The sequence below is a fragment of the Peromyscus eremicus genome, chromosome 12 (assembly GCF_949786415.1).
Source record: "Peromyscus eremicus chromosome 12, PerEre_H2_v1, whole genome shotgun sequence".
NCBI lineage: Eukaryota > Metazoa > Chordata > Mammalia > Rodentia > Cricetidae > Peromyscus > Peromyscus eremicus.
Genome location: NC_081428.1, coordinates 36,843,346 through 36,912,216, shown reverse-complemented (window position 1 = coordinate 36,912,216; position 68,871 = coordinate 36,843,346). Strand labels below are relative to the sequence as shown.

The 68,871-nt window shown below is 36.2% G+C and overlaps 4 protein-coding genes and 1 pseudogene across 4 annotated transcripts; 1 reads left to right on the top strand and 4 right to left on the bottom strand.

The window, feature by feature from the left end:
* Positions 1-2,098: 2,098 nt before the first annotated feature.
* LOC131922541 (olfactory receptor 5AC1-like) lies at positions 2,099-3,037 on the bottom strand. The gene has a single exon (XM_059277359.1). The coding sequence runs from the start codon at positions 3,035-3,037 to the stop codon at positions 2,099-2,101; it is 939 nt and encodes a 312-aa protein (XP_059133342.1).
* A 17,790-nt stretch (positions 3,038-20,827) lies between these two features.
* On the bottom strand, positions 20,828-21,751 carry LOC131922529 (olfactory receptor 5AC1-like). The gene has a single exon (XM_059277344.1). It carries the CDS (start codon positions 21,749-21,751, stop codon positions 20,828-20,830), a length of 924 nt encoding a protein of 307 aa, XP_059133327.1.
* A 15,721-nt stretch (positions 21,752-37,472) lies between these two features.
* Positions 37,473-38,396, top strand: LOC131922385 (olfactory receptor 5AC1-like; annotated as a pseudogene).
* Positions 38,397-46,304: 7,908 nt separating this feature from the next.
* LOC131922384 (olfactory receptor 5AC1-like) lies at positions 46,305-47,231 on the bottom strand. The gene has a single exon (XM_059277171.1). It carries the CDS (start codon positions 47,229-47,231, stop codon positions 46,305-46,307), a length of 927 nt encoding a protein of 308 aa, XP_059133154.1.
* A 19,269-nt stretch (positions 47,232-66,500) lies between these two features.
* Positions 66,501-67,421, bottom strand: LOC131922549 (olfactory receptor 5AC1-like). Its single transcript, XM_059277369.1, has one exon. It carries the CDS (start codon positions 67,419-67,421, stop codon positions 66,501-66,503), a length of 921 nt encoding a protein of 306 aa, XP_059133352.1.
* Between the last annotated feature and the right edge of the window lie 1,450 nt (positions 67,422-68,871).

Sequence of the window (68,871 nt, the reverse complement as noted above, 5' to 3'; positions counted from 1 at the left end):
GTCTAATTACAAGACGAAAGGCTTTTAATTTCCTTCTACCATCATTCAACATCACGTAAGAGTCTGAAATGGAAAAAGTTAAGAATTCCTAATACATATCTCCTTCAGGAATCAATCTTACATCTGCAGGAGTATTTTATTTTCTTCCATTTGTCAGTAAATCAGTTTTTCATAAAATGCAAACTATCAAGTGAAAGCCTTGACTACTAAGTGGAACGATAGACCCACGAACATTTCCATTCAGTAATCATTTCAAGTGAATTCTGTCTTGTGTTGCAATAATGGCTGTCTTGTGCTGAGGTTATAAGTATCTAATGTCAGTTCCTTCAGGTGTAAGGAACTGTCACTGTTTTCCATCCAAGGCACTCTGATGTAAGACAGGGGACTCTATTAAAATTAAGCCATGTAAAATTACATATTATGTGTGTGACTATAGAGACAAGAAAAGAGTATATAAATATATATCATACATATGAAGAAATAAATGTATTCATGAGTTTATAAAAATTAAAAGTATTTAGGGCAATACTTTTAAAAGATCAAAAGTAAAATGTAGAAAAAAGAATTTTCTTAAGATTAAAAATAAACTTGTTATGGAAATTTTTACTTTTTTTTTTGAAATGAAAAAGTGTAGTTTTGGTGCCTATCTTGGATCTCACTCTGTAGACCAGGCTGGCCTCGAACTCACAGAGGTCCAACTGGCTCTGCCTCCTGAGCGCTGAGATTAAAGGCGTGCACCTCCATTGCCTAGCAGAAAACTTTTACTTTAATATTTGAAAAATGAATCTCATTAGCTATATGGTATTGTGAAAGTTTTCTACAAGTATAGATCAAACATAAAAGACAAGAAAATCAAATATTGTCATTGACAGTATTTCTAGAAGACATTTTGTTCTTTAGCTATTAGAAACCTAATGTAAAAACTCTGAAGGCTATAATAAAGAAGTTATACTTCTCTAAAAATGTATTTTTATCAATAGATTTGTGATAGAGGATATTTTTTTCATATCTAAATATTTAGCTAAAATATGTGCCAAATTTCTTGGAATTATTGAATTAACAATAACTAAATTGTTTTATAAATACTCACAAAGGACTTATTTTTATTCTTCAATTATGAAACTTTAATTCCCCTTTTTTATGATTATTTTCCTTCATAAATGTCCCCAAAGAAAGCCAGATTGAATGAGGAATATGATTATGTTGTTCATAGTTGATTCATCTAATTCTATGTAATAAACATAAAGTACAAAATTGAGAATAAATTCTCAACCAATAGTTGAGAGAGAATTCATTGCTGTAGATTTTTATTTGTATCTTCCTAGTAAATTTCAAAAAGCTGATATACTTTCCTTACCTTATGTTCAAATATTTTAAGAGTGGAAATGGCAACCACAAGGCAGATTTTTGACATTTCTTCTACTATACCAAAATATTCTAAAATTTATAAATTCTCAAATACCTCAGTACTTGCAATATTAATAAAAATATATGTTGAGTTAGAAACATGAGCAATGATTTGTTTTAATACTCTATCCTTTTAAACTCATTCCAATTTCCATTTACCTTCCTAAGATCCTCCAATATTGTTTTGAACTCCTTTTCATTTCCCAATGTTTGTCCTGAAATTCTACATTTCTTGGGAATATACTGTAGCAATAGATTTTTATCATTTTTATCACTCTACGCACGTCAGAAATCTAAAATGCCGCACTAACTTTCTGGTCTATGAGAGTGGGCTGGGATCATTCAAGACAGTAACTATATTCTCGCCTCGATTGGAACTACCTTTTGTTAATCATTTTCACTGTTTCTGAGTAGTATTTCCAATTATTCCTCATAAATTTGGAAGTTCCTAAGAGTACTAAGTCTACAGATGCTAAATGCTCAGATGCACAGGCACGTAGTGTTTCTGAATGCACTAACTGTGGGTTACATTGCCAAACTTCCCTGGGAAGTGTAGTGAGAAGCTCACTTCCTTCACAGGGAGCTCATGAGCATCTGGTGATCTGGCAAAACACATTCTAATCCATCATTCTAGAGATTGCCCCGCCCCCTTCAGAAGGAAGACGTGTTCTGAAACTTATCTGGCAACTATTTAATTCCTCATTTTTCTTCTCAAGGCAGCTATTACCTCCTTGTTCCTCAGACTGTATATAAAGGGATTTAGAAAGGGGATTATTATTGTGTAAAATAAAGAATACATTTTGTCATTATTTTCACCTGACCCCGACTTAGGGCGCACATACATGAGGAAGAGGGTGCCATAGAACAAAGACACAGAGAGCAGGTGGGAACTGCAGGTGGAGAAGGCTTTGCTTCTGCCTTTCTCCATCTTCGTTTTCAAGATGGCAAAAAGGACGTAGAAGTATGAGATGATAATAGTCATAAAAGTAAAACCTTGTATAAAAGCTGAAAATATTAAAACCAGGAGAACATTAACTGTAGGATCCGTGCAGGAAATTTTGAATAACTGCAAAATTTCACAGTAGAAATAATGTATGATGTTGGATTTGCAGAAATTCAGTCTCACTAACAAACCCACATGAATGGCTGAATGCAGAAAACCAACAATATAGGAAACATAGATAAACTGCATACAGAGGCCATTGGACATCACCACTGGATAAAGCAAAGGATTGCATATGGCCACATAGCGGTCATAGGCCATCACCGACAGAAGGAAACATTCTGTGGTTGCGCTGGAGCCAAAGAAATAAAACTGGGTGAAGCAGTCAACCACGAGTATTTTATGATCCTTACATAAAAAATTGACAAGCATCTTGGGAGTCACAGAGGATGACGCACATGCATCAGCAAAAGCTAAACTTCCCAGGAATAAGTACATGGGAGTATGAAGATGAGTGTCCTTCCAGATGAGAGCAATCAGTCCAAGGTTGCCCGCCATGGTGATGAAGTAGATGATGAGGAACACCAGAAACAGAAACACCAGAAAGAGCGGAACTTGCAGCCTGGGATGATCTGTGAGTCCTGCGAGGACAAACTCAGTCACCAGAGTCTGGTTTCCTACTGTCATGTCCGTCTGCCCTGGACAATCACTAGAATAAAATAACAAGTAAGGAAGAGTCAAAAAGAAATGACAAAACTGTCATGACTTGTGCTACGGATGTATTCCTAATGGGAGCTTCTCATTTCATTCATGTTTATGTTTTTATCCATATTTGTCTACTTTTTAAATTTTGTAATTTACCTTTAAATTAAAATATAATTACATCATTTCCTTCCCTCCTTCTCAACCCCTCCAATGTCTCTTTCTTTTTTCTCTCTCAAGGTCTCAGCCTCTTTTTTGTTTGTTTGTTTATAAATTTATTTATTTATATTTATATACCATATACATATTCCTAAATACATAAATAGAATATTTTTAGTCCATACTACTTTTACATACACAGTATATCCTCAGAATAACTCACACAATATGAGTGATTTAATGCAAACTCTTTTCAGTGTGACAGGTTTTAAAAGTTGTGTTGTCTATGTTTAGAATTCAAATACAGTAACAGATTTTAGAGATTTTTCTATAACTTCAATAATGTAATATTCCATTTATTCCTGTATTTTTATCACTTTATAAATGTAAATTTTACTATTTCCATGAAATAAAGAGTTTATTCATGACTAATACATAATATCTGAAGGAACCCGTTTTCTTATTTTGTTTTCCTTCTCAATATAAGTTTTCTATATAGTCTTTGATGGCCTGAAACTTGCCTTGTAGATAAACTGGCTTGAACATATAGTGATCCCCCTGCTTCTGTCACCTGATGGCTCGGTTTGCAAATGTGTGCTACTATTTTCTGCATGATATTTTTGAAAGGGAAAAAATTCTTGGAGGCATGTATACATATTGCTGTGTTATTTCTACACAAGCTAACTTCCTTATGTATCGATCATATTCCCAATGCTTAAGGAGCAGAAAAATATTTTACCATGAAAAATGTTATAACAACAAGGTTTATACGATTTTAAAATATAACTAAATGCTACATTTCTAAAAGTTAAAAATCTCCGTAAGTAGCCAATTGTGAGATGTCAGTTTATATTCACTGAAAATCCATGAGGAATGAATTTCAAAATTCTTACCTGTAAATTATATTAAAAGAACTATTATATAAACAAACCCAATGTTTTTACTACTTCTTTAATTTTTTTAGATTATAAATAATCACAGCATTTCCCCATTCCCTTTCCTTACTCTAAATCTTCCCATAAGTCCCTCCTTGCTCTCTTCCAAATTCATGGCCTGTCTTTCATTAGTTTTTAGAATGTTTTTAAGTTGAGAATTAAAGGGGATTTTTTTTTGCCCTGAATTAACTAATACAATTAACACACACACACACACACACACACACACACACACACACACACAGCCTAAAGCCATATTTTCTCAGACTAAAGTCAAAATAAGTAATGTTTGAGCCTTAGATTGTACTTCAGTTAGAAAAATTTACACAAAAATTATATATGTCGAAGCTTTCTAATCATTCATTTATTTTCTATTACTGAAAATTTACATTGCTACTTCCTGAAAATTTTGCTACCTTCATGAGCAATAAAACATCTATTGCTGTGGGTAATTACTTGTGCTAATAAATATTTTGGGTGCTCATTTTAAGATTATTTAGTGTTTTAATATCTGGCTTATATATTTTGTTATCTGAAGACACACAGCAAAGCTATAAAAGAATCATGCAAATCTTTTTTACTCTTACCTAAATTTTTCAAAGCAGAAAATGGAACACTGCTAATTTTCAGGAAACATAAAAAAGCATAGAAAGAAACAATATTATTTGTGTGGAAACTCCAGACTAGAAGGAGACATAATTTATTATTCCTATATCAAAATGATTCTTTTAAACACTTCAAAATTCCCTTAGTGCATCCCAGAGATCCCCAGGGAGATGAAGTCAAGGTTGTTCTGGGCTTGGTGAACTAATCACCAAATTATCCATCTAACTAATTCCACAGTGTCCTGTAGGGGCCTGTAAAGTTTCAGGGAATCAGGGTTACAGTGAGCTTCCTCGTTTTTCCCCCAGTTTTTCTGATCTTTTTTTTTTTTTTAATTTAGGAACTTTTTAATTCATTTTTACATACCAACCACAGATCCCCCTCTCTTCCCTCCTCCTGCCCCCCCAGCTTTTCCCCCACACCCACTCCCTCCTCCGAAAATGTAAGACCTCCCATGGGGAGTCCACAGAGCTTGGTACATTTAGTAGAGGCAGGTCCAGACCCCTCCCCCTGCATCAAGGCTGAAAGTCGATTTTTTTTCATACAGTACATTCTGATTATGATCCCCCCATTCCTCTCAGTTCCTGTCCACCTCCCCTCCACTCACATCCACATCCTTTCAGCCTTTCCTTACAAAACAAGCAGGCATTTAATGAATAAAAATAAAATAAAATAAAACAAAAATGAACAATTTGAAATGAGATAAAACAAACAGAAGAAAAAGAGCCAACGAAAAATCACAAGGAGGATGTAAGTACAGAGATATACTCATCCCTATACACAGGAATCCCTTAAATCACAAAAACAAAAGCTGTAATATATATCCAAAAGACCTGTAGGTTAAAAATTAAAATTAAAACTGCCCTGTCTCAACATTATGAGACAAAGAACTTCCAAAGGAGCCATTGAGTTCATTTTGTGTTGGCCTTTTGCTGCTGGGCATGAGACCTACCCTTCAGGGCTGTTGGTTTCCCTGGTTAGACTCCCTTGTCAAAAATTTCCCAACTCTTTTTATAAAGCCACAGTTACCCTGATACCTACATCACATAAAGATCCAGTAAAAAGGAGAATTACAGAATTTTCCTTATGAACAAAGATGGAGAATTTCTCAATAAAATACTTGCAAACCGAATCCAATAACACAAGAAGATCATCCACCATGATCAAGTAGGCCTCATCCCAGGGATGCAGGAGATGCCCAATATACAAAAATCAATATAAACAGACTGAAAGAAGAAAAACAGATGATCATCTTATTAAATGTAGAAAGGGTCTTTAACAAAATCCAACATCCCTTCATGATAAATGTCCTGGAGAGATTAAGGATACAAGGGACATATCTCAACATCATTTCCCTGGTTTCTTTCTTAGTCCATGTATAAATTGTATACTGAAGGTTATTGATTTTTGTGTATCAATTTTCTAAAGTGGAGGAGTTCCCCCATGGAATTTTTAGAGTCATTTGTGTATAAATCATATCAGCTGCAAATAAAGATACTTTGACTTCTTTCCTTCTAATTTGTATCCTCTAGATCTCCTTCAGTTGTCCGACTTTAAGAACTGTACTGAATAGGTATGAGGAGAATGGACAACCTTGTCTTGTTCTTGATTTTAGTGGAATTGTATTGAGTTTCTCTCCATTGAAGTTGATGTTGGCTATAGGGTTGCTTTAAACTGTCTTTATGGCAAATCAGGAGCTACCGGCCTCACAGCATCCTGTGCCCATGACAGTCCACCCTTGACATTCATGGCCTATTTTAGTGGCCCTGAAGACCAGCTCCTATAACTACTACCCAGGGTTACTCAGAGAAAGACTTCTCAAGAATGAGGATAGAAAGATTTCTTATCTATAATAATTCACACATGATCTGGGAGTAATTTTCTTTTATTCCTCTTCATCTCTAATTCTCTCTGTTCTAAATCTTAGGTTCCAATTCTCTCTAGTTCCAATTCTCTCTTACCCTTCTTTTGCTTTACTCTGCTCATTCAGCTACATCCCTCATTCAGCATACACACACACGTGCACACACACACACACACACACACACACACACACACAGGGCACAGCTCTTTATACATCAGCTCTCTACAAAGCTCTATACTCCTCTCTCAACACACACACACACACACACACACACACACACACACACACACACTGCACAGCTCTTTACACAGCAGCTTTCTACAAAGATCTACACAGGCTCCCTTCACAGCCAAATTCTGCACTAATAGAACTTACATTTTCAGGGTCATAAAGCATTTCTTGAGTAAACAATCAGAGACAGAGCCAAACTGATACACATAAAGAATAACACAGTTTCTCTCAGGCTAGGAAGGTTACATTGACCAGCCAGTGAGTAATGCTCAGCCATGCACATAGTTCTTTCCCAGACAGAAAGTGGCATCGAAATTCAGGATTTAACAATAGCAATTAGTTGGCTGAGCCTCGAATGATAGGGGTACATGCAGAAAGAGAATTGTTGCAGGGGTTATGTCTACAAAAGTTCCTTCATGTCTGAACTTGATTTTGTCTTTGAGTATTCTCAGGAAGTCTGCTTTTAATTTGTTCTGAAGCCCAAAATTAGCTGTCTTTGTGACTGAGAATACTGTTACTTTCCTGTGTCACTTATGAAAAAATATTCTAGCATTATCAGAATTATACAACTTAAGCAGAAATCATCTTCCTGACCATCCACAGCTATGTGTGTGCCCAAAGATGTAAAACACACTAACAATGGGCTGTGGAAGGGACCCCACAGCTGTTCTTTTTAGGGAGGTATTGTGGTAGCTCATGAGAAAGTAACAGACAGAAAACAACTGGTTTCCACAGCCAGTGATCCCATGGACTTTGCCTAGTAGGGCTCCCCATCAGAGAGTTATTTGTCTTGTGGGTCAACCTGACAAATACTAGTTGTTACCTGCTGTATATTCCCACAGCCCTCAGCAACCCTATGTGATTGTGCAGAGACTGAATAGATGAAGGGAATGCAGTGAGAATCACCCTCACAACAACTGTTGTGTCTATGAGACCTATCATCCCTGACTTTGTATGAAAATGCCAAGTACATACTCCTGAGATATAAAACTTTAAACTGTGTGCCTTCACAGTCCTCATGAAGAGGCCTTTAATGGTATCTTTAGACAGACATGCTTATTCTTAAAAAAAATACTTACAAATTCTGTTCATAACATATGAAATTATGAGTGAGCACTACATTTATCTGGAAGATTTTACCTGATAAAGCTTCAAAATTTTGATTAAATGTTATGCAACAGACTCTGGAAAAAATGCACATTTGCAAAAATGCTTCCTTGACTTGAAAAGACTACCTCAAATATTTTGAAATTGTGTAGCATGAATCCTAATTGGTCTTATTAATAAAAATCCAGAGTCAGCTATCATATATCACATTTCCCCTTTTTAGTCTAAAATAAAAAGGGTTATAACAAATATACAAAAAACTACATACAATAAGTACAATAATTATACATAATATATACAGGCAATAAATACATCAACAATGTCTTGTCCATTTGCATTTGACAAACTCAGAGAAAATACTCCATTATCTATCCTTTCTTGGTGAGTCCAAAGTCTTGTACCTAATTCACTTTCTATCCTAACTTGCATTCCCATCTAAAATATCTTTTGATGTCTCTCAATCTTATACACTTTACACCTCTTTTGTGAGTTTCTTTTCTGAGTCTGGACAAGAAAAACTATAACATCGAGTCTTCAACTTCCTCAAAGACTCTAGATGGAAATAATATTACCTGAGTAAACAGGAAGTACAAGTAAGGGACTTCCAAAAAAATGTGAGAAATGACAGAAACAGCTGCCTGCCTGGAAAGTCACCCAAGGTTCCTCTGCAATGTTGAGGTATCCGTCTTTGGCCTACAGACCTAGCATATCTGACAGACTTATCTGTAAAGCAGGATTTTCTGAACGGCTAGTCTACCCTGTCTTAGCAAAAACTTAGGCAGTCCTTTTTTTGTACCCTGCTTGTATTGTTTAGACACCATCAGCAGTCAAAACAAGGGCATTTTTTTGCATGGGGGCTAAATTTTGCCACAAAGAAAGTAAACTAAACGCTGGGATGTGGTGGCACATTACTTTAACCCCAGCACTTGGGAGGCAGAGGCAGACAGATCTGTGTGAGTTTAAGGCTAGCCTGGTGTACAAAGCAAGTTCCAAGACAGCCAGGACTGTTACACAGAGAAACTCTGTCTCAAAAAAAAAAAAAAAAGATTCAAGGAAAGTAAACTCCATATGGAGATTCTTCAATGCTATCATCTTCTCTGAAGTATATTAGTGCTGCCAGGACCAGACATGTCTTGTTGTCATTAAAAGCAAGAATCTATGTTATTAAAACATTTTAAATGCCATATTCTGTAGATTTCTGAAATGTTTGAAGATAACTTGCCTTTCTAAAATATATCTGTTTGACCTTGAAAATATACTTGACTACAAGTTCGACTATAATAGGTAACTGACTACTAATCTGCAATTCCATACATCCTAATTAGTTGGTAATAATAACTTTCAAGGACTAGAAATACCTTGAACAAGATAAGAATGTATGTACAGTATATTCTAAAAAAAATCTCAACTTTGTATTAATATACAAAGATCCATATCAATGTAAAATATTTAAAACAAGTGTTGCTTTTTTAAAGTAGATTCAATAATCTACCATTTTATCCTATCTCTATATTCCCCTTTTTTTCTTTTCAAAACAAGCACCCTGAATCTAATCTCCTTTGTTTAGCTTTTTTCCTGATCATTACCAATACCTAGTAAACAACCACCCTAAATGATGACAAATATCCATAACTCATTGACAGACCAAAAACCACCCAAGTCACGTCTTGGGAATGTGATTATCATGTTCTTAAATTTACTTCCTGTGGTCTGGGGGTGATGGCATCTCTAGGGGATCCTCAAAAGAAAAATTGGGGCTATTGATTAAGTCCTGGGAGAGGTAGCTGTATCATTTGTTGTCCAGTCTCTACATAATCTATCTCTGCATAGTGGGAAACTGCAGGAGTTGACTCAAATCCTGCCTAGAGTAGTCTGTGAGGCTGGATCATCTCAGCTATCCACCTCAAAATTGTCCTGAGCAGTTTATAGTCCAAAGCCAATCTGTAGCTAGAGTTTTCCTGCCTGACCCACAGTCAGGACAAATCTCTGTCACCCGCCAGTCCCACAGCCTCTCAGACCTGACCAAGTAAACACAGAGACTTATATTGGTTACAAACTGTATTGCCGTGGCAGGCTTCTTGCTAACTGTTCTTATAGCTTAAATTAATCCATTTCCATTAATCTATACTTTGCCACATGGCTCGTGGTTTACCGGCATCTTCATATGCTATTTGTCATCGCGGCGGCTGGCAGTGTCTCTCTGACTCAGCCTTCCACTTCCCAGCTTTATTCTCCTCCTTGTCCCGCCCATACTTCCTGCCTAGCTAATGGCCAATCAGTGTTTTATTTATTGACTAATCAGCAACACATGTGACATACAGAACATCCCACAGCACCAATCTTTAGGTGGTATTTGTCAGCTTAGTGACATTATCATAGTCCATGTGGAATTATCATTTTGGAGTCCCATCATCCTTTTGGAGACTTCAAAGTTTTCTGTTAGGCATGGTCATGGTTCACTAAAGAAAACTGATAGAAACTCAAACCCAAAATCATGTACGGGAAACTAGATAAAGCCATTTTTCTAGAATTAGTTAGTACTCTATATGACCATTAATATTATGAAAAAGTTTAATATATATATTGATATTATAAATTTTGAAATAATATTTATACCTCAAGAAAAGTTTTAAAGACTCAAAATAAAGCCAAAGGATTATGAGACTAGTGGTAATAGAATAGTTTCTAAATTTGGTTTTTCTTCTGTTCCATATCAGGTGACTCTTCTAACATGAGACAGTGATTTTTGAATTTTACTTTAACAAGCATGTTTGGGTTTAGAGAAGAAGAGATCCACACTCCAACTCCAAAACCAGTTTTAATTTTCAATTGAAATGGGACTACAAAAAGACCATTTGCATTATGTGTCTGTAGAGAAAAGCAGAAACAAACACTTGGGCAGATATATGAAATTTTATCATGTTGTAGACGTGATATACTAATAGGCTAATTTACTCTTTTTCTTGGGACATTTTTTTTAATGATTTGTCCTTTTCCTTCACATGTCACTTTTATTCAGTGGTCTTCAGGTTCCTTAGTTGGATGTTTCGTTCTCTTGAAAAGACAAAAACAAAACCCTGCCCTAACCCTAACTGGGGAGTTACCCTTTTGGCAAGTTATAGCTGATCAAATGGAAAGCACTTGTTAGTCATATAAGTTAGTTCAGATTGAACAGCCACACTGTTTGATGAACTATCACCTCTTGTTCAAATCTAATCTTTACCAATTTTGATTTATGATTTCCTCTGTTTCCCTTGTTTTATCTTCTAAAGCTGTTTTATCATCTAGAGTGTATGTTTTTTTACAATAAGCATTAGGTTCTTTAATTGTTCTGGGAAGGAGTTCCCTCCACAATGACAGGAAACAACTGAACTGAATTTGATAAGGGAGGGCGAGGGAGCTTCAAGAGGCCCCTGTAAGGCATTTCCAAATGGCAAAGGGTTACCTTGACTGTCCCTTGTTGATCTATATTCATTAGTCCAATGTCTGCCTTTGCCACACCTTTTGCATACTCCAGAAGGGAGAGGCCTTCTGATCAGATTATTCCTAGAAAAAACAATGTCTCTAGTAATACCCTGCTTACAATCCCTTTTTAGGTGACATTGTTTACCACAATTGAAACACTTGACAATTCAATTTTTCTTCAAACCTCTGGAAAACACCTCTCCTATCCAAGCATCATCATTGTTATAAGATTCAATATTAATTGTATCTCAGATCCATTCCTCCAAGGGTACTGATCTTGCCTTTAATGGCTTAATTACCCTTTAGAATTGTGCATTAGCATTTTCAAAAGCCAGAGATTCAATTATTATTTGTCTAGCTTCTGAATTTGGTGTCATTCTACTTACTTTTGAAGTCAATCTTTGTAATAAATCAGTGAAGGTTTCTTTTGGGCCCTGCATAATTTTAGTAAATGACTCATTTTTCTTTTCTACTTCTTCAATTTGGTTCCAAGCATTCAAGGTTGCTGCATGGCATTAAAACCAGGGTGTGGTCTTCATACAAAGATTGCCTTTTTACATTAGAATATTCTCCCACTCCAATAGTTGGTTTTGGGAGATTTCCACACCTCTAGCCCTAATTCATTGTTCAATGGATTTAGCCTCATCTTTCTACAAGGTCCTCCATTATAATTGAGGACCAGGCTCCAAAACAGCTATAAACAAATCTCTCCAGTCTTGAGGGATAATTCTATTACAAGTTGACCACGAGATTAACATCTGCTTCAAAAAAGGTGAATGCATGCCATATAAGACTATCAATTCCTTGAATCTTCTCAAATCTAACATTAGTACAGGAATCCATTCAGCTCTTACACAGCCTTGACAACATCTATCATTTGGCAGTTCCTGTAAAGTTACTGGATAAATTAAGGTTGTTTGAAAACCTTAGGCTGTTCCTCTGTAGCCTTATAATGCAATGCTGAGATTGGTTCTCCTTTAAATTCCTCTGTCTGAGTCTGAATATCTCTATAATCTGTTTTAATGAGTTTTTCTAAAACATGTATCCTGGCAGTCATATTAACCAACATTTTAGTGATAAAACAAAAATGATCAAATAATATTAATAATTGACATTATGTAAATCCTATCTAAATGGATTATCCTCTCATCTAATTGTTCCATTTTCAAAATGTGCATTGCATAATCACAGAGACCTAATTCTCTCCATTGTAATAGTGTTTCCCAATTTTAGTGTGGAAAAAGCTCTCATTTAACTGATTCCTCCCTTTAAGAATTCCCAATTGTCCCACAAATCTGCCAACAATGACAATTCAGATGTGAGGCTGAGTGCTTCTGTGCAGAACAGTAGAAGCCTGAGTGGGTTTCAAGGCAGCTACCTAGTGTGGTAGCAACTTGAGGAGGAGTCCAAGGGGAGCCCACAACCTACTGAGAGAGAAGAAGCCAAAGAGCAAGTCATCTGTGTGGGGGAACATGTGAAAGTGGCTAACTCTTGCAGTTTTTGGAGCCCAAAAGCCTATGGAATTTGCTGCAGATAGGCTGCAGCAGAAACTTAGCTGGCAGGGTAATGACTCTGGCTGTGTGAAGCTCCTGCCTGTGCCAGTGGCTGCAAAGTCACAGGCTGTGGTGATATTTTATTTGTGTGATAATAAATAAAGCATGCCTGGAGATCAAGGGGAAAAAGACCAGCCAGTTTTAAGTAAACATAGAAGTCAGGCAGTGGTAGCACACGCCCTTAATCCAATCACGTGGCAGGCAGGGTCTCTGTGTGCTCAAGAACACACTAGGGAACAACCAAGCATGGTGACACATGCCTTTAATCCCAGTATCAACCATAGAGACCTGGAAGTCTGTACAGACAGGCAGTGACAAGGAAGTGAGGTAGCTGGGTTAAGAGCCAGTGAGAGGGCAGAACAGCAAGGCAATAAAGGAGTGGGTAAGACAGGAAGTAGCTCACTTTTGGTAGCTGCAGGGCTGGAGAGGTAAGGTTGGTGACTATCACTATTTCCCTGATCTCTAAGGCTTTCACTCCTATATTTGGCTCTGTGTTTCTTATTTAATAAGACCATTTAGAAATTTGTATACAACAGGCAAACGGCTTTTTTGTGAATTTGTGCCCCAAAAGTTAGACACAAGTGTAGCATGAATTCTAATTAGTCTTATTAATAAAAACTCAGAGTCAGATATCAGGGTGAAAGCTGAAAGATCAGAGCAGCCAGCTACTAGTTCTTACCTCTACAAAATCCTCAGCAGAAAGGTGCCTGGGCTCCTGTTTCCTCCTGCCTCATATTCCTTTTCTCTGCTCAGCCACATCCCTTCCTGTCTCAACCTCCCAAGAGCTGGGATTAAAGGTTTATGCCACCTCCACCTGGCTCTGTTTCTCTTTTAGACTGGATCAGTCTTGGGTAGCCCAGGGTGGCCTTGAACTCACAGAGTTGTCTGCCTCTGCCTCCAGAATGCTGGGATTAAAGGTATGTGCCACCAATACCTGGCCTCTAGAGCTAACCTCTGGCTGAGCTCCACATTCTGATCTTCAGGCAAGCTTTATTTGTCAGATCACAAACAAAATATACTACAAAACTGTGCATGATCTTCCCTTAGAGAGGGTCATATTTACCTTTCTGTGGACATGCCAGATCAAGTTAAAGAAAACATGTTGACTGACATACAAAAGAACAAAGACAACTCCAGCTCAGAGAAATACAAAATGAAAGACATAAAAGACGTTGGACACTTTCAGGTTTGGTCCTTCCCCCATCCTCCTGCAGTTTTATTGGAATGCCATAAAATTACATTTTTATGGTTGTTATTGTTGTTTACAGTACTGCATTCAATCTGGGCTTTACCAACTGATTGAAGCAAATGAAACACACTCGTCTCAGTGATGTACTATACTAAATCAACATCTTCAGTTTCTTCAACATGCATTTCTATGTAATTTGTGAATAACTCCAAATTATTTTGACTCTGAGAGTTGACATTTACTATGCATCTCATATTTGGTCTTTAAACCCTTGTCACCACTGTGTGCATGTCCTGCATCAATGCGGTGATGAAGCATTGTAGTGTGACAATCTGGAATATATCAAGCTTTTCCTTTGATTAATTTTGAAAAAAAATCTACATCCCTAAAATCTATAGCAGTTGCTTTAAGCAATATTGCTGTGCCCTGTTATACTGTTGTAAGGTATAAATTTGTCATTTCTTCTGTTGCCCAGATCATAAACTGCACATACAAAGAGACTAGACCAGATATAAAGTTCTAAGATGGGAGGGTTTGTAAAGTCTGTTTGAGTTTAGTGAAAAGCTTTCATGAATTGTGTCTAAGGGAGAGCTCTGTTGGTGCTAAGATTGATTGGTTCACAGTGGAAAGGTCAAAAGGAAACTGAGAATCTTCAACCACAATTGGAAACAACCTAGATATCTTCCAACTGATGAATAGATAATAAAAATATGGTACATATACACAGTGGAGTTCTACTCAGCGGTAAAGAACATTGAGATCCTGAAGTTTGTGGGTAAAGTAATAAAACTGGAAATTTCATTTGAAATTCAGACACATGTTCTCTCTGTGTAGATCTTATCTCAGAGGCTTTTAATTTGAGTATTTATCCTGATAATTATGGAACCCATGGGTAGAACAGGACTATGGGGGAAGAGGGAGAACAGAAGAATCAGAGAGAGCAGAATAGTGGGACACAGGTGCTATGAAGGGAAAACAGGAAAAACTAGGAGGAAAATTATGACTATGGAAAGGAGATGGAGGTTAATACAGAGGGACAGGGAGAAAGGAGAGATTAGGTAACTCCGGGGTATTTGATTTTGCCATGGGGAAAGTTTAAATGGAACTACATTACATGGGGCCCTAATGATTCCTTCAAGAGCCACAGACTGTCTAAGAAACACCCAGGCCCAGGCTTGGTAAATCTCACTTTGAATTTTTGTGGGGAGTATGTCAAAGAGATTCACCAAGCAATATACACTATTGCCATTGGCCTTGGTTGCTTCCCAGAAATTGAAGGTAAGACACCATTGCTAAAATCAACACACATTTTAGATACAAGGAATCGAGTTGAAAGTGACTTGGAAGCCTCCCCCATAAGGACAAATGAACAGTATCTAAAGGTTCTATGCAAGTTACCAACGGAGAAAAACAATCAATAATCCTACCCAACTTTAAAAGCTACAAACAATGACCAGCCTGGTAAAATGCCCACAATGGCAAGATAGTGCTAGTGTTATTTTGGGGAGTAACCAACATTTGTCTAAGTGAACATAAGGCCCACTCAGGAGGGAACTTCAGCCTGTACGGTAAACTTAGCTAACAACATGTGGCTGGAGATGTCATAGGTTCTAGAGGAGAACCTACTACTGAAACCTTCCTATAGCAGTATAATTTCTAACTGTGTTCTTAAGTTCTATTTGTATAGTCATAAATAAGTTTAGCTCTTACTCCTCAGCAATGAAGAATCTTTCTTCAGCAGATGGAGGCTACTACAGATCCACAACCACTCTTCTGCAAGTCCAAGCCTACCTACTGATAGGTTAGCCAATCCCAAGTGGTCAACTATAAGCTCATGTATACAAGAGCAAGAATAAATGGACTCAGGAGAGAGAGAGAGAGAGAGAGAGAGAGAGAGAGAGAGAGAGAGAGAGAGAGAGAGAGAGAATTATATTCATAGAAAATTCTTAAACTTGAGGGTAATTTGTAGGAACACAGAGAGAGGAGGAGGGGAGAAAGTTAAGAGTAGATTACTCACGTATGACATTCTCAAAACATAAATTTAAAAAGATAGGCAGTGGGTTGTCTCCCATTCACTGTGAGTGAGACTACACAAGGACATAAATATTGCATTATTTTTCTGGAATGTTTATTTCTCAGTTTTCAGAGTACCATCCTGGATAACAGGTTTCATTTGTGTTAGATAATCCTCCAATTTGTTTACAATACACTGTAGTATAATTAATTTGCTGAATGCCCTATCAGCTCTTGTCTCTATACTGTAAACAACTATAGCAGGGTTTAAATCTATCATCTAGCTTTCTTTGATAGTACCCACCATTTGCCACAATAAATAGCCCAACTGCTGGAGCCCACAAAAATATGCAGCAGATGACAACTGCTATTCATAAAATCAACCCACCAGATTAATAATTCTCTGGTGGAGGAACCTCATTAAGCAAGGCTTATGAGACCACTGCCTATGAATGAATGAATGCTTCTGTCTGTAATTTTCTTGTATGCCATCATAATTCTCCCTTAAGACAGCCACAGGACTCTTCCCGCAACTATTGGAAGTGTGATCCACATTTATTGGGCACTGTTATTCCTATGAATTGTTAGAGGGATGACTTCTTCCTATACTGTATAATTTTGGTGAATAAAATAAGCCTTCATAGTTAAGCCTTTGTTCCACAAAACAGTGAGAAACCTAGGAGTCTGTTTTCTATCATTAGCTAGTTGACAAAGCAATTACATACAATTAGCTGACTTAAAATCTCAGAGCAAATTCAAACTAGATTGAGTGTCTCTGTGAATGGACCACACATTAAACTATGACAGATAATGCACAAGGTCAGGATTACAGGTGTCTGGGTTGTTGAACCAAGGGTTTTAGACACAAAGCAACATAAATTACTATGCCAGTTTCTCTTGCCAGGTCTAGCTGATATCATGGACAAGTGTAACTCCCTATCCAAATTCTTTAGCAATTAACACTCCGCACAAACTTCTAACCTCAATGCACGGTACAAGATTCAAGACTCAGCTAACTAACTGTTTATGTCTAAATTCTTAAATCTATGTGATTACGGGAAAAGCAATTAACCAATTAACCAACTCTGGAGAGAAACAGCTTTACATGCAGATAAACAGTGGGAAAGGTTCTACAAATAGCCAGGGCTGCAGAAGATGGTCTGGCATCACATCCTTGGAAAAAGACTTACAAATTTCCCTCCTTGTGATCTGAGGTTGTATGTAGAATAGAGAATATATTTTTAGGCTCTGGACACTTTTCAATATCAGTCCTTACAGGAAGTGCAGAAGTGCCCATCACCATACATCCCCACTCCTTGTTTTACAGCCTGTCTCCCATGGGTTACCATGGTTACAAACTGCAGGGAAGGGACTCCCAGCCACAAGACTGCACTTCCTTGTTGTGAGAGAAAACAACACCTTTACATTTTGTTAACCACAAAATGTGAGCCTATAATGTTAGTCTTAAGAAATGTAGATTAGTAGATGACTTTTTTTTTACTTCTTGTTTAATTTCTCCATACTTTAGCTTTTTCCTTTGTAACCCTTTATACTCTGTCTCCTTAGGAGATAGTGTTGCAGCCAAACCCCCTTTCACAGCCACAGCTGCAGCTGCCCACTAATTAGAAAGCTGACAAGTTTATTTTGCATGTGTCCCTTATCATTTACTCAAGGAATTCAATGTGACCCTCAGATGTAGCTTTTGTAACCTTTTTTATCACCTAAAATTTGCTGTTGAATGTGTATACAAGCTGTGTAGTACAAAGCAGCTGAAGAATTGGAGCTGGAAAGAATAAAATGAGTAACCCTCAGCATGTGTGTGAGTTTTCATTCCCTCAGATAGGTATGGATTATTTCTAAGTCCCACTACTCTGAAGGCATTCTCTTTACAACCCTGGAACAGTTCTCAGAGCTGGTCTCTCAGGCTGAAGTACCCAAACATAAGTCAAGCCAAGATTACATATGAATGATTAAGCTTTTCTCTGTGAAGTAATATGATATCTGAACATTTTTGTTAAAAGAATTCTGATATAATTATATTTGTAAATTTTAAAAGATTACCTTCTTACGTGGATGAGTATTTACCTTCATGCATGTATATGTACCATGTGCATGTTTGATGCTGACAGGAGTCAGGACAAGATCACAAGTCTGTGATCTCCTAGAAACTGGAGTTGCATGATGTTGTGAGCTATAAATGAATGTGGAGAACTGAACCCAGGTCCTCTGCAAAAGCAACAAGTGCTCTTAACAAAGTGGATTTGTGTAATTTTAGTGATAGTAAAAGACATATTGAGCTAGGCAGTGGTGGCACACTCCTTTAGTCCCAGCACTCAGCAGGCTGAGACAGGCAGATCTCTGAGTTCAAGGTCAGCCTGCTCTACAGATGGAGTTTCAAGACAGCCAGGGCTACACAGAGAAACACTGTCTCAAAAACACAGAGAGAGACAGAGACAGACAGACAGAGAGACATTTTTGTAATATAGATTTTAAGTAGGTACTCTAATTAAAATATGTTATAACACATATGGGAAGAAAGGTTAGAAAAGATTACAGTGTTTGCAAAAGAATTCAATATTGTTGAAATTATCTGCATGTACAAATAATTTTTCTTTTGGTTTTTAAAAATAGGATTTCTCTATGTAGCCCTGACTGTTCTAGAACATTACTCTGTAGACCAGGCTGACCTCAGATTCAGAGACCTGCCTCTCTCTGCCTCCCAAGTCTTGGGATTAAAGTCATGTGAAACCATGTCTAGCTACAAATAATGTTTAAAAGACATAAAATTTAGTTATGTGGAATATTTTTAAAGAGCTTTTGCTACAGAGAAAATAATGGTATTTATTTTAGGATGAGCTATACACATTGACTTTTTTCCTAATAATGCACATAGTCAACAGGGTTAAGTTATAAAATATATCATATATCTACAGCTTTAAAAGATATCATACAGCTATGTATTTATAGGAAACATTCAGTATTGTTGGAACCACTGACATGACAAGAGATGAGCTGCATCCAAATAGTAGAACAAGGCATACCTGTTAGCTGTCTATCAATTTAAATTTAATTCCTTTGATGCAAATATTTCTCACAAATAAATATGCTGGAATAATACATTTTTTAAAATTTTATTTTATTTTACAAATCAATTCAGTTCTACATATCAGCCACGGATTCCCTTGTTCCCCCCCCTCCCGTCCCCTTCCTCTTCCCCCCAGCCCACTCCCCATTCCCACCTCCTCCAGGGCAAAGCCTCCCCCGAGGACTGAGATCAACCTGGTAGACTCAGTCCAGGCAGGTCCAGTCCCCTCCTCCTAGGCCAAGCCAAGCGATCCTGCATAAGCCCCAGGTTTCAAACAGCCAACTCATGCAATGAGCACAGGTCCCGGTTCCACTGCCTGGATGCCTCCCAAACAGATCAAGCCAATCAGCTGTCTCACCCATTCAGAGGGCCTGATCCATTTGGGGGCCCCTCAGCCATGGGTTCATAGTTCATGTGTTTCCATTCGTTTGGCTATTTGTCCCTGTGCTTTATCCAACCTTTGTCTCAACAATTCTCGCTCATATAAACCCTCCTCTTTCTTGCTAACTGGACTCCCGGAGCTCCACTCCGGGCCTAGCCGTGGATCTCTGTATCCAGATCCCTCAGTCATTGGATGGGGTTTCTAAAGAATGAATTATATATGTCTACAAAATAACACTCATACAAACTGCAATTTTGCAGTGCATTATTATCAATTAACTTACATATAATTTGTACCTGCAATCATTATCTATATAAAGTTGAGAATTCATTGGCACAACTTTACAGTTCTAAAATTTTGGTTCCAAACAGTCTCTTAAATTCCACCTGCTGACTCTTACTAAAATTGATAACAACAATAATGTAATTGCTCAGAAGCTCTATGGAAGTGCTTTTTACTGCAATAAATTTTATAAATAATTGAGTACATATTCACTATCATTGATTAGAAATAGCATTCTGGGCTTTAAATGCAAGATATGACAAATTTTGTTACTGAACATTTTAACTTATGGCTACCCCATTTTTCTTCCTACTCCCATCAATACCATTTTCATGTTCAATTCAACTTTTCTTTTTTCCTGTTATTCAATAGTACATTTCTTCTCTGGTATGCATTCCATCGTGAAACAGGGTTTTATATTTATCAATCTACCAATGCTGTTTAGTGTGGTAAAGGATCAAAAACCATATTAACTTTCAGGTCTAGAGGGCTAAATTATTCATTCTTACGAATTGCTAATTATGTTTGCTAACAATTGTTAGAGTTATACCTCAGCCAATGTGTCTCAGGATGTCTTAGTAAAACCAAATTCACATCAGAAAATTTGGAAAGGACAAAGAAAAAAGATAATTTGAAAAGCCAAAAGCTCAGATAAACTATAGGATATTATTTCTAGACAAGAGGTTCATGAATTGGGCTATCACAACTTCACTGACTCATATGAAAGAAACTAACAGAGCACCAGACACAAAATTCAAAGCTGGATGTGCCCAGCAGAGCTTACTGAGCCACCAGTGAAATGCCAGAGTTCTAGTCAGTATTTAGGAACCATTTTCTTTTCTGTTGAAGTTGTCATCGTATTTTTCATATAATGTGAGGGGTAAATATCTGAAAATCTGTACAACTATTATTTCCTTACTGCTCTTTTAAAGGCACCTATAACCTCTTTGTTCCTCAGACTGTAAACAAATGGATTGAGCAGGGGAATTATTACTGTATAAAATAAAGAAAGCATCTTCTCTTTGTCTCCAACTGGTCCAGACCCAGGGCAAACATAGATGAGAAAAATAGTCCCATAGAACAAAGAGACAGAGAGCAGGTGCCCACTGCAGGTGGAGAAGGCTTTTCTCTTGCCCTTCTTAGACTTCTTGTTCAGGATAGCAAAGAGGACACGGACATAGGAGATCATGATGGTTAGAAAAGTGAAGGCTTGTATAGAAAATGAAAAGACTGAAAGCACAACCATGTTAACTGAAGGATCAATGCAAGAAATGTTGAAAAGCTGTAATATTTCACAATAGTAATATTGTATAATGTTGGATCTGCAGAAAGTCAATCTAAGTAACAAACCCACATGAACTGCCAAGTGCAGAGTACCAAGTAAGTAGGTCACAGCTATAAACTGAGTACAGAGTCTATTGGACATCAACACTGGATAAAGCAGGGGGTTACATATGGCTACATAGCGGTCATAGGCCATCACAGACAGGAGAAAACATTCTGTGGTTGCACTGGAGCCCATAAAATAAAACTGAGCAAAGCACTCGACCAGGGATATTTCATGATTTTTAGATAAAAAGTTGATAAGCATCTTGGGGGTCACAGAGGATGAAGTGCAAGAGTCGGCAAATGCTAAACTGCTGAGGAATAGGTACATGGGGGTGTGAAGGTGAGGGTCCTTCCAGATGAGAGCAATCAGCCCAAGATTGCCCACCATGGTGATGAGGTAGATGATGAGAAACAGTAGGAACAGGGCAGCCTTTAATGTGGGCTGATCTGTGAGTCCCGTGAGGATAAACTCAGTCACCAGAGTATGGTTTTCTTCTGTCATGTCTGACCTGAATAATCACTAAAATGAGAAAATCAGTAAATATAGAGTTTATATATATATATATATATATATATATATATACATACATACATATATATATATAATTTTTGATATCCTTGTCACTAGTATATTCCAAATGAATGTTTTTTATACTGGGACTTAAGCTTGTCACTATCTACTTTAATATGCATTGAAAATTTTGCATAATAAAATTTTTAAATAATATTACACCTAAAGTAATATGTGAATTTATTGGAAATCCTTTTAGCTTTTTTCTGGAGGGAGGGGCTTCTCTGTGTAACTGCCTCGGTTGTCTTTGAACTCACTCTATAGACCAGGTTGGCCTTGACCTCACAGGGATATACTTGCCTCTGCCTCTCAGGTGCTGGGATTGATTAAAGGCATGAGCCATCACCACCCAGCTGTGGAAATTCTTCTAAACCTTATAAATACAGTATGTGTTTTCCATATTTAGAACTGCATAACTTGTTAAAACTCACATGACTAAAACAGATTGCTATATCAAGAGTATAAACAGTAAGTTCAGTTGAGTGTATCCTAATTGATATGAAACTACAGTTCAAAGATTTAATAATCAAGATATTCAGACAATGCATAATAAAGAAGTGGGTAAGGAATTAGAAAAGAGCTCAGATTCTAACATAAAGGGGATAAAACATAAGCAAATATGTGTTTTCATACAGTAGGAAAGGGTAACTGATGTGGTAGATTACTCTGTCAATGTCAGCCATACATGTGGAAACATAGAATGAAATTCCTACTATATAGTACGCATATACACACAGAAAATGAACACATCACACCTCCTCATGTTTGTGATTAGCATAAATGAAAGTACATCAAAGTGCTCACTGAACACTAAGGTGAGGAAATGGTTGCTTTCCCATATAACTTAGAATATTAGTTGCAACAGCCTTTGGGAAACAACTTTATAAAACTCAATTTATTTGAATAAAATATACTTACTAGTCAACTTACCATTTTTTTTCAGCTATACGTTAAAAATCTAAGCCCAACTGGATAAGAACAGATATATAAAGAATATGAAATTCATTTCTGGCCAAGGAGTAAAGAACAGAAACCGGTGGATATGTCATGGTACATTAAAAAAATCAGCCACAGAAAAGATATTATTAATTGTATTGAGAATTATCCAGAATGACTATTATCTCAGAAGACCTAAATATATAGAAATAAAATTACTATGATCATACTGTAGCCAAATGAGCTATGATTTTTAAAATATCCTAAATATCTTCTTAAATTTAAAAAAATATAGATAAAAACAATAAACTTAAGATCCTGATTTTTATGGCCTGTGAGTAGAGGCTTGGATGAGAGAAGGAGAGGTGGGAAAGAAGGATAAATTAACTAGGAATTTCATAAGAACAGATTCATATAAATCATATTTTACAAAAAATTGTATCTGTGTGTGCATGTTCACATCAATATGTATATATTAAATGGTGGGTGAAAGAATTGTCTCAAACATGTTAATAGTTTATAAACCTGAGAAAAATTGAAGTCCTGATACTGTTATTATTAATATTATTAATAATATTATTAATAAATATTATTAATAAATAATAATTTAAATTTTTATGACTAAAAATAAATAAAATGTAGAAATAACCTCCAGAAAATTGTCATATTCCTTTAGATGTTATAGGTAAGGAAATTTTCAACATTGAGAATAGATATAAGTTTGTAACACTCCAAACTTATCTATGATTATATATGTAGGGAATTAGGGAAAAGATTTTAGATATCTTTCAATTTCAATAACGTTCTTACTGAGATATTCCCTGGATGAAGCCTGAGTGCATCTGCTTAGAATATAAATTTATACTTTTGAAATTGTCTAAATAAAGGAATTTTTTTGACATTTTGTAGTCTCTGTAAGGACTTCAAAAAGTTTTATGTGAAAAAATTTTAAATTAAAATGAACAAATAAAATCGTGAAGATTGTTATCATATATTCAAATACCAAAATATGTATGGGTGCTAAAAGGTGGAGAAATTGACTTTCATATAACTTTAAAATGAAGACAAGTTTCCTCTATGAATTGAATATCAGTATAGGGAATGATTTCTGAGCTGCTGTTCTAACAAAATTAAATCAAACATTTGAGAATTTTTACTTTTAAATGCATACAGAGTCCTAAACATACAGCAGGACAAAATATAAGATAAAAATTTGATATTTGGCCAGATGTAACTACTCCAAACATCTTCAATTATTGCTATGTATAATTTAGCTTAGAAGTAATAATTGTAACTTCACAGTTAAAATAAGATTGCAATAACAATTATTTAACTTAACAGGTACATGATGCACTAACAGACAAATGGAGTCCGTGGCAGTGGCTTTCTCTATCTTTCTCATGATTCTATGAATTTGAAGGAATTTTATTTCACTCAACCACAAGCACTTAAGACAGAATTTCTCATTCAGAAATAATACAAATAAATGAGATTCACAGCATAATCACATCTCAGTTAAGAAAACCTTTCACACTACAAAATATCCTCTGAATACATTGAGTTTTTCTTCTCAACATTCAATTTTTGGCCTTCATTTTCTGAATCACTGGGAACATTCTCAACAATGGTGTTTCTGATGCAGTAATAATCCCAATTGATACACACTTTTTCAGACTACTTTTTGAGTGTGTCTGTCTCCATTTCAGTTGCTGATTTTTATAAAATCATCTAGAAATTTTTAATGTCTCATGAAAATATTTTGTACAAGTTACAAAGGTGCAATAAACAATAATCCAAAAGTTTTCTTTCTCACCCAATTCCTGTAAAATACTGGGCAACTGGAAAAATACTAATTTTCTGGAACTTATTTGAAATGTATGGGGGAAAGTAGTATTATCTGTGAGCCAAGTTCCCCCTAGAAACTTCAAAATGGAGAGACTTAGCATCTTTTCTTCCACTGCAAACAGATTCTTTAAATCATCTTCAAATTCTCTAAAGTTCCCAAGGCATTCCCAGCAGGATAAAATAAAGTTGTTCCATTGGGCATTGAGAACAAGTCATCATATCATTCACATAACTAGTTGCAACAATAAAAATGCATGTGTCCTCAGAGCTCACAGGGGAGGCATTTTTTAAAATGTCACTGAGCAAAAAGATTTCCCTCCAACCCCAATGTACTTTCAGTGTTCTTAGTCCAGAAACAGGGCCACCAAGCAAATAGACACACAAGCCATAAACAAGAGACACATTCTGGACATACTCTAAGCTTAACTCTGTTGTTTCAATAAAGGCCAACCCATCTTGGCTTGAATTATTTTATACCTAGTGCTTTCTAGGTATAAAATCACAGTTCACTTCAGAATCATTGCTATAATTTCCACCTCCCAGACATATACACAATTCCATAATAACATCAATTCTTATAACAGAGCCATCAAATTCTCATGATGACCTTGAGAAGACTCACATTTCTTCACCACCACCCATATATTATTCTCATGTAAAATGTATAACTTTCTGTAAAGATAAAATTACAAATAAATTAATATGCTTAATTACCATTATCAAAAAATGAGAAATATTAATCAAAGATTTTTTGTCTATCTACAAATTATTTACTATATTATATGCATTTTCTTTCAATACAAATGTCTTAGTTTATTGACAGCATGGGACTTAGTTCTCAACTTAGTTCTCTTTTAGTAGAACTTTAGTTCTCCATCTTAAGGATAATTTATCCTTAAGTTTATGCCCCAAACACAAGGGCACCCACATATGTAAAAGAAACATTACTAAAGCTTAAACCACATATAAAACCCCACATATTAATAGTGGAAGACTTCAACACCCCACTTTCACCACTGGACAGATCTCCCAAAATGAAACTTAACAGAGAAATAAAGGACTTATCTGATGTTATGACTCAAATGGACTTAATCGATATTTACAGAACATTCCATCCTAACAAAAAAGAATATACCTTCTTCTCAGCACCCCATGGAACCTTCTCTAAAAATCGACCACATACTTGGACACAAAACAAATCTCAACAAATAACAAAACAATTGGAATAACCTCCTGCGTTCTATCAGACCACCATGGCTTAAAGTTAGATTTCAACAACAACAAAAACTACAGAAAACCTACAATCTCATGGAAACTGAATAGTGCTCAACTGAATCACCAATGGGTTATGGAAGAAATAAAGAAAGAAATTAAAGACTTCCTAGAGATCAACGAAAATGAAGACACCACATACGCAAACTTATGGGACACTGTGAAAGCAGTGCTAAGAGGGAAATTCATAGCACTAAATGCCCACATAAAGAAGTTGGAGAAATCTCACACTAGTGACTTAACAGCACACCTGATAGCTCTAGAACAAGAAGAAGCAAAGTCTTCCAGGAAGAATAGACACCAGGAAATTGTCAAATTGAGAGCTGAAATCAATAAAAAAGAAACAAAGAGAACAATACAAAAAATTAATGAAACAAAGAGTTGGTTCTTTGAGAAAATCAACAAGATAGACAAGCCCTTATCCAAACTAACCAAAAGACAGAGAGAGAGCATCCAAATTAACAAAATCAGAAATGAAAAGGGGGACATAACAACAGACATTGAGGAAATCCAGAGAATCATCAGGTCATACTTCAAAAACATCTACTCCACAAAACTGGAAAACCTAAAAGAAATGGATAATTTTCTGGATAGATACTACATAACAAAGTTAAATCAAGACCAGATAAACTATTTAAATAGTCCAATAACCCCTAATGAAATAGAAACAGTCATTAAAAGTCTCCAAACCAAAAAAAGCCTAGGACCAGATGGTTTCAGTGCAGAATTCTACCAGATCTTCAAAGAAGAATTAATACCAATACTCTTTAAATTGTTCCACACAATAGAAACAGAAGGAACATTACCAAACTCCTTCTATGAGGCTACAATTACCCTGATTCCTAAACCAAACAAAGATGCAACAAAGAAAGAGAACTACAGACCGATCTCCTTCATGAACATTGATGCAAAAATGCTCAATAAAATACTGGCAAACAGACTCCAAGAACACATCAAAACACTTATCCACCATGATCAAGTAGGCTTCATCCCAGGGATGCAAGAGTGGTTTAATATACGAAAGTCTGTCAATGTAATACACCATATAAACAAACTCAAAGACAAAAACCACATGATCATCTCACTAGATGCAGAAAAGGTGTTTGACAAAATCCAACACCCCTTCATGATAAAGGTCTTGGAGCGATCAGGAATACAGGGAACATACCTAAATATAATAAAGGCAATTACAGCAAGCCAACAGCCAACATCAAATTAAATGGAGAGAAACTCAAAGCGATTCCACTAAAATCAGGAACAAGGCAAGGCTGTCTGCTCTCCCCATACTTATTAAATATAGTACTTGAAGTTCTAGCCAGAGAAATAAGACAACATAAGGAAATTAAGGGGATACAGATTGGAAAGGAAGAAGTCAAGCTTTCACTATTTGCAGATAACATGATAGTATACATGAGTGACTCCAAAAATTCAACCAAGGAACTGATACAGCTTATAAACACGTTCAGCAACATAGCAGGATACAAGAGCAACTCAAAAAAAATCAGTAGCCTTCCTATATACAATTGACAAACAGGCTGAGAAGGAAATCAGAGATACATCACCCTTTACAATAGCCACAAATGATATAAAATACCTTGGGGTAACACTAACCAAGCAAGTGAAGGACCTATATAACAAGAACTTTAAGTCCCTGAAAAAAGAAATTAAAGATGTCAGAAAATGAAAAGATCTCTCATGCTTATGGATAGGCAGGATTAACATAGTAAAAATGGCAATCTTACCAAAAGCAATCTACATATTCAATGCAATCCCCATCAAAATCCCAACACAATTCTTCATAGACCTAGAAAGAATAATACTCAACTTCACATGGAAAAGCAAAAAACCCAGGATAGCCAAAAGAATCCTGTACAATAAAACAACCTCTGGAGGCATCACAATCCCTGACCTCAAGCTCTACTATACAGCTACATTAATAAAAACAGCTTAGTACTGGCATAAAAACCGACATGTGGACCAATGGAATCGAATTGAAGACCTTGACATTAATCTACACACCTATGAACATATAATTTTTGACAAAGAAGCCAAAACTATACAATGGAAAAAGAAAGCATCTTCAACAAATGGTGCTGGCATAACTGGATATCAACCTGTAGAAGGCTGCAAATAGATCCATATCTGTCACCGTGCACAAAACTTAAGTCCGAGTGGTTCAAAGACCTCAACATAAATCCAGTTACTTTGAACCTGATGGAAGAGAAAGTAGGAAGTAGTCTTGAACGCATTGGCATAGGAGATCACTTCCTAAATATAACACCAGTAGCTCAGACACTGAGAGAAACAATCAATCAATGAGACCTCTTGAAACTGAGAAGCTTTTGTAGAGCAAAGGACATGGTCAACAAGGCAAAGCGACAGCCTATAGAATGGGAAAAGGTCTTCACCAATGCCACATCTGACAGAGGGCTGATATCCAGAATATATAAAGAACTCAAGAACTTAGACATCAAAATGCCCAACAGTCCAATTAAGAAATGGGTTATAGAACTAAACAGAGAATTCTCAACAGAGGAAACTCAAATGGCTGAAAGACATTTAAGGAATTGCTCAATATCCTTAATCATCAGGGAAACACAAATCAAAATGACTCTGAGATACCACCTTACACCTGTCAGAATGGCTAAGATCAAAAACACTGAAGACAGCTTATGCTGGAGAGGATGTGGAGCTAGGGGAACACTCCTACACTCTTGGTGGGAATGCAAGCTTGTACAGCCACTTTGGAATTCAATATATTGCTTTCTTAGAAAATTGGGAATCCATCTCCCCCAAGATCCAGCTATACCACTCTTGGGCATATACCCAAGAAATGCTCAATCATACCACAAGGGTACTTGCTCAGCTATGTTCATATCAGCATTGTTTGTAATAGCCAGAACATGGTAACAACCTAGATGCCCTTCAACTGAAGAATGGATAAATAAAATGTGGTACATATACACAATGGTGTACTACTCAGCAGAGAAAAACAATGACATCATGAGGTTTGCAGGCAAATGGATGGATCTAGAAAAAATCATCCTGAGTGAGGTAACCCAGACTCAGAAAGATAAACATGGTTTGTACTCACTCATAGGAGGATACTAGATGTAAAACAAAGATGACTAGACTGCTACTCTAGGGAGGCTACCTAGAACACAGGACCCCAAGAAAGACACATGGATCGCCCAATGGCAGAGAAATGGATGAGATCTACATGAACAGCCTGGACATGAGTGGGGGTAATGAAGGGCAAGGGTCAAGGGAAAGAGAGCTTAGGGGAGTGGGAGACCCCAGCTGGATCAAGAACAAAGAGGGAGAATAAGGAATAAGAGACCATGATAAATGAAGACCACATGAGAATAATAAGAAGCAAAGTGCTAGAGAGGTCCACAGAAATCCACAAAGATACCTCCACAATGGACTACTGGCAATGGTCGAGAGACAGCCTGAACTGACCTACTCTGGTGATAGGATAGCCAAAAACCCTAATTGTCGTGCTAGAAACCTCATCCAATGATTGAGGGAACCGGATGCAGAGATCCACGACAAGGCCCCAGGTGGAGCTCCAGCAGTCCAATTGGCAAGAAACAGAAGGGTTTGTATGAGCGAGAATTGTTGAGACAAAGGTTGGAAAAAGCACAGGAACAAATAGCCAAACAAATGGAAACACATGAACTATGATCCATTAGCTGAGGAGCTCCCAACTGGTTCAGGCCCTCTGGATAAGTGAGACAGTTGATTAACTTGATCTGTATGGGAGGCATCCAGGCAGTGGGACCGGGTCCTGTGCTCAGTGCATGAGTTGGCTGTTTGAAACCTGGGGATTATACAGGGACACTTGGCTCAGCCTGGGAGGAGGGGACTGGACCTGCCTGGACTGAATCTACCAAGTTGAACTCAATCCTCAGGGGAGTCTTTGCCATGGAGGAGATGGGAATGGAAGGTGAGATGGGAGAAAGGTGGGAGGGGGGGAGGAGGGAGAACAAGGGGATCCATGGCTGATATGTAAAATTAAATTAAATTATAAAATAAAATTTTAAAAATGGGAAACATTTTTACAATGGAAGGAATTTTATCTCTGTTTGATAACACATTGATTGCATGGGCTGTGTTCTCCTGGTGTCCTCAACCCCTCTGGCTCCTACAATCTTTCCTCCACTTCTTTGGAATTCCCTGATCTCCACCTTCTGTTTGATTTTGGGTCTCTGCATCTGCTCCTATCAGTTGCTGGATAAAGCTTTTCTGATGATGATCATGCTAGGCACTGATATATGTGTATAGCAGAGTCATTAGGAATCATTTAATTGACTTTTTTTTCTTTTGGCTAGTGCTGTTTGATTGTATCCTAGGTCTCTGGACTATCCAGCAGCTAGTTCCTTGTTATCCAGGTAGTCAGGCTGGGCTCCCTCTTGTGGCTTGGACCTCAAGTTGGAATAGTCATTGGTTGGCCACTCCCACAAGTTCTATTCCACTGCTACCCCAGCACATCTTGCAGGCAGGATGAATTGTAGTTTTAAGGTTTTGAGGCTGGGTTGATGTCCCAGTCCCACCATTGGAAGCCTTGCCTGATTACCGAAGATGGTTGGTTTGAGCTCTGTATCCCTCAGGTTTTCTTTCCTTCCCCTTCCTTTTTAAACTGCCTTATTACACTGCATGTATTCTTATTCACTGATACTGTGAAATAATGTAATTCATATAGGATGAAATGCAGAAATGAACATAGTAAAATATTAACCCTGATGTACAGTAAAGGTACAGTAAAGGATTGCAGGGTTCCAAGCATTTGGTAAACATGGTAGTCCATCCAGAGCAAAGGCAGTTACTAAATTACTAAGAAACAGACAAGATTTATAGTACTGAGTAGGTCAATGGAGGGATAATTCATGTCATAGTCAGGAAGAAGTATGACATAAACTCCTCAACACGTAAATCTCACATTGCTTACAAGAGGGTAGAATTTAAATCTAATGAGTGCTAATTTCAAGAATTTTTATTTAATTTTCTTCAGACTATAACTGACCCCAAGTAAGAAAATGTGCAAAAGACAACTTCATAGCATGTGTAGGTAAAATACTGCATCATTGTATGTATTAAAGAATCTATAATTAGGAGCTGAATTGATAGCTTAGTGAGTGAAATTCTTGTTTTGCCAGCACAAAAATCTGAATTCCATCTGCAGCCTCCATATAAAAATCTGGTCCTGATGGTGGACCCATGGCAGTGATAGAGACAAAAAACAAGCAGAGCCTGGTGTCTCCCTGCTCAGTCAGCCTAGTCAACACAGGGAGCTCCAAGCCGGTGAGTTACCCTGTCTACAAAAACCCTAAAAAACCAAATTCAACCAAATGAAACAAACGAAAACCATAGTAAAGAGTACTTGAAGAAAGACATTTGAAATTAATTCTCAGTTTCCACATGAATACACAAAGATGTGCACATATACCTTCCCAGACAGGTATACCCATAAACGTAAACATTTACATATACACAAAACCTACAGTTAATGTTATTTACAGGAATAAGTATATGTATACACATACACATATAAATACTTATTTTACTTATTCAATAAATTGAATAATACTTTGATTTTTTTCTTCTCTTTTCCTTTGTTCTATTCTCTCACCTACTACACCCAGACAATAACTGTTAACAATTTGGGTTAATAATCTCATTTTATTTTTGTGGTTTTAATTATACGTATATACACATTTCATTAAAAAGAAGAAAGAGAATTTTAATAATTTAAAGTTTCTTAATTGTGATAAAAGAAAATATACTTCTCTATGTCTTGTTTTTCTTACTTTTGCTATTTATTAAATAATGGGAGCAATCTATCACTCTGCTCTCTGCAGACTGTAAGAAAAAGAATGCACACAGAACTATAGACAACTGAGAAAAGCAGGAGACGTGGTCCTCCTCAGGGAGGGGCATACCGATTGGTTGCCTGATGTGGATAAGGCTCTGTATGCTGTGAGTGTGTTGCTCTGATTGGTTAATAAATAAACTGCTGATTGGCCATTAGCCAGGCAGGAAGTATAGGCAAGACAAAGAGAGAGGAGAATTCTGGGAACAGGAAGGCTGAGGCAGGAGTCAACCAAACACACAGGAAGCAAGATGTAAAGGCAGAACTGGGAAAAGGTACCAAGCCACATGACTAAACATAAATAAGAATTGTGGCCGGGCGGTGGTGGCGCACGCCTTTAATCCCAGCACTCGGGAGGCAGAGCCAGGTGGATCTCTGTGAGTTCGAGGCCAGCCTGGGCTACCAAGTGAGTTCCAGGAAAGGCGCAAAGCTACACAGAGAAACCCTGTCTCGAAAAACCAAAAAAAAAATAAAAAATAAAAAAAATAAAAGAATTGTGGGTTAGTGTAAATGTAAGAGCTAGTCAGTGGTAGACCTGAGCTAATATCTGAGCAATTTTAATTAATATAAGCTTCTGAGTGATTATTTTATAAGTGGGCTGCGGGACTGCCAGGGCTTGGCAAGACATAGAGAAAAACTCCAGCTACAATTGTCCAGTGCCCAAAAGTGAGCCTTTAAAGCATACATACAAGTAATATTATATGGACTGGACAGTTTGTATTTAGGAATTTGTATGCACATACATATATAGGCAATAACAATTAATGGAAGAAGATTCAGTGAATTTGAAAGAGTGTGAGGAGGGGAGGATGGGCGGTTTTACAAGGAGGAAAGGGAAGGAGAAATGTTGTACTTATAATTTCAAAAATAAAACAAAAGCTAAAGAAAGAAAATAAAAAAAAGGAACAGCTGCCATTTCATGTTTCCAAATGACATGGACAGGGCAACCCATCCTGCAATCCTTAGAATGATTGATGGAACTCAGTGAAATCATGAGCTTAAATAAACCTTTTCCACTTTAAGGTGTTTTGTCAGACATTGGACAGAGCCACCCAAGTAATTAATATAGTAATAAAAATGCAAAATCAACAGCTAGTAGTGGAAAAAAAAACTCAGGTGGTGATATTGTGTTCCCCAATATATTGTGCACCCTAATAAACTTATCTGGGGCCAGAGAACAGAACAACCGCTAGATAGACATAGAGGCCAGAAAAGGGTGGCACACACACCTTTAATCCTAGCATTGCAGAGGCAGAGATCCATCCAGATCTCTGTGAGTTCAAAGCCACACTGGAAACAACCAGGCATTGTGACACACGCCTTTAATCCCAGGAAGTGATGGCAGAAAGCAGAAAGGTATATAAGGAATGAGGACCAGGAACTAGACCCTTTTGAATCTTTTAGGCTTTTGAGCAGCAGTTCAGCTGAGATCAATTCACATGAGGACTCAGAAGCTTTCAGTCTGAAGATTGATGGAAACAGGATCGATTGGCTGAGAAGTGGTGAGGTGAGATTAGCTGTGGCTTGTTTTGTTTCTCTGATCTTTCAGCGTTCAACCCAATACCTGGCTCCGGGTTTGTTTTTATTAGTAAGACCGTTAAGATTCGTGCTACAATCTCATCTAGACACCTACTCTATGTGATTAGAGGGCTGTGAAAGGAAAAGTGAATTTAAATTTATTCAGAAGAGGTTGAGAGTGTCTTATGTGTAGAGGACCAGATGACTGAGAAGGGAAAAATAAACACACAACAACACAGTAGAATAACCTGCCCATGAGCTGATCACCAAAACTCATGGCATTCCTTTCTAGAAACAGCCTTACCTACAGTTAACTGTGGCCATATGGATTGATTTAGCTTTAGATTGAGAGTGATATATGCCATTTATATTTCTGCTAAAATCCAGGTCATACTTAAACTCTTCTGGACTATTTCTACAGTAAACTAGATTCAGATAAGACTAAGGCATTGAAGTATTTCAGGTGTGGAGCTGGCTTGAGTAACTAGAGAGGAGTGTAGACTCTATACACCAAGTGTAGTAAGAATTTTTTCTAATGAGAAATAATCATCCTTATTACATATTATTATTGTATATTATCCTTAAGATGGAGAACTAAAGTTCCACTAAAAGAGAACTAAGTTGACAACTAAGTCCCATGCTGTCAATCAACTAAGACATTTGTATTGAAAGAAAATGCATATAAGATAGTAAATAATTTGTAGATAGACAAAAAATCTTTGATTAACATTTCTCATTTTTTGATAATGGAAATTAAGCATAATAATTTATTTGTAATTTTATCCTTACAGAAAGTTATACATTTTACATGAGAAGAATATATGGGTGGTGGTGAAGAGATGTGAATTTTCTCAAGGTCGTCATGAGAATTTGATGGCTCTGTTACAAGGATTGATGTTATTATGGAATTGTGTATATGCCTGGGAGGTGGAAATTATAGCAATGATTCTGAAGTGAACTGTGATTTTATACCTAGAAAGCACTAGGTATAAAATAATTCAAGCCAAGATGGGTTGGCCTTTATTGAAACAACAGAGTTAAGCTTGGAGTATGTCCAGAATGTGTCTCTTGTTTATGGCTTGTGTGTCTATTTGTTTGGTGGTCCTGTTTCTGGACTAAGAACACTGAATGTACATTGGAGTTGGAGGAAAATCTTTTTGCTCAGTGACATTTTAAAAAACAGTCTCCCCTGTGAGCTCTGAGGACACAATGCATTTTTATTGTTGCAACTAGTTATGCGAATGATATGATGACTTGTTCTCAATGCCCAATGGAACAACTTTATTTTATCCTGCTGGGAATGCCTTGGGAACTTTAGAGAATTTGAAGATGATTTAAAGAATCTGTTTGCAGTGGAAGAAAAGATGCTAAGTCTCTCCATTTTGGAGTTTCTAGGGGGAACTTGGCTCACAGATAATACTACTTTCCCCCATACATTTCAAATAAGTTCCAGAAAATTAGTATTTTTCCAGTTGCCCAGTATTTTACAGGAATTGGGTGAGAAAGAAAACTTTTGGATTATTGTTTATTGTACCTTTGTAACTTGTACAAAATATTTTCATAAGACATTAAAAATCTCTAGATGATTTTATAAAAATCAGCAACTGAAATGGAGACAGACACACTCAAAAGGTAGTCTGAAAAAGTATGTATCAATTGGGATTATTACTGCATCAGTAACACCATTGTTGAGAATGTTCCCAGTGATTCAGAAAATGAAGGCCAAAAATTGAATGTTGAGAAGAAAACCTCAATGTATTCAGAGGATATTTTGTAGTGTGAAAGGTTTTCTTAATTAAGATGTGATTATGCTGCGAATCTCGTTTATTTGTATTATTTCTGAATGAGAAATTCTGTCTTAAGTGCTTGTGGTTGAGTGAAATAAAATTTCTTCAAATTCATAGAATCATGAGAAAGATAGAGAAAGCCACTGCCACGGACTCCATTTGTCTGTTAGTGCATCATGTACCTGTTAAGTTAAATAATTGTTATTGCAATCTTATTTTAACTGTGAAGTTACAATTATTACTTCTAAGCTAAATTTAACATAGCAATAACTGAAGACATTTGGAGTAGTTACATCTGGCCAAATATCTTAGGGTAGAATTTTTAATCTTATATTTTGTCCTGCTGTATATTTAGGACTCTGTATGCATTTAAAAGTAAAAATTCTCAAATGTTTGATTGAATTTTGTTGGAACAGCAGCTCAGAAATCATTCCTTATGCTGATATTCAATTCATAGAAGAAAACTTGTCTTCATTTTAAAGTTATATGAAAGTCAATTTCTCCACCTTTTAGCATCTATACGTATTTTGGTATTTGGATATAGGACAACAATTTTTATAATTTTATTTGTTCATTTTAATTTAAAAATTTTCATATAAAACTTTTTGAAGTCCTTACAGAGACTACAAAATGTCAAAAAATCCCCTTATTCAGACAATTTTAAAAGTATAAATTTGTATTCTAAGCAGATGCACTCAGGCTTCATCCAGGGAATATTTAGCAAGAACGTTATTGAAATTGAAAGATATCTAAAATCTTTTCCCTAAAATCCCTACATATATAATCATAGATAAATTTGGAGTGTTACAAACTTATATCTATTCTCAATGGTGAAAATTTTCTTACCTGTAACATCTAAAGGAATATGACAATTTCCTGGAGGTTATTTCTACATTTTATTTATTTTTAGTCACAAAAATTTAAATTATTATTTATTAATTTTCACATTACAAAATATCTCCTGAAAAAGACAGTATCAGGACTTCAATTTTTCTCAGGTTTATAAACTATTAACATGTTTGAGACAATTCTTTCACCCACCATTTAATATATGCATATTGATGTGAACATGCACTCATAGATACAATTTTGTGTGAAATATGATTTATATGAATCTGTTCTTATGAAATTCCTAGTTGATTTATCCTTCTTTCCCACCTCTCCTTCTCTCATCCAAGCCTCTACTCACAGGCCATAAAAATCAGGATCTTAAGTTTATTGTATTTTATCTATATTTATTTAAATTTAAGAGTATATTTAGGATATTTTAAAAATCATAGCTTATTTGGCTACAGTATGATCATAGCAATTTTATTTCTATATATTTAGGTCTTCTGAGATAATAGTCATTCTGGATGATTCTCAATACAATTAATAATAGTTCTTTTCTGTGACTGATTTTTTTAATGTACCATGACATATCCACCAGTTTCTATTCTTTACTCCTTGGCCAGAAATGAGTTGCATATTCTTTGTACATCTGCTTTTATCCAGTTGGGCTTAGATTTCTAAAGTATCTAAGTATCTAAAAAATGGTAGGTTGACTAGTAAGTATATTTTATTCAAATAAATTGAGTTTTATAAAGTTGTTTCCCAAAGGCTGTTGCAACTAATTTTCCACAAGTTATATGGGAAAGTATCTATTTCCTCCCCTTAGTGTTCAGTGAGCATTTTGATGTACTTTAATTTATGCTAATTGCAAACATGAGTAGGTGCGTATGTGTTCATTTTCTGTGTGTATATGCATAGTATATAGTAGAAATTTCATTCTGTGTGTTTCTAGATGTATAGCTGACAATGACAGAGTAATCTACCACCTCAGTTACTCTTTCCTACTGTATGTAAATACATATTTGCTTATGTTTATTTCCCTTTATGTTAGAATCTGAGCTCTTTTCTAATTCCTTACCCACTTCTCTATTATGCAATGTCTGAATATCTTGATTATCAAATCTTTGAACTACAGTTTCATGTCAATTAAGATACACTCAACTGATCTTACTGTTTATACTCTTGATATAGCAATCTGTTTTAGTCATGTGAGTTTTAACAAGTGATGCAGTTTGAAATACCAGAAAATACATACTGTAATTACAAGATTTAGAAGGATTTCCCCAGCTAGGTGGTGGTGGCTCATGCCTTTAATTCCAGCACCTCAGAGGCAGAGGCAAACATATCCCTGTGAGTTCAAGGCCAACCTGATCTATAGAGTGAGTTCAAGGACAATCGAGGCAATTAAACAGAGAAACCCCCCCCCCAAAAAAAAACCTAAGAGGATTTCCACTAAATGCACTTATTACTTTAGGTGTATTATTGTTTAAAAAGGACAAGGATATCAATAATTATATATATGTGTATATGTATATATATATTAACTCTATATTTACTGATTCTTTCATTTTAGTGATTATTCAGGTCAGACATGACAGAAGAAAACCATACTCTGGTGACTGAGTTTATCCTCACGGGACTCACAGATCAGCCCACATTAAATGCTGCCCTGTTCCTACTGTTTCTCATCATCTACCTCATCACCATGGTGGGCAATCTCGGGCTGATTGCTCTCATCTGCAAGGACCCTCACCTTCACACCCCCATGTACTTATTCCTCAGCAGCTTAGCCTTTGCCGACTCATGCACTTCATCCTCTGTGACTCCCAAGATGCTTATCAACTTTTTATCTAAAAATCATGAAATATCCCTGGTCGAGTGCTTTGCTCAGTTTTATTTTATGGGCTCCAGTGCAACCACAGAATGTTTTCTTCTGTCTGTGACGGCCTATGACCGCTATGTGGCCATATGCAACCCCCTGCTTTATCCAGTGTTGATGTCCAATAAACTCTGTACTCAGTTTATAGCTGTGACCTACTTACTTGGTACTCTGCACTTGGCAGTTCATGTGGGTTTGTTACTTAGATTGTCTTTCTGCAGATCCAACATTATACAATATTATTACTGTGAAATTTTACAGCTTTTCAACATTTCTTGAATTGATCCTTCAGTTAACATGGTTGTGCTTTTAGTCTTTTCAATTTTTATAGAAGCCTTCACCTTTCTAACCATCATGGTCTCCTATGTCCGTGTCCTCTTTGCTATCCTGAACAAGAAGTCTGAGAAGGGCAAGAGAAAAGCCTTCTCCACCTGCAGTGCACACCTGCTCTCTGTCTCTTTGTTCTATGGGACTATTTTTCTCATCTATGTTTGCCCTGGGTCTGGACCAGTTGGAGACAAAGAGAAGATGCTTTCTTTATTTTATACAGTAATAATTCCCCTGCTCAATCCATTTGTTTACAGTCTGAGGAACAAAGAGGTTATAGGTGCCTTTAAAAGAGCAGTAAGGAAATAATAGTTGTACAGATTTTCAGATATTTACCCCTCACATTATATGAAAAATACGATGACAACTTCAACAGAAAAGAAAATGGTTCCTAAATACTGACTAGAATTCTGGCATTTCACTGGTGGCTCAGTAAGCTCTGCTGGGCACATCCAGCTTTGAATTTTGTGTCTGATGCTCTGCTAGTTTCTTTCTTATGAGTCAGTGAAGTTGTGGTAGCCCAATTCATGAACATCTTGTCTAGAAATAATATCCTATAGTTTATCTGAGCTTTTGGCTTTTCAAATTATCTTTTTCCTTTGTCCTTTCCAAATTTTCAGATGTGAAAATGGTTTTACTAAGACATCCTGAGACACATTGGCTGAGGTATAACTCTAACAATTGTTAGCAAACATAATTAGCAATTCATAAGAATGAATAATTTAGCCCTCTAGACCTGGAAGTTAATACGGTTTTTGATCCTTTACCACACTAAAGAGTACTGGTAGATTGATAAAAATAAAACCCTGTTTCATGATGGAATGCATACCGGAGAAGAAATATACTATTGAATAACAGGAAAAAAGAAAAGTTGAATTGAATATAAAAATGGTATTGATGAGTGTAGGAAGAAAAATGGGGTAGCCATAAGTTAAAATGTTCAGCCTCAAAATTTGTCATATCTTGTATTTAAATCCCAGAATGCAATTTCTAATCAATGATAGTGAATAGTACTCAATTATTTATAAAATTTATTGCAGTAAAAAGCACTTCCATAGAGCTTCTGAGCAATTACATTATTGTTGTAATCAATTTTAGTAAGAGTTGGCAGGTGGAATTTAAGGGACTGTTCGGAACCAAATTTCTAGAACTGTATAGTTGTGCCAATGAATTCTCAACTATAGATAGATAATGATTGTAGGTATAAATTATATATAAATTAATTTATAATAACGCACTGCAAAATTTTACTTTGTATGAATATTATTTTGTAGAGATATATAATTCATTCTTTTTTAAAAAGTATATTATTCCAGCATATTTATTTGTGAGAAATAATCACATCAAAGGAATTAAATTTAAATTGTTAGACACCTAACAGGTATGCCTTGTTCTACTATTTGGATGCAGCTCATCTCTTGCCATGTCAGTGATTCCAACAATACTGAATGTTTCCTATAAACACATAGCTGTATGATATCTTTGAAAGATGTAGACATATGATATATTTTTAACTTAACCCTGTTGACTATGTGCATTATTAGGAAAAAAGTCAATGTGTGCAACTCATCCTAAAATAAATACCATTATTTTCTCTGTAGCAAAAGCTCTTTAAAAATATTCCACATAACTAAATTCATAGTCTTTTAAATATTATTTGTAGCCAGACATGATGGCACATGACTTTAATCATAGGACTTGGGAGGCAGAGACAGGCAGGTCTCTGAATCTGAGGTCAGCCTGGTCTACAGAGTAATGTTCTAGGACAGTCAGGGCTACTATAGAGAAATCCTATTTTTAAAAACCAAAAGAAAAATTATTTGTACATGCAGACAATTTCAACAATATTGAATTCTTTTGCAAACACTGTAATCTTTTCTAACCTTTCTTCCCATATGTGCTATAACATTTTAATTAGAGTACCTACCTAAAATCTACATTATGAAAATGTCTCTCTGTCTATCTGTCTCTGTCTCTCTCTGTGTTTTTGAGACAGTGTTTCTCTGTGTAGCCCTGGCTGTCTTGAAACTCCATCTGTAGAGCAGGCTGACCTTGAACTCAGAGATCTGCCTGTCTCAGCCTCCTGAGTGCTGGGACTAAAGGAGTGGGCCACCACTGCCTAGCTCAATATGTCTTTTACTATCACTTAAATTACACAAATCCACTTTGTTAAGAGCACTTGTTGCTTTTGCAGAGGAACTGGGTTCAGTTCTCCACATTCATTTACAGCTCACATCATGTAACTCCAGTTTCTAGGAGATCACAGACTTGTGATCTTGTCCTGACTCCTGTCAGCATCAAACATGCACATGGTACATATACATGCATGAAGGTAAATACTCATCCACGTAAGAAGGTAATTCTTTTAAAATTTACAAATATAATTATGTCAGAATTCTTTTAACAAAAATGTTCAGATATCATATTACTTCACAGAGAAAAGCTTAATCATTCATATGTAGTCTTGGCTTGACTTATGTTTGGGTATTTCAGCCTGAGAGACCAGCTCTGAGAACTGCTCCAGGGTTGTAAAGAGAATGCCTTCAGAGTAGTGGGACTTAGAAATAATCCATACCTATCTGAGGGAATGAAAACTCACACACATGTTGAGGGTTACTCATTTTATTTTTTCCAGCTCCAATTCTTCAGCTGCTTTGTACTACACAGCGTGTACACATTCAACAGCAAATTTTAGGTGATAAAAGTTAAAAATGACCAAATGCACAAGGCCATCAAGTCTAAGCTATCAGCTGAGCTTTCATAATTAATAATAAGCCTCCATGTCATAATTTGGGAGCTGGGTGGCAGGACAGAAAAAGACTCTCTACAAGGGAACAAAGAAGCCACAAACATTGAGGCGCCAGATGTATGATGAATTGCTAAATGGTCGTATCAATAAATAATCCAAAGCCATATATTGGGGTGAAAACTGAGAGATCAGAGCAGAAAGAAGTCAACCACATTCTTACTCTTAGAAATCCTCAGCCAAAGTGAGAGCTACTTTCTGTCTACTCATGCCTATATACTTTCTGTGCCCTGACATCTCACTTCCTCTCTCTGCCCAGCTACATCGCTTCCTCTTTCTATCCCACTCTATCACTTCCTGTCTGTCTGTACAGACTTCCAGACACCTATGGTTAACTAGTGCTAGGAATTAAAGGCATGTGTCACCATGCCTGGCTCTGTTCCCATGTGACCTTGAATTAGGATGCTAGGATTAAAGGCATGTGCTACCACCTTCTGACCTCTATGTTTAATATAGTGGCTGGCTTTTTCCTCTGATCTCCATGTAATCTTTATTGGGGTATACAAATAAAATATCACCCCAGATAGTCTCTGTAGGAGGTTTCTATATATGTAAATAGGCTCATGTTGGAACCATCCAAAAGGCAGAAGCCACAGTTGATAGTCTTTGCACTCAATAGTTCCCAAGCACTCATACTCAGACTCCTGAGGAAATCTATTCAATTCCTCTTGATCATGACCCATTTGAGTAATTAATAGCTTTGCTAACTTCCCATGGGGTCAATTGATCTTGCAGTCTTCAAAAGGTGATGCCCACATCAAAATACAGAGTTACTCTGGTTTTCACCCACTCAGGACTTCTTTGTTTCCTTGTAGTGAGTCTTTCTCTCTCCTGCCACCCAGCTCCCAAATTATGACATGGAGGCTTATTATTAATTATGAAAGCTCAGCTGATAGCTTAAATTTGGTGGTCTTGTGCATTTGGTAATTTTTTTAATTTTGGGGATGATGTAACTCAGCATAGCTGTCAAAGCATGAACTAGCTCTTATAACTTAAATTAACCCATATATTTTAGTCTACATTCTTTTATGTGGCTTGTTTACCTTTAGTTTGTAATTGCCCCTGCTGCTTGTCCTGGATCTTCTGGCATCACTGCTCTTCTTCCAGTGTCCTCTGTGCCTGGAAATACTGCCTTGCTACTGGCCCTTCAGCGTTTTACTAAACCAATCAGAGTGACACATCTTCACAGTGTACAAAAGATTATTCCACAACACCCTAAAAACACCCTGTAAAACAAAAGCAAATTTCTTCTTCTGAGTTAGAAACTAATCATGAACAAATACAGAGAAACCTAGTACGTTCATTCAGACACACTTTGAGTCATGACAGCTCACCATCAGAGAAGTGACCAACTGCCTCTCATGAGAGTTTTATATCAGAAATATAAATAACACAATTTTGTCTTTTTGTAATATCTGAATTTATTAAAACTTTAGCATACATGGGACTTAAGGAAAATATAACTATCTCAGGGTGTTTGAAAATACTATGTGGGAACATTGTATTTTATAAGATTTTAAATGGAGTTACACTACACAAGGGATTATGTCCCTTTCAGAAGCCATAGGTTCCCAAGTAAAAAGCTCAGTGCCACATATGGGATACCACCCCTCAAGGTGTTTTCAGAGGATGTTCCAGAGACCCCTAAACAATACAGATTATTTTGTCAAGAAGGTTGTCAATAAGAACCTGATGAAAAGATCCAACTACTGAACATACAGCAATCAGGTCAAGATTCCTTCTTGCTGCCTAGCTCATAAATTAATGGAAAATTCTATGCAGACTGCTGGAACATAGGGAAAATCCGTCAACAGCCTTAGTCAGCTATGGACACTGTGAGCTTCAATAACAACCAGCATGGTGGTGTTGTTTGTTTTTGCTCTTTTTTCTTTGGGGGCCTGACACCCTGCTGTGGGATGGTCTGTATGTCAAGTGTGTTGCTGATTGGTCAGTAAATAAATCACTGATTGGCCATTGGCTAGGCAGGAAGTATAGGCAGGACAAGGAAAAGAATTCTGGGAAATGGAAGGCTGAGGGGACAGACTGGCAGCCGCCATCAGGACAAGGAAGATGTAAGGTACCAGTAAGCCATGAGCCATGTGGCAAAGTAAAGATTAATAGAAATGGGCTAAATATAAGAGTAAAAGCTAGACAATAACAGGCCTGAGCTAATGGCCAAGCAGTTTAAATAATGTAAGAGTCTATGTGTTTATTTTATAAATGGGCTCTGGGACTGGCGGGACTTGGTGGCGGGAGCTGGAGAGAAATTCTCCAGCAACAAATGGCGCCCAACGTGGGGCAAGAGTTTCCACCTAAAAACTTAGAAAAAAGTTTCTAAAACGGAACTAAAAACAGCTTCCTAATTGTCTCTGGCTAGGCAGGAAGTATAGGCAGGACAAGGAAAAGAATTCTGGGAAATGGAAGGCTGAGGGGACAGACTGGCAGCCGCCATCAGGACAAGGAAGATGTAAGGTACCAGTAAGCCATGAGCCATGTGGCAAAGTAAAGATTAATAGAAATGGGCTAAATATAAGAGTAAAAGCTAGACAATAACAGGCCTGAGCTAATGGCCAAGCAGTTTAAATAAGGTAAGAGTCTATATGTTTATTTTATAAATGGGCTCTGGGACTGGCGGGACTTGGTGGCGGGAGCTGGAGAGAAATTCTCCAGCAACAACACCCAGCTCCCAAATAAATCAAATATGGAGGCTTATTCTCAATTATAAGTGCACAGCCTTAGGTTGTCTTATTTCTAGCCATCTTTCCTTAACTTAAACTAGCCCATCTAACTTTGGCCACAGCAGCTTTTCTCTTTCTCTATTCAGGCATACCTTTTCTTTCCTTCTTACTCTGTGTCTGGCTGTGTAGCTGGATGGCTGGGTGGCTGGTCCCTGAAGTCCTCCTCTCTTTCTTCTCTCATTCCTTGATCCCCACCCCCCAGATTTCTCCTTCTATATACTCTCTCTGCCTGCCAGCCCTGCTTATCCTTTCTCCTGCCGTGCTATTAGCTATTCAGTTCTTTATAGACCATCAGATGTTTTATACAGGTACAGTAACACATCTTCACAGACTTAAACAAATGCAACATAAACAAAAGTAGCACACTTTAAAATAATATTCCCCAACAGCATGGCAAGATACACCCATGGGTGTAAAAAGTGGCATGAATGTTATGGTGGTAACCAACCACTTTCTAATTGAATTTAAGACCCATTCCACAGAAATAAACACATGTATTACAAATCTGGCCAAGAACTCACGATTAGAAAACTAAGAGGTCAAAATGTGAACCTGTTATTCTTATTTTGATAAATTGGCATAGTATTAAAGTGGACTCTAAATTCATATCTCTCACTCCAAATATCAGGCCTCTGAGAAGTTTATTTGTACAGTATATGGTGATTAGAGTAGAAACATACAACTTGTCAAAGAACAGAGGAGGAAGTATCAGTGGAGTATTCAGCCATAAAAAGGACATGTTGAGAGGAGTAAAGATGAATATGATTAAAATACATTAATGAAATATATATGTATATATATATGAGCATGAATATATATGTATGTGTGTTTATAAAATAGGTTACCACATGGCCTTTTCAAACATCTTTAATATTAGTTATTTCTCTCCTCACCTCCTTCTCTCCCCTACCCTACTTCCAAGCCCTTCCCTATCCAAATTTCTCCCCATCATTCTCCATTTTCCTTCATACTACCTGTGTTCTACTTTCTTGCCTCCCTTAAGAGATCCATAACAGATCCGCTCCTTAGGTGTCTGTGTTTAACTTAGAGTACCTCTCATACCCTAAAAGAAAAAAAGGCAAATTGAAACCAATAAAGCACACGCACTCCTACACACACACACACACACACACACACACACACACACACACACACACACACACAAACTGTGGAGTCCATTATATGTTGGTCAACTAATCCTGAATATATCCAGAAGTAGTTGATACACAGTGTCATTCTACTTGAGAAAACTGATTTCCCCTCTCCTAGAAGGTATAAGTGACAGTTCAGTTGTTAACCCTTACTTTAGGGACTAGGTTTTCATTCATTTTTTTAAAATATAACAAAATAAAATATAATAAGACAAAACAAAAACTATCACATTAAACTCAGACAAGACAAATGAATAGAAGGAAAAGAGTACAAGAGAAAGCACGAGAATGAGAGACTCATTTTTTGCAAACTCGGGAATTCCATAAAAACACTAAACTGGAAAGCGAAATAAACACACAGAGGACCTGGTGCAGACGTGTGCAGGAACTTTGTATGCTGCTTCAGTCTCTGAGTTCATGTGAGCTTGGCTCACGCTGGTTGAGAGGTCCTTGTTTTCTTACCCTCCATGCCTTCTGGCTCTTACACTCTATCTGCCTCCTGTTCCGTGAGATTCTTTGAACTCTGAAGGAGGGATTTGATGAAAACATCTCACTTAGGGCTCAGTATTCTGAGGTCTTACACTCTTTGAGGAATGCCTGGCTGTAGGTCTCTGTATTTATTCCCATCTGATTTCCCCTCTCCCAGCAGGTGTGACAGTTCAGTTGTTAACTTTTACCCTAGTGGCTAAATATGTATTCATTTATTTCAGTTGATGTTTCTCACTATTTATCAGTAAAGTGCCAATGGCTGCTTATAATTATGGAAGTCCCCAGAAAATAGCTAGCTTCCAAAAATTAGAATGCTGAGGTAAAATGGAACACAGTGTTCCTAAACAAGGTAGCTATAGACAATGTTGACTATCCAGCCCTAGACTCATATACAAGGAAATGTCCACATGGCAATGGACCCAAACATGAAACTGTCTGCCCTCACACGGAGCTCACAAGGCATCCTGAGTAACAGCCCTGTGCTAATAGGGCAGACTATTGGCTCGTACAGTGAACTTGGGGTTTCTTGTTGTTTTTTGTTTGTGTTTTGTTCCTGTTATACAATAAAGAAAAAAAACTTGAAACTTGTCACAAATGTTTATTTCTTTTTCCTTGAGTTTATTTTTAATTAAATTTTTTCGTTTATTTTACATTCCAACCACAGTTTCCCCTCCCTGCTCTCTTGCCGTTCCTTCCCCCGACCTCCAGTCTACCCTCCCAATCCACTCCTCCTCAGTTCAGAAAGGGTAAGGCCTCCCATGGGAGTCAACAAAGCATGTCATATCAACTTGAGGCAGGACCAAGATCCTCACTCTGCAACAAGGCTGGGTGAGGCATCCAAGCATGGGGAATAGGTTCTAAACAGCCAGCTCATGTGCCAGGGGCATGCCCTGATCCCAAAGCTAGGGAGCTCACAAACGGACCAAGCTACACAACTGTTACCCACATGCAGAGGGCCTAGGACAGTCCCATGCAAGCTCCCTAGCTGTTGGTCCAGAAACCATGAGCTCCCTCAAGTTCATGTCAACTGTGTTTATTTCTTTTTTAGTCTTCTCAGAGCTCCTAGAACTTCTTTATTCCTCAAACTATAAATAAATGGATTTAGCAAGGGGATTATTATTGTGTAAAATAAAGAATACAGTTTTTCCTTATCTTCAGCTGGTCCAGACCCAGGACGGATATAAATGAGAAACAGATTTCCATAGAACAAAGAGACAGAGAGCAGGTGCGCACTGCAGGTGGAGAAAGCTTTGCTTCGGCCCTTCTCAGACTTCTTTTTCAGGATGGCAAACAGCACACGGGTATAAGAGACTACAATGTTTATAAATGTGAAGGCTTGTATAAATATTGAGCAGATGAAAACCACAAGCATATTAAGCGTAGGATCAGTGCAAGAAATTGTGAATAATTGTACAATTTCACAGTAGAAATAATGTATAACATTGGACCTGCAGAACGTTAATCTAACTAACAACCCCACATGGATTGTTGAATTCAGGATACCTATAAAATACGTAACAAGTATAAGCTGAGTACAGAGCTTATTGGACATCACCACTGGATAAAGCAGGGGGTTGCATATGGCCACATAGCGGTCATAGGCCATCACTAGCAGGAGGAAACATTCTGTGGTTGCACTGGAGCAAAAAAAATAAAATTGGGTGAAGCAGTCACTCAGGGATATCTGACGATCTGTAGATAAAAAATTGACAAGCATCTTGGGGGTCACAGAAGACGAAGTGCATGCGTCGGCAAACGCTAAACTGCTGAGGAATAAATACATGGGAGTAGTATGAAGATGAGGGTCCTTCCAGATGAGAGCAATCAGTCCAAGGTTGCCCACCATGGTGACGAGGTAGATGATGAGGAACACCAGGAAGAGGGGCACCTGTAACTCTGGTCGCTCAGTGAGTCCTGTGAGAACAAATTCTGTCACCAGAGTCTGGTTTCTTTCTGCCATATCTGACCTGGACAATCACTGAGATGGAAAAGGTGAGAAACAACCAGACAGAATTGTAAGATGGGGGGACTTTTGTGTTACTAATATATTCCTATGTGATGCTTCTCCACTAGTATTAAATGTTTCTTTCATTTCCTTACTTAAATATTCACTTAAAGTTTCTTATAATAAAAAAGTAACTATAAAGTGACATGTAAACTTAATGCAAATACTTTACTTTTCAGTCTAGCAAGGTTTTATACACCTGCATATATTCATCTTAAAGTTCATTTGAAAAATTGGTTTGTCCTAAGGTTAATATGAGGAATAAGAGCAGTCAAGCATATTTAATATACAGTGAACTAAGTTAAAGGCTTAATGAAAAAAAATATTAAGACAAGAGCATAAGTGGGCAGAACAGAGAGATAAAAATAAATTTTAGTGTATATATGACTGACATAAACCAATAAAAAATTTATATCCAGTCTGAAAAGAACGGCTGTAACTGCCAGCTATGTGTCTGGAAATAATAAACTAGGCTCCATACCTCACACCCTCACACAAAATTTAGAAAGTAACACATAGCAAAAAAAAAGGGCAGCTTAGCTCTATTATCCAAAGGAAGAAACTTAGCATGCAATAAACAGCAACAACAACAAATGGTATCTTACAGACAAAGAACATATAATAAATTTGAAAATTGTATTTTAGTGAATATATGAAAGTAATATAAAGACTTATATCTGTATTCTGATGACAGTAAAATAAAAGATGGCTAATTTGGAGCACACAATTCACACACACACACACACACACACACAGAGATATCCCTTTTCATATATAACATCATCAGAAATTAAAATGTATAAAATATCCACTACAAATGGAGATGATAAAAATGATATTCTCATATACTAATTGTGGAAATATCAGTACTACAGGTTTATTGAAATGGATTTCTGAAAATCCATTTCAAATGCAAATACCTCTGATATATTCTTTTTATATACCCTACAAATAAAAGCATGAATACACAAGGATTAATATCTCTCTTTCCTCTCTCTCTCTCTCTCTCTCTCTCTCTCTCTCTCTCTCTCTCTCTCTGTCTCTCTCTCTGTGTGTGTGTGTGTGTGTGTGTGTGTGTGTGTGTGTGTAATAAGTAATGCATTATTTTTCAAGGTGGGAAGGGACACATATATCCAGAATGAAGTATTAGGAGAAAACGTTCATAATACGGACTAAAATTCAGTGACAAGAAAAGAAACAGGAATTACATTGGAGATTAACAGAAAGCATAAAAATCTCAGGAGTGACATATAGACAAATGAAAATAATTATGATCTCATTATTGGCACAGTCAACAATTATGTGTAAAAACAAGCATTTTAAAACATATTTTACGCCGGACGGTGGTGGCGCACGCCTTTAATCCCAGCACTCGGGAGGCAGAGCCAGGCAGATCTCTATGAGTTTGAGGCCAGCCTGGGCTACCAAGTGAGTTCCAGGAAAGGCGCAAAGCTACACAGAGAAACCCTGTCTTGAAAAACAAACAAACAAAAAAACATATTTTACATTTTGGTAAAAAACTCTAAATACACTCTAGTGTCTTTGGAGGATGGGGTTGTTGTTTTGTTTTATGAAGGGAGATATAGGAAAGAAAGGGAGGAGTTGAGAAAACACAAGCAATAAATCCAATTGAGAGTTCCAACAGGAGAGAATCTCATAATCTCATAAAGCTTGAATCATTTCACAAACAATCAAGTAGTGGGTATGCATGCATGTGTATGTATGTATTGCATACAAATATCTGAAACAATGGTCTTTACATGTTAATGGTGTAGAATAGAGGTGGAAACATAAGAATGCTGACTTCTTGTTGCTGCCTTTTATAGGGAATTTCTGAACTGAAAATCCAGCTGCAAACCAGGAGCTCTTCATCTTGAATTTTGCAACTAAAACTCAGCTAAGTTTGAAATAACCCCCAGGAGAAGAAGCATATTTGTTTACCAGTGGTTCTCAACCTTCCAATGCTGTGACCCTTTAATACAGTTCTTCATGCTGTGGTGACCCCAACTATATAATTATTTTCAATGTTACTTCATAACTGTAATCATGCTACTGTTATGAATTGTAGTGTAAACATCTGTGTTTTCCTATGGACTTAGGTGGTCACAATCCACAGGTTGAGAACAACTGGCTTAGGTATCTTAAGTGAGGAAACTTTTTAGCATAGAGAGTAGATAAGTTTTCTAAAAACCTAAAACTTACCTTTAATTATATAAGGTAAAGAGTCAGTTAGATTGGTAAAAAAATGAAAGTTGTTATTTGTCCAGCAGTATTCTGATGAAGCTTATTCCTGTGTTGTTTATTTCTGACCCTGTCATGAAAGGACATGTAATTTCAACACGAATCGAGACATTCTTCATGCTCAACAATTTCTGAAAGATGTCCAGTTTTTGGATGAGTATTTTTAAGGAAAAATAAATGTAAAAATAAGTGCTATTATGTTTCCATTTGTAGAAAGCACAAATAATTTGATAAGAATACTCAATACTTAAGACAATAAAATTTTAATTACAATAGTAGAAAACCTATGTTCATCCAATTTTAAAATATCAGCTGTCAGAACAAATATCAGCATGGAGAACACTGGCTGTTCTGTCTTCACTGAAAATGTGAAAATTGGAGCAATGTGGAATTCTTTTAAATATCTACAAGGACTCTATTAATCAAAAGAGAACGAAATGCTGATTATTATAACTTATTATATACATATCCTCTAAGACATAAGATTTTTCATATCCTCAAATTATTGATATTCTCAGTTTCAGATCATGAAGAATTCATTTGAGGCAAATGCAAATAAGCCTTGTGAATTTGTGTATAAAATATACAAGGAAGGAAATGTATCTCCTAGGTTTCACTACTCTATTAATTAATGAAAATTTCTTAGCAATGCTGACCCTTCCACCATGAAATATTAGTGGAACACCAGCAAATGTGCATCAATTTCTATGCCTGCAGCTGTTTGGGATTTTTGTTATTGTTGTTGTTCTCTAACAGAAAAAGGTGCATCCTTTTAACAGTGAAAATTATGAAAATATCTCCACTCTCACCCAATCCCTGTAGAACATTGGAAAACTGGAACCATGCTCATTTTCTGGAAGTACCAGGCAAAGTACAGAATGAGGCAGGGTTATTTGTACACAGATTTTCCTCAAACACTCCAAACTGGAGCAGGATAGCATTTCTTTCACCTACTGTGAACCCACCCTTTAAATAATGGTGAAGTTCCCTGAGTATTTCCAAGAGACTCCCAATAGGATGAAGTCAGCATTGATCTACTGGGCATTGCCAAGAATCATTAAATCATCCACACAAAGCTACAACTGGGAGTGTGTATGTGTCCTCAGATACTCTGTAGGGGCTTGTTTAGCAGTTATGATGAACAGAGTTTACAGTGAGTTTGTTTTCCTTCCTGTTATTTTTCCATAATTGAGCACAATTGAAATTGCCAAATTAACTTTATTTTCATGTGAAAATCCCAAAGGCGCTTAACATTTAACAAGTTCAAACCTGAGATGGTCTTTCTCTACCCCATTCCTGAGCCTAACTTTCTTCCTGTGTTCTTCTTAGGAAACCAACTCTTCTAGACTTTGTTAACTAAAGACTATATTGTATCCATAGATTTCTTTCCCTGTCTATGATTAAGCTCAAAAGTCAGGTCAGAAATTATTCATTACTTGCTTGGAATTACATAACCTCCTAGCATTCTCTCTTACAACAGAGCCATCAAATCCAATTTCCACACTGACTTAAGAATGATAGTTAAACAATACACCACCACCTTTCACCACCATTCCAAATGCAAACTCTCCTCTTCTCCTTGTTCCTAACATAACAACTAATATTCTTAATAATCCTAGATCCTATGTTGAGAAATAGACATAATAATTAGCTGAACACAATTAAAAGGATTTTTCATTGTATCTGTATGTCATTTTACTGCACTGTTAATTGCTTCCTGGTTCTTTTATATTTTAGTAGATTGAAAGAAGCTCAGTTATTGATTATCTAAAGTGCAATATTTTTGTTTCTAACTACAGGAAAATTCAACCTCACCAATTCAAAGTCCCAAAGGGTTTGATTTTACCATTCAACCATTTTCCCAACTTGACTTTCTATGGTGTATATTTTCTCATCTGAATAAAGCCAGAAGGAAATACTTGACCATGGATTTTGTACATGAAATGACTATTGGCTAGAAATTTAAGTGGCATATGTTATTCTCAATTAAAAACTAAAAAAAATCTGACAATGTGGAAGGATATATTTCTACAAGGGAAGACATAGATACTAATCAGGTGATAGTTTTTCTACTGCATTTCCTCTGCCATTTACCTGTTATCCTGTTTTCTCACTTACAATACACTCTCAAGTCCTTCAATGTACAAAATACTAAAAATGGATTGGCATCCATTCTTTATTTAGGTACCAAATGCATGATATTTATGTCTCATGTTTTTATTATATAGCCAAAGTACAATTTCTGTAGGATGTATTGTCATTATAAAGCATATGAATGTTTAAAAATATCCAAATTATATGTCTGATCCATTAAAAGACTTACCTTTCTGCAAAATGTTCATTGAATCTTATTTCCTTCTGGAGAAGAACATAATAGTGACATATACTTCAGTATGCATACAGTTCATCTAGTGAGTGTGAGATGCTACTAATTCTCACTCGTGATTTGTATCAAGGATACATCATCCATGTGAATAACTACATGCCTGATACCACATCCTGTACTGAAGTGTGCTAGCAGGCTTTATGTATCTGACAGAAAAACACCAAAAGCCGCTGGAAACTACTAATACCAGCCATGAGCTGGCATTAATTCTGTGAAGACTAAGATTAAAAAATAAATACATATATGATGGGAATAAGCATTGTTGTGGTCTTTAAATCTTTATGATTCACTGAACTGTGACACTTTAACCCAAAATAGTACACTATACATCACTGTACACAATAAGACAAATTCATGAGACTGAAGCTGTGAAATCCTTCAGTCTTAAAGAAGAAACTCCAAAGGGACTATTTGGGCAGAAGAGTTTATTTAAAAAAGAACTGTTCTAAACAAATAAGAAAGCAAGAATTTGCAAGTCCTTTAAAGTCAGGTAAAATTAAGATAAAGCATTGACTTTGTTTCAAGTTCATTTATTTTTCAATCTGGAAGAATTGAATTACTTAAAACTGTTCTGTCATCTTGAATTACAGAGTCAAGTATTATTTCCTTCCTGTTGAGAGGTCCTTACATCCAATTAGACAGGTGTTGGTTACTTACAATATATGAGTGCCATTATTGCACGTTTAAGGATATCTGCCATGCTGGTCATTGTTGTGGTTCATAGTAATCACAGATGAGTAGGGATATTGGTTGCCTCCATATCTTGGGAGTTTTTTAAGCACATTACATTACTATGGAAAGCTATTGCTCAGGGAAAGAGATTTTTGGATCAGATTCATCTCATCTCTTTTGTGTCCTATGTCCAGAGTGTATGGTATCTTCACCAATAGAAATTTACCTTCAATATCTAGGAGAAAAGTAAGGGCAGCATAAACAGCCTATATTGTTTTAGGAGTCTCTTGGAGTGCCCTGACAAATACCTGGAAAGGAAGATTCTCTCTCCTGAGGTCATGAGAAAAGTCTAAGTTCTTAAAAAAATGTCATATTCTTTAGGTCTTTGAAGTGTTTAAAGATTGCCAATCTACCTTTTTTCTCCATCATTTCTGTATCGTATTTTCCTTTCTTCTTTTAGAAAGAGATTGACTATGACCAATAACAACTTTTAACCAAATCCCCTAAACAAAGACAAATATCCATAATCCCATTTTTGAGAATGTAGACATAGTTTTCCAGGCTACTTTCTGTTGATTTGGGGCACTGTTAATCTTATGGGGACCCTGAGAAAATTTAGGATTATAGTCAAGTCCTGAATGGAGCAGTCTGTGAGTCTGGATCATCTCAACCAGGAGCCTTGAAGCCTTTCTAGATTCAGAACTCAGAGGAAACTGCAACAAGGGTACTCTGAAATGTTGGATAATCTGGGCCATCTGTTCCTATTGGAGATTTTTCAGATTTTTCAAATCTGATATTTCTTAACACAGAAAGAATCCACAGCCTCTCATTTCCTATGTAAATAAAAGCATAACCTCTTCTCCAAAGTAACATATCTTTTGACTTAAATTTTGGAGTCAAGGCATTTTCAAAATATATAGATTGGATTAATTCAAAAACATTTATAATGAAATGTCTCTTAGCAGCTATTGCCCCTCCCTCAGATGTCAAACAATTCAAAGACAACACAATAATGTACAATATCCAGACTCTCTTGTATTTTCCATTTTTATGAGGCTTTTTATATCATTTTACTCCTCTTTTACAGACTTTACTTATTATTTTAAAACTATGTATTTCTTTTTTTACTGTCTTCTTTTATCTCCAAAGCCTACATATATTTTCAAACACACTGTGAATCATTTAGAGTTTGTTGGTTTTTTTTTTGTCTGAATCTGTCTTTACTGCATATCTCTATCTTTTTCTAAACCCATGAGCATTTAATCTGCTAAGTAGGCATGGCTAGGTTAAAGCAGCTGGCTCCACCCCATTCCTTGGCTTCCTGAGAGTCCAGCTTCATGGTGGCTATACTGGCAGGAACCATGTGTATCACCCCCAACTCTGGGGAGGCTTTAGGTCCATGTAGCTACCAAGTAGCATGCCACCAGCTGTTCATAAACACCATATAAGTGGTTGACAGCAGGGTCTCTTAAAAGAGCCATGATAGTTTTGCCACTAACACTGAGTCAGAAAATTGTCTCTTAAAAGAGCCATGCCTTTACTCATGTCCTTCACCAGCAAACAGATCCCACTGGAGAAAAAGCAGTTACCAAGAAGCTGAGTTTGACTCTGCTTTTGTGTGCTTTTAAGCTTCTCAGGTTTCATGTGGAAATTCTTGCCAAATGCTTGAGGCACCATATGTAGGCAGAAGTTTTTGTGTCTGGCCAGCAATGATACAGAAATGATGGTGGGAAAAGGGGTAGATTATTAAACTACTTTAATCCAAACAACAACTGTTAATCTTACATATTTTATATGAGATGAATTTTAGTTTGTTGATACAAATTTAAAGTTAATTTTGCTATACTGTATGTATATGTCTACTCTTGTTTAGTCTATTATGTTTATGCAGCACATTAAAATGTAATATACATCAGGAAATGTGGATTAATAGTCATCTATAATAGCAAACATAGTCAGGTTAGGTATGTTTTCAGGATCATACAGAGATATTTCAGATAGATAGACAATCTTCAAACACTTCTAAGACCTACAGAATATGGCATTTAAATTGTTTAAGAACTTAGACTTTTCTGGATAGTGAGACTCGTCTGATCCTGGCAGCAACAATTACTTCAAAGAGGATAATGAGCATCGAAGAAACTCCACATAGAATTTATTTTCTTTATGACAAAAGCTAGCCATGTGGGTGTAGAAAGTGCCCTTGTGTTGACTGCTGACAGTATGATGTACAAATTGAACAAGCAGGGTACAAAAGAAAGTGACTACAGAATTTTACCAAGACAAGGTGAGACTGTCCTTCAAAAATCCTGCTTCATAGATAAGCCTATTAGATATATTAGGCCTGGAGGCTGAAGATGGATACCCTAACTCTGCAGAGAAATTTTGGGTGACTGTCCAGGAAGACTGATGTCCCTGTCATTGGTCACATTTCATCCTTCTGCGGTCTTTGATGGAGTTGAAAACTAAATAGTTATAATTATAGTTTTCCTTAGTTATAATAAAAGTAAATTATATACGTAACTTTAGACTCACCAAGATAGATATTTAAGTATTTTCTCTAATTTTGCCAAACGCAAATGGATTAGATAGTGTTACTGTAATTCTTACTTAATAACTGTTTTTGTTATATATAATGTTACTATGTTAAAGTTAAAACCTTCCTTTACAATTAGAGAAAAAGGAGGAAATACTATGGAAAAACATCCTTCTGTATGCTATGAATATGTATTACTATCATTGGTTAGTAAAAAGCTGACAGGCTGGTAGCCAGGCAGAAAGTATAGGTGGGACAGCCAGGCACAGAGGATTCTGGGAATAGGAAGGGCAGAGTCAGGAGTCACCAGCCAGACACAGAGGAAACAAGATGAGAACGCTGCACTGAGAAAAAGTATCAAGCCATGTGTCTAAACCTAGATAAGAATTATGGATTAACTTAAGTGTAAGAGCTATTTAGTAATAAGCCTGAGCTACCAACCACGCATTTATAAGGAATATTAAGCCTCAGAGTCAATTATTTGGGAAACAGCTACTGGGTATTTGAGAATAGGCAGGTGGGAGAGAAATGTTCTACCTACATTTATTCATATAAAGGATAGAGATTTTGATCTAGGAATCCATGAATTGAAACTGGTTAAAAATACAAAAGTAACCACCATTGCAGGATAGGTCTTACAATGACAATGATTATGGAGGTATTGATTTTTGAACATAATGAGAAATTCCTGAAAACAGCAATTCATTGGCTAAAATTGCTTATTTTATACCATTTTCCAAAGTAAAATATGTTCTTTTTTGATGTTTTCAAAACTTTATAATCAAAATTCGATTTATATTTTAAAAAAAATCCATGTGTTTGGTAATTTTCATTTTCATGACCTAAATGGATTTGTCTGCTAATAAAAGTCTCAGAATTGGTCTAATTTAATAATTCTCCAAGGATTTCTTTAATGCTTTTCAACAGCCACTCATTCATCAAATCATAATCATCACTCACAGACTGAGTGGAAGGATTCAGTGTCCTGACCTCTGTATCTATAATGTGTGATATTATCAGAAGGATGATTGTTTATTTTTCTATCTCTGCCAGAGTACAGAGTTAGTGACAAGCTATAGTAATGCCCTTATAACATGTAACCAGACAGCATAGCATTACTGAGAATATTACACAGTTCATACAGAAATCATAAATTAGAACTGCAATATGACAAACAACACTGGGTATAGACCACAAATACGGAATCAATACTTTAGTGATATTTATGCTCTGGTATTCATTTTAGTACTAAACACAACAGCAATTATAGAAAGAAAAGCCATAAACATCCAGCAATAATCATATGGAAAGTATATTTGAATATACAACTGACTATTATTTAGGTTTTAAAAAGAGTTCCTTCTATCAGCCACAATGTAAATAAACATGAGTGATAGTGTGCTGAGTGAAATAAGACAGAAATGGAAATGAAACTATTGCATGACCTATTTTACAAATAGATTCTTTTAAATAAAAGAATGTAAATATGCAGATATAGAAAATACAAGTTTAGCCTAAAATCAGGGGAGAATAAATGGAAAGGAGTAAGAAAGAGAGCAACAAGACAGCAAGTGTAAGGCCAACATGCTTTGAGGCCTAAAGCAAAACATAGTCAAAAGCCAGTGAAATTGTATAGTAATCGTGGTTTTGTTTTAACAATAAGTTCTTAGTTTTTCTTGTCAAAAAGTATATGAATGACGACAGACATGTTAATTGTATTAATATTCTTTTCCAGAGTAGAAATTTTCTATCTGTATGCCATAACATCATATAATGAACTTCAAACATATACACTATAAATTTTATTTTTTAAAAAAATGTTGTCTAACTCTGCTCAGAAGGACATAAGTACTATTTATTGGCTCCAGATATAGCACTAACTGCAGACTACTCCAGTCCATCTTAGTAAAAGAATGAGTTTTTTGACGTGTGTGTGAGGGTTTACTTACAGGAGCATCACAGAAAAGATCCAGTCCATCTGGGTGACTACTTGATAGAAGTGGTATTTGGGGGCCCCACATTTAGTGAATATTCCACCATCTTTCTACCCTAGCATATGCCAAACACACATGTACCTGAGATGCAAAAGGAGCAGTGGGTAGAATCTTAGACAAGTGTCTGCTGACCCTCCCTCACTTCCTTCAATTAAAGTCTTAGTAGATTCATTGCTATTACCATAGAATGAACTATCACTGTGTTGATGTGCTTATTTTATTGCAAATGAAAAAAATAAACTAGGCATTCTGTTGGTCACCAGAGCAACATCTCTTCCTTGATGGCAATAATCATGCAAGTCTCAGAGAGATCATTTTTCCAAACACTGAGTGCCATAAACACTTGAAATTATACAAGTCATCAAAGAAGTTAGCATTAATGCAATGAAGAGAATGATAGCCAAAGAATAAAAGATCTACAGAGAAGAGATTCTCAAGCAAAATCAAGGTGTATTTCCTTTCAAAACCCTTCATCAAGAGTGACATAGGAATCTTTGTCCTTGAGCTCCAACAAAGCTACTCAAAAATTCTACAACTCCAGATTTAAATGTAGCAAGGCAAAATTTGTATTATAGAGTTTGAGCATTGCATCTCTAGAGCAAAAATAACTTTGGCTATCTTCAGTCACCTTAATAATCTTTAACGCCTCTCTTTGTATCTAACCTAACATCCTTACAATTCCCACATAAAATATTTGGAATATATTAACAAGGTTCTGCAAACCAATGAGTTAATCTAAAATTGATTATCAAATTCCAGATTTCTGATGACTTAAGAAACTCCATAATTAAAGGTTTTCATCCAAGTAGGTGGTATTAGGATCTTTTTCTTCTATGGTCTACCTTAACAGAGATCATGACATTTAGGGATATGCCTACATATGTCTTCTTATGTTTGTTCCATGTTCTCATTTCACTAAAATGCTTATAAATCAGCACTCTTATAAATTTAGATTTTTATATCACCTCAAATTCCCTTTCATTTGTAATGTGACTAGATTATTTCCTGCTCTACCAACATCAACAAGCAAGCTTTTGCATCAGTTGAAACACACCATTGAAGAGTTAAATAACAGTAACTACCAAGGAGAGGAAAGTTTATCAATGTAGCCATGTTAATGTGTAAGTAACTCAAAGTACATCTTTAGGAGACTGACATGAGCTTTGAATTTGAATAGAAAAAAGTTGAGACAAAGTTAAAAGAGATCTACATAATTATGCATGCTGTTCAAGATGTGGGCACATTGACCAATGTTTCTGTTCTGACCATACAAGGTGAGAAGTCCCTACTACTCAAAAGGACAACCTGGTTCTCAATGGGTGATTCCTGATTCCCAGAGTGCAGACTCTCCTTCAGAGAAAATTACCCCTATATGGAAGATGGTCCATCTTGTGAAACTTACCTATTCCTGGATTACAAGGTGACTGAAGATTTGAAAGAGCTTATTTCTCCACACTTCAGTTTTAAAGGGACATGAAATGAGCAGTATGAACAGCTATGATTCACAGGCCTATAGACTCAACAGGAATCTGACCCAAAGTACAAAGATGCAGTTACCTTATAGGCCCAAATGAGAAGGTGATATTTTTAACAAGGGCAGCTTCTGAGTTCCCATTATATTTAGACTTAAAACTTTTTTAAAAATTAGATAAATTTCTTGTTGAAAGAAAAATACCTATGACTAGAACTGTGAATGTTGTCTTTCCTGTTAAAGGTACTAAAAATTTATATTACATTGTTAGATGATCTCTATGCATACAATACAACAAGAACAAGAGTAGAAATGTATGTACAGTATGTTCTAACAAAAATAACCTTAAATTTGTATCAATATACAAAAATCCATATCAATGTAAAATATTTAAAACTAGTAGTTGCTTTTTTGGTTTAAAAGTAGATTCAGTAATCTACCTTTTTTCCCTATGTCTATATCCCACTTATTTCTTTTTAGAACAAGATCCCTGAATCTACTCTCTTTTGTTAACATTTTTTCCTGACCATTACCAATAACAACTTGTAACTAAGCCCTCTAAACAATGACAAATATCCATAACCCACAGAAAAATAAAAAAAAATTAAAAAACACCCATCCCACCTCTTGGTAATATGGGCATCATATTCTTAAAATTAATTTTTGCTGTCTGGGGGTGACAACATCTTTAGAGGACCCTGAAAAAAATGCATTAATTGTAAAGTCCTGGGAGCTAGCTGTATCATTTGTTATCCAGTCTCTGTGTAATGGGAAAGTGCAGGGCTTGTCTCAAGTCCTGGCTAGAATAGTCTGTGAGGATAGGCCATCTCAGCTAGCCACCTTGAAATTGTCCTGAGCAGTTTGTAGCCCAAAGCCAATCTTTGGGTACTGTTCAATCAGCTTAGTGGCATTACCAAAATCCAAGTGGAATCATCATTATAGGGCCCCATCATATTTTTGGAGGCTTCAGAGACTGCTATTAGGAAAGTTTATTATTCACTGTAGAATACTTAAACATCATTAATATCAAAACAGAAAGTTTAAATTTTAAGGTAGTACTATACCTAAAGAAAAGATTTAAAGAGTCAAAAAATGAGTTTGAGGGGTAAGAAATTTGTGACAATAATAGTCCCTCAATTTTGGTTTTCTTCTGTCATATATCTAAGATAATATCTTCCCTCTGCATTAAAATCCCTGTAGGGGAATGTATAGAGAATAAAATAACCAGGTGCAATCAAGCTACGGATCCAAATGATATACATGTGCATCCTGTAATTTCTTTTCCTTTAAAGCCAATTCTCTCTCACCGTCAGCTGATAATTCTCTACTTAAGTTCTTGTCACACTTTAAAGTTTGAAACAAATTACTCAATTCCTGAGTTGTTAATCCAATGGTAGGCTGTAGCCAGTTAGTGTCTCCAAGTAATTTTTGAAAGCCATTAAGAGTCTGCAACTGATCTCTCCTAATTTGTTCCTTTTGGAGTTGAATTTTTTGTAAACCTATTTTATAGCCTAGGTAATAATAATAATAATTAATAATATTAATAATAATTAATAGAATCTCCTCTTTGTATTTTTTTCTGGAGCAATTATAATCCCCAACAAGGCAAAATTTTCTTTATTTCTTCAAACATTTTCTCTAAAGTATTTAGATTTGAATCAGCTAATAAGATATTGTCCATACAGTGGTAAATTATAGATTGAGGAAACTGTACAACAGTCATTTCCAATGGCTGTTGTACAAAATATTGGCACAGGGTGGGACTATTTGACATCCCTTGTGGGAGAACCTTCCATTGATATCTCTTAATAGGATGAGAAATATAAGTAGACACTTTGAAGGCAAATTTTTCTCTATCTTTTTCTTGTAAATGTATAGTGAATAAACAGTCTTTTAAATCAATAACTATAACAGACCATCCTTTAGGTTATAGAGAATGCAGGGGAATTCCAGGTTATAAAGAACCCATAGACTGAGTCACCTTATTAATAGGCTCTTAGATCTGCTACTATTCTCCAGTTTCAAGATTTCTTTTTAATTAAAATATTGGAGAATTCCAAGAACTGTTTGATTCTTCAATATATTGAACATTTATTTAGTTGCTTCTGTACCAACTGTTCTAAGGCCTGTAATTTTTCTAATGTCAAAGGCCATTGTTCTACCCAGATAGGTTTGTCAGTCAGTTTAAAGGTAGGGCTGTTGGTACCTTGAAAGATCAACAGTTATTGTGCCCTGTTTTTGTACAACCTGGATGGTCAGTGACTGTTCTTTGTAATATGTTCTAGTATTTTTCTCAGAAACATGTCAGTTTACTGTTTATTTATGAGATTGGAGGAATGTTATTTTGAGTATTCCATTACTGTAACAAATCATGTCCCCATAAATTCATTACTATATTGGCCACATATGGCTTTTATTTTCCTCTCTGTCCTTCTGGCCCTATACATTCAACCTATCTCATGCCTCGTTTTACCTGAGATAAAGTTCCAGTCCCTAAAAGCTGAACATTTACCTTCTGAAGAGGTCAATTTGGATGCCAAGATTTGGGTGCAATTATGGTTACATCTGTCTCCTGTGTCTTTAAGCCCTACAATTACAATATCTTTTATTCATACCTTTAGCTTTGGTCTTGATAACTTATACAAGTCTGCCAAAATATTCACTTTATGGTTTCCCCTGAATTTTTTTAATCTTTTAAAGCTATTCTTTTTTCCAGAGCAGTACAGCTTTTTACAACAGGCATTAGATCCTTTAATTGCTCTGGGGATGAGTTTCCTCTACTGCAACAGGGAATAACTAAAGCAAATTTGACATGGGGGCCTGTAAGAGGCCCCCAAGGCATTTCCTGATGGCAAATTGTTTCCCTGTCTGTCTCTTGTTGATCTGCATTCATTGGTGCAATCTGGTCCTTTGCCACCCCTTCTGCATACTCCATAAGACAAGGGCCTTCTGTTTGGATTATTCCTAGAAAAAACATTATTTCTAGGAGTGCCTTGTCTACAGTCCCTTTTTAAGTGACCTTGGTTGCTACAATTAAAATGCCTGACATTTTGATTTTTCTCCAGACCTCTAGAAATCACATCTCCTATCTAAGCATCATCATGGTTATGAAAGTCAATATTGAGTGTCTCTTGGATCCATTCCTTTATGAGTGCTGATAGTGCCTTTAAAGGCCTAATTATCTTGCATTGTGAACTGGCATTTTCAAAAACCAAAAATTCAATTATTATTTATCTAGCTTCTAAATTTGGTATCGTCCTATTTACAACTGAATTCAATCTTTGTAAAAATAAAAATCAGTAAAGGTTTCTTTTGGGCCCTGTATAACTTCAGTAGGTGACTCAGTTCTCTTTCTAACTTCTTCAGTTCTATTCCAAGCATTCAAAGCTGCCCATATCATACAGTCATGGTGTATTCATCATATATAGATTGTCTTTGTACAGCCACATAATTGCCCTCTCCAAGAAGTTGGCCTAGGGGGATTTCAATACCTCTAGCCCTACTTCATTGTTCAATGGTCCTAGCCTCATCTTTCCACCAGCTCCTCCACTCTAATTGAGGACCAGATCCCAATACTGCTGTAACCAAGTATTTCCAGTCTCACGGAACAATTATTTTACTAGTTGACCATAAATTTATCATCTGCTTCACAAAAGATGAATGCATACCCTAAGAGACTATGACTTTCTTAAATCTCCTCAAATCTAACATTGCCACAAGAGTCCAGTGAGTGCTTCCATAGTCTTGGGGATATTTGTCATTTCGTGGTTGTTCCTGTATGGTAACTGGATAAATTTAAGGTTGGTTGTTTGATAACCCTGGGCTTTTCCTCTCTAATTTTATAATGTAATGGCGATGTTGGTTCTTTAAATTTCTCTGTTTCTGTGTCTGAATATCTCTTTTATTTGTGTTAGTAAGTTTTTCTAAGGTATGTAACATTTGAATAATAAGTTTTTCTAAGGTTTGCATATTATCAGTTAACTTTTGCTCTCTTCAGCAGTAAATATTTCTATAACTTTTATCTTATCAGTCAAAATTGTGTTAATTGCCTTAGTAATTATTTGCAAAGCTTGCATGTTATCACTAGTAACCTTTCTAGGGCTTGTCTCTTTTGAATATTAACTTTTTCTAAGGTTTGCATATTATCAGTAGTAACCTTCTTGAAGGCCTACTGTATCTTGGCACTCATATCAACCAACTTTTTTAGGGATAAAACAAGAATTATCAAGCCAATAATGATTACAATTAACATTATGTAAATCACAGCTAAGTTAATTATCCCCTCATTTAATTGTTCCATTTTTAAACCATCCAGTATGTAATCATACAGAGACCTAACTCCCTCCATCATAATATTGTTTCACATTTTTTAATATAGGAAAAGCTTTCTTTTTATCTAATTCCCCTTTAAGAATTCCTAATTGTCTCACCAAATCTGCTGATGTTGATGGTGAAGTGTGAGGTGTAACACATCTGAGCAGAGATCATAGGTGGTGCTCAGCCTGGCTGAGGTCAGCTGCTGCTCATTGTGTGTCAGCAGCCTGAGGAGAGGATCGAGGGAAAGCCCACAACCCACAGGAAAGAAGAAGCCAAAGAGCAAACCAACTGCATGGGAGAATGTGCAAAATCAGCTAACTCCAGTGGTGTTTGGAGCCCAAGTGTCTGTGGCATTTGCTGTAAAGAGGCTAAAACAGAAAAATCCCAGACTCACTCAAAGTGCTCAGAGAAAAAAAAGTAAAACCTAACCAGTGGGGTGGTCACTCTGGAAGGAGCCCTCACATGCAGTTTAGGCCTCTGCCAGTGGCTACAAAGCTAAGGGCAAGTGGCTTTTTTGTGAATTCGTGCTCTATGTGTGGTACCACATGAAGTGAGATCCTAATTGTATTATCAATAAAAACCAGAAAAATATCAGGGTAATAACCTGAAAGATCAGAGAAGCAAAGGAGCATCCTCTAGTGACATCTTACCTCTTCAAATCCTCAGACTGAAAGGGGACCAAGATCCTGTCTCGATTTCTCCCTTATATTCCTGTCTCCAGCTCCTGAGTGCTGGGATCAAACATATTAGCCTCCCAAGTGCTGAGATCAAAGTTGTGATCTTCCAAAGCTGGCATTAAAGGTCTGAGCCACTCGCCGGGCGGTGGTGGCGCATGCCTTTAATCCTAGCACTCGGGAGGCAGAGCCAGGCGAATCTCTCTGAGTTTGAGGCCAGCCTGGGCTACCAAGTGAGTTCCAGGAAAGGCTCAAAGCTACACAGAGAAACCCTGTCTCGAAAAACCAAAAAAAAAAAAAAAGGTCTGAGCCACTCAAATGCTAAGATTAAAGGCATGTGCCACCATCCCCTGGCCTCTATGGTTAACTAGTGGCTAGCTCCACCCTCTGATCTACAGGCAAGCTTTATTTGTCAGAAAATAAGCAAAATATCATACAACTTGTCAAAAAAATAAACATTAAAAAAGAATAAAATGATTAATAACTAAATGTTATTCTGCTATACGTGTAGATCAATGCCTTATCGAGTCGTCGTAAGAGTGGTTTCCTCTGAGAGCAGATGGGAACATGTGCATAGACCCCCAGCCAGACATTATGCAGAGAGAGAGAGAGTAATTGGAAGTCTCCATCAGATCCCTCCTCTCAGAGTTCAGGCAATCCCCTGGAAGAGGATGTGGAAAGATTTTCAGTCAGAAGGGATGAAGACCAGAAGACCAAGTTCCTCTGAATTCTTTAAGCTATGAGCTCACAGAGACTCATATAGGAAGCACAGGGCCTGTATCAGTCTGCACTAGCTCCTTTGCATATATTATAGCTATAAGTTTTGTGTTTTTATAGGACTCCTGACTATGAGAACAAGTGGGTCTCTGACTCTTGTACCTGATCTTGGGACTCTTTTCCTTCTGTTGGGATGCTGTGCCCAGCTTCTTATGAAAATTTTTGTATCATCTTTTGTATTGTATTTTGACATTTTTTGATTGTTATCTTTTAGAAGCTTGTTCTTTTCTAACAAGAGACAAAAAGGGAGTGTATCTGGTGGGGTGGAGGTGGGGAGATACAGGGAGGAGCAGAGGGAAGAGAAACTATAATCAGGATGTATTTATATGAGAAAAGTCTATTTTTAATCAAAATAAAGACAGAAGAGGACCATCAGACAGAAAGAAATATAAAAATGATCGTTGTGAAACATATTTTGATTAAGAATAACAGAAAAAGGAAGCATTTTGGAATGGAAAATAATTTTAGATTGTAAATTAGTTTGTCTCTAACAGTAAAGGATTTTTCCAAAATGTAAGTGCATAAGGATGGAACTAGGAGGGTTAACTCTGTTGTACATTGCATAAAAGATAAAATGTAAAGATAGTGTGTATATGATTAAGTTCACTAAATTAAAGGCTAGTAAATATTCCTTAGGTCAAAATTAAATAAAAATTAATCCTGATTTTCACTTACAAAATTAAGGTTTTTATATTTATTTTAAAAGAAAAAAACTAGCTTGAAAAACAAAGATTTTTATGCTCTATTCATTCATGGAGTGGATTATTTGAAACACACTGAGTAGAATTTATACAAGCACCATGAGGACATTATTAAAATGTCTTAATGCTAAATTCATATGTTTCCTATAGGGTTGAAATCTTCCCTAGTCAGAATGTCATCACCTCAACAGTGGAGAATATTATGTTTGGAACAATTTTTCCTACTTGAAGAACTCTTGCTAAATTATATATTTTTGAGTGTGTTGTCTTTGTTGCTGTTTTCCTATTGTTTTGTTTTATGAGGAAAAATGAATTTGGGTAGATAAGGAGGTGAAGTATATCTTGGAAGTGATGGGGAGGAGTAGAATATAGCAAAATATATTGTATGAAAACCTGTAAAATTTTTAAAAATTGAATTAGTTTTGAAATGATTCAGAATTATGTTATATTAAAATACTTTAAATGGTTTTACTTATTTAAAAGTTAAAATTTGATAATTTTCATAAATGTGACAGAAATATTTACCTCTTAAAAGTACTGTTAAACCTCACATAAATGGTAATTTGAGGACTAGAAAGATGGATCAATAGGTAATAGGGTTTACTGTGCAAGCATGTTGTGTAAACCTGAGTTTGAATCCCCAGTATCCATGTAAAAAGTTAGGATCACCAGTAACCAAAGCACAGTAGGGGCTGGAGACCAGAGTATCACTGGGACTTGCTGGACAGGACCCTGATATTAAGTGAGAGATCCTGTCTCAAAATCACTAAGTTGGAATGAGAAAGCAAGATAACTGATATGTTCTTCTGGCCTCTCTCTCTCTCTCTCTCTCTCTCTCTCTCTCTCTCTCTCTCTCTCTCTCTCTCTCTCTCTCTCTCTCTCTCACACACACACACACACACACACACACATTCTATGAGCAATGAGCAAAGTTACCACATGGATTAAGGGCTTCACTTAAAATCAAAACTTTCGGAGCAGCAAATATGGAATATATGTTTTCCTGTGATTATGACAAATAAACTTACATTTACCACTTTTAACCATTAAATAACAATGCACTAAAAGTAGTAAAACATATTGAGCACATTTTGGAGAGCATAAACGTATTTTAAACAAAGGATTTATACAAATATAGGATTTCCTCTTCAAATAGAAATTCAAACTACTATTAAAATTTATACATCTGTAAACACTAAAGTTTGTTATGTTACAAAGTGATTTAATTTTCTGAGTTAATTTTAATCCATCTGTATGGATTTAAAATAATAAATAATTGATATCTGCCTTTAAAATGTGCATTAATGATTAGGAAATCTGTATTTCTATGACAATAACACAGACTAATTACATTTCATTATTTAGCAGTATATTAGCCTACTATATGTAATAATACAAGACTAGAAATTTTGATATATTTAAATATTAAACACCAAATAATTTTTTGAAAAGCATTTATGGCTCTATGAGTTTTCTTAGAGCACCTAAAACTTCCTTGTTTCTTAAGCTGTAAATAAAGGGGTTTAGCAGAGGAATTACAATGGTGTAGAACAGAGAATATATCTTATCCTTATATTTACTTGGTCCAGACCCAGGGCTTACATACATAAAGAAAAGAGTGCCATAGAACAAAGAGACAGAGAGCAGATGGGCACTGCAGGTAGAGAAAGCTTTGCTTCTGCCCTTCTCAGTCTTCGTTTTCAGGATAGAAAAGAGGACACAGGCATAGGAGACTATGATACTCATAAAGGTAATAGCTTGTATGACAGCAGCAAAAATGAAAACCACTAATGCATTTATAGATGGGTCAGTGCAAGAGAGTGTATAAAGTGGCAAGATCTCACAGTAGAAATGATCTATTATATTGGACTTGCAAAATGTTAATCTAAATAGTAGTCCTACATGGACAAGTGGATGCAGAAAACCAATTATGTATGAAATACTTATCAGGCAAGTGCACACTCTGTTGGACATCACCACAAGATAGAATAGAGGGTTGCATATGGCAACATAGCGGTCATAGGCCATTGCTACCAGGAGGAAACATTCTGTAGTTGCACTGGATCCAAAAACATAATATTGGGCCATGCATTCAAAGAGGGAAATCATTCTACCACTGTCTAAGATATTGACAAGCATCCTGGGAGTCACTGAGGATGAAGTACAGGCATCTGCAAAGGCTAAACTTCCAAGGAAAAAGTACATAGGAGTGTGAAGATGGGGATCCTTCCAGATGAGAAAGATTAAACCAAGGTTGCCCACCATGGTGATGACATAGATGAAGAAGAACACCAGGAAGAGGGGGACTTGCAGCTCTGGACGATCTGTTATTCCTCTGAGGACAAACTCAGTCAGCAGGGTCCTGTTTCCTTCCATCACACCACCTCAGGCTGCTCACTGAAAAGAGATTTAGATGAATAAATTATCACCAAAATTAAAATAAGATAGAGTTGATGTCAGCATCACATCTTATCTCTCAGATGCTCATTAATCAACCCATGTGAGTATGGAATATTTGTTTTTACAAATACACCTAACATACAAAGATTTTTAGAATGATTTTGAGGTACAGCAAATTTTAATGATATGTTTTTTATGAGAAATATTAAGGAATCGCCTAAAGACACCAGTAAGGTCTTAGAGTACTGTCATAGTCAACTAAGTTATATAGATAGCTGTTATGTTTTATACGCAAGTAAGAATGGAAAATACTTAATGCATATGCACAACAGTTACTTTAAACAATACTGATAAAAGTACAAAACCGCATAATCAGTTTCTCAACTACTGCTTACATTCTTTATACTGAATAACAAAAACAGAAAAAACTTTAGTTTTAATAATATATATCATTGTTTCCTAAGACAAACAAAATGATAATAAATAAAACTCTTATTTCAGATAAATATTTTTTTAAATTTTTTCTATAAAATTACATTGACCAATCATTGGCTCATTTAGGGAACTAATTATTTGATATCTTCTATATTATTATAAAGCCATTCTTAGCTTATGACATAGAATCAATAACTGAGGTGATAGAACTAAGAAGTTAAAATAACTGTTATAAGAGGAAACACACATGCTCATACATACACTAGTGATTTGTTTGCATATTAAAGATCAATATGAGAACTGTCCTTGCACTTGACAGTTCTAAAAAGTATTCAGCTGACAATGTCTTGTAATAGTTTAATTACACATGCTTCTAAAAAGATTGTGGCAATTCTCCAGTTGCTCCTATGATAGTACAAAGGGGTTATCAAAGTTAGAATATAACATTTTAAAAAGAAGCCACAACTCTGCAACAAATGACTTCATTTAAATTAGGAATGCTGATTGGGAAAAACAGTCTTTTGGAAGAACATACTGATTGGTTATCCTATACTAAATGGCCTTGAAAACACATACATGAAAGTACATTATATAGACTGAGAACATTGTTTTTATGTACTAATTATGTACAAATATATTTATAAAACTAGGAATATATATATATATGTATGTGGGTGAATAACAACCATTAAAGAAAAAGAAGCCATGAATTGGGAATAGAGCAGAAGTAAGGAGTATATGGGAAGGGTTGAAGAAATGAAGGGGAGAAACGATTAAACAAAATATAATTTTATCTCAAAAATAAAATAAAATTTGTAATAGAGAAATAAGACACAGTAGGAAGAATTCCAAGTGTCATAATTACATGGATTACATTTAAGTGTTCAAATTATAAATTTTATTTAAATAGAAAATCAGATGAGGAGAACATAATAAAGCAAATGTCTATGACAAAGATAAACAAGGCAAATTCAACTCTCAAAAATATTTG

Coding starts and splice junctions, on each gene's coding strand:
- LOC131922549 (XM_059277369.1), bottom strand. CDS start 67,421: ATGGAAGGAAACAGGACCCTGCTGACTGAGTTTGTCCTCAGAGGAATA.
- LOC131922541 (XM_059277359.1), bottom strand. CDS start 3,037: ATGACAGTAGGAAACCAGACTCTGGTGACTGAGTTTGTCCTCGCAGGA.
- LOC131922529 (XM_059277344.1), bottom strand. CDS start 21,751: ATGACAGAAGAAAACCATACTCTGGTGACTGAGTTTATCCTCACGGGA.
- LOC131922384 (XM_059277171.1), bottom strand. CDS start 47,231: ATGGCAGAAAGAAACCAGACTCTGGTGACAGAATTTGTTCTCACAGGA.